The following is a 72,089-nucleotide window of genomic DNA, read 5'->3' as shown; positions in this document are numbered from 1 at the left end:
TTTCTGGATTGGACCACGTAGTAATGTTGTACCACACTAAAACAGTCAATAAACCAGGTCCCGATCAATATTTTAAAGGATAACACCGGTTGGGTCTCGTTTAGGTCTGTGATTTGCCTTCATCTGGCTCATACGTTGGCACTCTTCGCATACTTGTTGGCCAGATCCTGGGTTTTCTTCTGGTTTGGATCACGTAGTAATGTGGTACCACACTGAAACTGTCAATTAAACCTGGATACGATCAGTACATTATAGGATAACGCCGGTTAGGTTTGTGTAAGTTCTGGTATTTGCAATCATCTGGCTCATGCTTTCGTATTTATCGCATACTTGTTGGGCAGATCCTGGGCTTTTTCTGGTTTGGATCACGTAGTAATGTGGTACCACACTGAAACTGTCAATTAACCCAGGCCCCGATCAATATTTTAAAGGATAACACCAGTTAGGTCTGGTATTTGATCCCATCTGCCTCATACATTCGCATTTATCGCATACTTCTTGGCCAGATCCTGGGTTTTCTTCAGGTTTGGATAACGTAGTAATGTGGTACCACACTGAAACAGTCAATAAACCAGGTGCCGATCAATATTTTAAAGGATAACACCAGGTAGGTCTGGTATTTGACCACATCTGCCTCATACTTTCGCATTTTTCGCATACTTGTTGGCCAGTTCCTGGGTTTTCTTCTGGTTTGGATAACGTAGTATTGTGGTACCACACTGAAATAGTCAGCTAAACCAGGGCCCGGTTAATATTGTTGCGCCGGGGAGTATTGCTCGTCGCTCGCCTCATATTGTCACAACACAATTAAAACAGCACAACGTAACACACTAATGTAAACTAGGAACTTTATTAACAACAGTGCTTTTCAATACGTTTGTTCGCCTTGCGATCTGCCGTAATTCTTATCTTCAAATCGTTTCCGGTCTCTCAGCAACCGGAAGGCTCGGGATCTCGCATCCGCTCGTTTTCGTGTGGCAGCTTCACCTCATCGCGAAGCCTCTTCACACCATTGCGACGATGCAATTTCGCGGTATTGCGCGGCATCTTCATACCGTCGCAACACTGCTCCCTCTTCCTTCAGAGCGGTCGGCCCGACCGCTGCAAATTCCGTTCGAACAGCCAACTTCACCCGTAGTCTCCTGACCTCCGGGTTGTCGCAAAGCTGCGTCGAACCTGTACACCTCTGTCTGTAAAGTGGATAAACTAATAGGTCGAACATTTACCTGAGTGGCCTTTATCAGACAGTCAGCGCCTTGACATTCGTCCTTCGTCCCAAGGAGAACCACTCAAAAACCTTGAGCAAGGCGCCGGTCTAAGTCCTTTGTGCGATTCCTCTGGATGGAACTTAAATCCCGACCGCTCCTCGCCCTCCTCTTGACTCTTACGACTTGCGTACTTCTTTCTTGATGTCTTCCCGGATGCGGGTTCCCCCCCAGCCTCACGAGAGAACTTCCCATGGGATGTTCCCCAATCTCCAAGGAGAATTTCCTCGAAGATCGGTTGTGGAACATACCACAATTCCGCCGTCCGACCGTCTGTGCCCCACTCCGCTATTAGAGTCGAGCATGACTGGGGGGCGACCCTCCCCGGGGAGAATCGCACTTCCCCGGCCGTTCTGACCTGCGGAAATGGAGAGTCCTCCGCGGCCGGTAAGAAAACCCGATCCTCGCCTTCTGCGATGAAACGTCCTCTTCTTGGGCGAAGATGTCGGCCATCTCTCTCAATCCTCACCTCGCAGTTCCTTCGCAGGGGGCCTCTCGTGAATCGTACCGGGCCAGTCGATTCACATGCACAACCCTTGGTTTGAACTTCGGGGAACGGACTATCCGGTAGATCAACTCATTCAGCCGATTTTTCACCTCGTAGGGTCCTTCCCAGTCGTATTGGAGCTTCGGGCATCTTCCCTTCGTCCTTCGAGGATTGTATAGCCACACCTTCTCTCCTGGAGCAAAGGAAATTGATCTCGAGAACGAATCATACCACGATTTCGTCCTCTCCGAACAAATTCGCATCCGCTGTCGAACGAATTTGTGAACTTCTTCAATCCTTTTCTTGGTTCCCTCAATGAAATCATCTTCATCCTTTCTCTCAGCAGGAACAGCTCTCCTTAGAAGATCCAGAGGAAGGCGCAGCTCCCGTCCCGTGAGAACCATCGACGGAGTATTCTGAGTCACTTCATGTTGCGAGGATCGATAAGCAAGGAAGAACGTTGGAATCCATTCGTCCCAGTCCTTTTGATGTTCTGCAACAAACTGAGACAAATATCGCAACAAGGTTCTAATCATCCGCTCAACGAGCCCGTCCGACTGAGGGTGTAATGGAGTTGTCCTTGTCTTCCTAATTCCAAGTATCTTCATCAGTTCCCTGAAGATGCTTGATTCGAAACTCCGACCCTGATCAGAATGCAGCTCTAGCGGAACTCCATGTCGGCTTATCACTTCCTTCAGCAACGCCGTGGAAATCGTTGTCGCCCGCTGGTTGGGAAGTGGAATAACCTCTGGCCACTTCGAAAAATAATCTATCACAACCAGCGCGAATCTGTTCCCAGCGAAAGACCTCGGCAGGGGACCAACAACGTCGAGCGCTATCCTCTCAAAAGGTGCTCCTACGTTATAAACCTTCATGGTTCCTCTTCCCTTCTCCGCAGGTCCTTTCCTCGCAGAACAGCTATGGCACCGGCGACACCAATCTTCCACGTCCCGACGGTGGTTCGGCCAAAAGAAGCGCTGTCGAATTTTCGCCAATGTCTTCCTCACCCCAAAGTGTCCTCCAGAAGACGCATCATGGCATTCCTGAAGGGCTTCGGCAATTTTGCTTTTCGGTACAACCAATAACCGATTGAACTCATTTCCATCAGCAGATTCCCACCTCAGGAACAATAATCCACATTGTACTTCCAAGAAATCCCACGTTTTCCAGAAGTACTTCGCTTCAGGAGAAAGTGCTGAAACATCCTGCCAAGTAGGCTTATTCTCTTCAATCTTCGCTTGTCGAATAAATCGCAGATCCTCATCCTCTTCCTGGGCCTTAATCCAATCTTCCGTCTTCGCAGATACGCAGGTAGTCCTGAGAACAAGATGCTCTTCTTCGCGATCTTGCTCCAGACGTAAGCAGCGTTTGCATTGCAAAGCTTCGCAGGGTCTCCGGGAAAGGCTGTCTGCATTCCCGTGGTTCCTTCCCCACTTCTGACGCCACTGTTGCGCCGGGGAGTATTGCTCGTCGCTCGCCTCATATTGTCACAACACAATTAAAACAGCACAACGTAACACACTAATGTAAACTAGGAACTTTATTAACAACAGTGCTTTTCAATACGTTTGTTCGCCTTGCGATCTGCCGTAATTCTAATCTTCAAATCGTTTCCGGTCTCTCAGCAACCGGAAGGATCGGGATCTCGCATCCGCTCGTTTTCGTGTGGCAGCTTCACATCATCGCGAAGCCTCTTCACACCATTGCGACGATGCAATTTCGCGGTATTGCGCGGCATCTTCATACCGTCGCAACAATATATTGAAGGATAACACCGGTTGGGTCTCGTTTAGATCTGCGATATGCCTTCATCTGGCTAATACGTTCGCATTTTTTGCATACTTGTTGGCCAGATCATTGGCTTTTTCTTGTTTGGATGACGTGGGAATGCGGTACCACACTGAAACAGTCAATTGAACCTGGATCGGATCAATATTTTAGAGGACAACACCGGTTAGGTCTCGTTTAGATCTGCGATTTGCCCTCATCTGGCTCATACGTTCGCATTCTTCTCATACTTCTTGGCCAGATCCTCGGCTTTTTCTGGTTTGGACCACGTAGTAATGTTGTACCACACTGAAACAGTCAACTAAACCCGACCTCGATCAATATTTTAAAGGATACCACCACTTAGGTCTGGTATTTGACCCCATCTGCCCCTACTTTCGCATTACTCGCATACTTGTTGGCCAGATCCTGAGTTTTCCTCCGGTTTGAATAACGTAGTATTGTGGTACCACACTGAAACAGTCAATCAAACCTGGCCACGACCAATATTTTAAAGCATAACACCGGTTGGGTCTCGAAAATGTCTGGGATTTGCCCTCATCTGGCTCATTCTTTCGCATTTTTCGCATACTTCTTGGCCAGATACTGGGCTTTTTCTGGTTTGGATCACGTAGTATTCGGGTACCACACTGCAACAATCAATTAAACCCGGATTCGATCAATACTTTAGAGGATAACACCGGTTAGGTTTGTGTTAGGTCTGGTATTTGCAATCATCTGGCTCATACTTTCGCATTTTCGCATACTTGCAGGCCAGACCCTGGGCTTCTTCTAGTTTCGATCACGTAGTATTGTGGTACCACACTGAAAAAGTCATTTATACCTGGATTGGATCAATATTTTAGAGGATAACACCTGTTGGGTCTCGTTTCGATCTGCGATTTGCCCGCATCTGGCACATACGTTCGCATTTCTCTCATACTTCTTGGCCAGATCATGGGTTTTCTTCTGGTTTGGATAACGTAGTATTGTGGAACCACAACTGAAACAGTCAATTAAACCTAACCCGATCAATAGTTTAAAGGATAACACCAGTTAGGTCTGGTATTTGACCCCATCTGACTCGTAGTTTCGCATTTTTCGCATACTTGATGCCTCATCCTGGGCTTTTTCTTGTTTGGATCACGTAGTAATGTGGTACCACACTGAAACAGTCAATTAAGCCAGGCCCCGAACAATATTTTATACGATGACACCGGTTGGGTCTGGTACTTGACCCCATCTGCCTCATACATTCGCATTTATCGCATAATTGTTGGGCAGATCCTGGGCTTTTTCTGGTTTGGACCACGTAGTAATGATGTACCACACTGAAGCAGTCAATAAACCAGGTCCCGATCAATATTTTAAAGGATAACAGCGGTTGGGTCTCGTTCAGGTCTGCGATTTGCCCTCATCTGGCTCATACGTTCGCATTCTTCTCATACTTCCTGGCCAGATCTTGGGTTTTCCTCTGGTTTGGGTAACGTAGTAATGTGGTACCACACTGACACATTAAATGAAACCAGTTCTCGATCAATATTTTAAAGGATAATAACGGTTGGGATCTCGTTTAGGACTGGAATTTGCCCTCATCTGGCTCATACTTTCGCATTTTTCGCATACTTCTTGGCCACATCCTGGGTTTTCTTCTGGTTTGGGTAATGTAGTAATGTGGTACCACACTCAAACAGTCAATTAAACCTTGTTTCGATCTATATTTTAGAGAATAACACCGGTTTGGTTTGTGTTAGGTCTGGTATTTGCAATCATCTGGCTCATACGTTAGCATTCTTCACATACTTCTTGGCCAGATCCTGGGCTTTTTCTGATTTGGACCACGCAGTAATAATGTACCACACTGAAGCAGTCAATAAACCAGGTCCCGATCAATATTTTAAAGCATAACACCGGTTGGGTCTCGTTTAGATCTGCGATTTGCCCTCATCTGGCACATACGTTCGCATTCGTCGCATACTTGCTGGCAAGATCCTGGGCTTTTTCTGGTTTGGATGACGTAGTAATGTGGTACCACACTGAAACAGTCAATTAAACCGGGCCCCGATCAATATTTTAAAGGATAACACCAGTTAGGTCTGGTATTTGATCCCATCTGCCTCATAATTTCGCATTTTTCACATACTTGTTGGCCAGTTCCTGTTTTTTCTTCTGTATTGGATAAGGTAGTATTGTGGTACCACACTGAAACTGTCAACTAAACCAGGCCACAGTTAATATTTTAAAGGATAACACCTGTTGGGCCACGTTTATGGCTGGGATTTGCCCTCATCTGGCTCATACTTTCGCATTTTTTGCATACTTGTTGGCCAGATCACTGGTTTTTTCTGGTTTGGATGACGTAGGTATGCGGTACCACACTGAAACAGTCAATTAAACCAGGATTGGTTCAATATTTTAGAGAACAACACCGGTTAGGTCTCGTTTAGATCTGCGATTTGCACTCATCTGGCTCATAGTTTCGCTTTTTTCGCAATATTTGTTGGCCACATACTGGGTTTTTACAGGCTTGGATAACGTAGGTAATGCGTTACCACAATGTAACAGTCAATTAAACCTGGTTTCGATGAATAATTTAGAGAATAACACCGGTTAGGTCTGGGTTAGGTCTGGGATTTGCCCTCATCTGTATCATACTGTCGCATTTTTCGCATACATGTTGGCCATAAACTGGGTTTTTTCTGGTTTGGATAACCTAGGTAATGCGTTACCACACTGAGACCGTCAACTAAACCTGGTTTCGAAGAATATTTTAGAGAGTAACACCGGTTAGGTCTGGGTTAGGTCTGGGATTTGCCCTCATCTGCCTCATACTGTCGCATTTTTCGCATACTTGTTGGCCAGTTCCGGCGTTTTTTCTGGTTTGGATAACGTAGGTAATGCGTTACCCCACTGAAACAGTCAATTAAACCTGTTTTCGATGAATATTTTAGAGAGTAACATCGGTTATGTTTGAGGTAGGTCTGGGATTTGCCATCATCTGGCTCCTACTTTCGTATTTATCGCATACATGTTGGCCAGGTCGAGGGATTTTACTTGTTCGGATCATGTAGTAATGTGGTACCACACTGAAACAGTCACTTAAACCTGAATTCGATCAGTATTATAGATGATAACACCGGTTAGGTTTGTGTTAGGTCTGGGATTTGCCATCATCTGGCTCAAGCTTTCGCATTTTTCGCACATTTGTTGGCAATATTCTGGGTTTCTTCTGGTTTGGATAACTTGTGTAATGCGTTACCACACTGGAACCGTCAATTAAACCTGGTTTCGATGAATAATTTAGAGAATAACACCGGTTAGGTCTGGGTTAGGTCTGGGATTTGCCCTCATCTGTCCCATACTGTCGCATGTTTCGAATACTTCTTGGCCAGATCCGGGGTTTTATTCTGATTTGGATCAGGTAGAAACGTGGTACCACACTAAAACAGTCAACTAAACCCGGTCTCGATCAATATTTTAGAGGATAACACCGGTTAGGTTTGTGTTGGGTCTGGTATTTGCCATCATCTGGCACATACTTTCGCATTATTCGCATACTTGTTGGCCAGATCCTGGGTTTTTTTCTGGTTTGGATCACGTAGCAGTGTGGTACCACACTGAAACAGGCAATTAAACATGGTCTCGATCAATATTTACCAGGATAACACCGGTTAGGTGTGAGTTAGTTCTGGGATTTACCATCATCTGGCACATAGTTTCGCTTTTTTCGCAATGTTTGTTGGCCATAAACTGGGTTTTTTCTGGCTTGGATAACGTAGGTAATGCGTTACCATAATGTAACAGTCAATTAAACCTGGTTTCGATGAATAATTTAGAGAATAACACCGGTTAGGTCTGGGTTAGGTCTGGGATTTGCCCTCATCTGGCACATACTTTCGCATTTCTCGCATATTTGTTGGCCAGATCCTGGGTTTTTTTCTGGTTTGGATAAGGTAGTAATGTGGTACCAAACTGAAACAGTCAACTAACCTGCTGTCGATCAATATTTTCCAGGATAACACCGGTTAGGTCTGGGCTAGGTCTGGGATTTGCCCTCATCTGGCTCATACTTTCGTACTTTTCGCATACTTTTTGGCCAGATCCTGGGTTTTTTCTGGTTCGGGTCACGTAGTGATGTGGTACCACACTGAAACAGACGATTATACCTGGTTGCGATCTATAGTTTAGAGGATAACAGGTCTGGGTTAGGTCTGGGATTTGCCCACATCTGGCACATACTTTCGCACTTTTCGCATACCTGTTGGCCGTATCCTGGGTTTCTCTGGTATGAGTAACGTAGGAAATGCGTTACCACACTGAATCAGTGAATTATACCTGGTTGGGATCAATAGTTTAGAGGGTAACAGGTCTGGGATATGTCTCGGATTTGCCCTCATCTGGCACATACTTTCGCACTTTTCGCTTACTTGTTAGCCGTATCCTGGGTATTTTCTGGTATGAATAACGTAGGAAATGCGTTACCACACTGAAACAGTCAACTAAACCTGGTCTCGATCAATATTTTACAGGATAACACCGGTTAGGTCTGGGTTAGGTCTGGGATATGCCCTCATCTGGCTCATACTGTCGCATTCTTCGCATACTTGTTGGCCAGATTCTGGGTACTTTTTGGTTTGCAACACGTAGTAATGTGGTACCACACTGAAACAGTCAACTAAACATGGTCTCGATCAATATTTTACAGGATAACACAGGTTAGGTCTGGGATTTGCCCCCACCTGGCTCATTCTTTCGCATTTTTCGCATACTTGTTGGCCAGATCCTGAGTTTTTTTCTGGTAGGGATCACATAGTAATGTGGTACCAAACTGAAACAGTCAATTAAACCTGGTTTCGGTGAATATTTTAGAGAACAACACCGGTTAGGTCTGGGTTAGGTCTGGTATTTGCCATCATCTGGCACATACTTTCGCATTTTTTGCATACTTATTGGCCAGATCCTTAGTTTTTTTCTGATCGGGATCACGTAGTAATGTGGTACCAAACTGAAACAGTCAATTAAACCTGGTCTCGATCAATATTTTAGAGGATAACACCGGTTATGTCTGAGTTAGGTCTGGGATTTACCATGATTTGGCTCATAGTTTCGCATTTTTCGCATACTTGTTGGCCATATCTTGGGTTTTCTCTGGTATGAATAACGTAGGGAATGCGTTTCCACACTAAAACAGTGAATTAAACGTGGATTTGATCTATATTTTAGAGGATAACACCGGCTAGGTCTCAGTTAGATCTGGTATTTGCCATCATCTGGCACATACTTTCGCATTTCTCGCATATTTGTTGGCCAGATCCTGGGTTTCTTTTGGTTTGAATCAGGTAGTAGTGTGGTACCACACTGAAACAGTCAATTATACCTGGTTGCGATCAATAGTTTAGAGGCTAACAGGTCTGTGTGTGGTCTGGGATTTGCCCTTATCTGGCACATACTTTCGCACTTATCGCATACTTGTTGGCCGAATCCTGGGTTTTTCCTGGTATGAATAACGTAGGAAATGCGTTACCACACTGAAACAGTGAATTAAACCTGGATTCGATCTATATTTTAGAGGATAACACCAGTTAGGTCTCGGTTAGGTCTGGTATTTGCCATCATCTGGCACATACTTTCGCATTTTTCGCATATTTGTTGGCCAGATCCTGGGTTTTTTTCTGGTTTGGATAAGGTAGTAATGTGGTACCAAACTGAAACAGTCAACTAACCTGCTGTCGATCAATATTTTCCAGGATAACACCGGTTAGGTCTGGGCTAGGTCTGGGATTTGCCCTCATCTGGCTCATACTTTCGTACTTTTCGCATACTTTTTGGCCAGATCCTGGGTTTTTTCTGGTTCGGGTCACGTAGTGATGTGGTACCACACTGAAACAGACGATTATACCTGGTTGCGATCTATAGTTTAGAGGATAACAGGTCTGGGTTAGGTCTGGGATTTGCCCACATCTGGCACATACTTTCGCACTTTTCGCATACCTGTTGGCCGTATCCTGGGTTTCTCTGGTTTGAGTAACGTAGGAAATGCGTTACCACACTGAATCAGTGAATTATACCTGGTTGGGATCAATAGTTTAGAGGGTAACAGGTCTGGGTTATGTCTCGGATTTGCCCTCATCTGGCACATACTTTCGCACTTTTCGGATACATGTTGGCCAGAATCTGGGTTTTTTCTGGTTTCGATCACGTAGTAATGTTGTACCACACTGAAACAGTCAACTAAACCGGGTCTCGATCAATATTTTAGAGCATAACAAAGGTTATGTCTGGGTTAGGTCTGGGATTTAGCATCATCTGGCTCATACTTTCGCATTTCTCGCATACGTGTTGGACAGATCCTGTGTTTTTTCTGGCTTGGATCACGTAGTAATGTGGTACCAAACTGAAACAGTCATCAAACCTGGTTTCGTTGAATATTTTAGAGGATAATACCGGTTAGGTCTGGGTTAGGTCTGGGTTTTGCCATCATCAGGCCCATACTTTCGCATTTTTCGCATACTTGTTGGCCGTATCCTGGGTTTTTCTGGTATGCATAACGTAGGAAATGCGTTACCACACTGAAACAGTGAATTGAACCTGGATTCGATCTATATTTAAGAGGATAACACCGGTTAGGTCTCGGTTAGGTCTGGCATTTGCCATCATCAGGCTCATACTTTCGCATTTTTCGCATATTTGTTGGCCATATCCTGGGTTTTTTCTGGTTTGGATAACGTAGGTAAAGCGTTACCACACTGAAACCGTCAATCGAACCTGTTTTTGATGAATATTTTAGAGAATAACACCGGTTAGTTCTGGGTCAGGTCTGGGATTTGGCCTCATCTGGCTCATGTTTTCGCATTTCGCGCATAATTTTTGGCCAGATCCTGGGTTTTTTCTAGTTTGGATCACGTAGTAATGTGGTACCACACTGAAACAGTCAATTATACCTGGTTGGGGTCAATAGTTTAGAGGATAACAGGTCTGGGTTAGGTCTGGGATTTACCATGATTTGGCTCATAGTTTCGCATTTTTCGCATACTTGTTGGCCGTATCTTGGGTTTTCTCTGGTATGAATAACGTAGGGAATGCGTTTCCACACAGAAACAGTGAATTAAACGTGGATTTGATCTATATTTTAGAGGATAACACCGGCTAGGTGTCGGTTAGGTCTGGTATTTGCCATCATCTTGCTCATACTTTCACACTTTTCGTATACTTGTTGGACAGATCCTGGGTTTCTTCTGGTTTGGATCACGTAGTAATGTTGTACCACACTGAAACAGTCAACTAAACCTGGCCTCAGTCAATATTTTAGAGGATAACACAGGTTATGTCTGGGTTAGGTCTGGGATTTCCTATGATCTGGCTCATAGTTTCGCATTTCTCGCAAATTTGTTGGCCATATCCTCGGGTTCCTCTGGTTTGGATGACGTAGATAATGCGTTACCACACTGAAGCAGCCAATTATACCTGGTTTCGATGAATATTTTAGAGGATAACACCTGTTAGGTGTGGGTTAGGTCTGGGATTTGCCCTCATCTGCCTCATGATTTCGCATTTTTCGCATACTTGTTGGCCGTATCCTGGGTTTTTTCAGGTATGAATAACGTAGGAAATGCATTACCACACTGAAGCCGTGAATTAAACCTGGATTCGATGTATATTTTAGAGGATAACACCGGTTATGTCTCGGTTAGGTCTGGGATTTGCCATCATGAGGCTCATACTTTCGCATTCTTCGCATATTTGTTGACCATACCCTGGGTCTTTTCTCGTTTGGATCACGTAGTAATGTGGTACCAAACTGAAACAGTCAATTAAACCTGTTCTCGATGATTATTTTTCAGTATAACACCGGTTATGTCAGGGTTAGCTCTGGGATTTACCATGATCTGGCTCATACTTTCGCACTTTTCACATACTTGTTGGACAGATCCTGGGTTTTTTTCTGGTTTGGATCACGTAGTAGTGTTGTACCACACTGAAACAGTCAACTAAACCTGGTCTCGATCAATATTTTAGAGGATAACAAAGGTTATATCTGGGTTAGGTCTGGGATTTACCGTGATCTGGCTCATAGTTTAGCATTTTTCGCATACGTGTTGGCCAGATCCTGGGTTTTTTTCTGGTTTGGATCACGTAGTAATATGGTACCAAACTGAAACGGTAAATTAAACCTGGTCTCGATCAATATGTTACAGGATAACAGAGGCTATGTCTGGGTTAGGTCTGGGATTTACCATGATTTGGCTCATAGCATCGCATTTTTCGCATACTTGTTGGCCGTATCCTAGGTTTTTTCTGGTATGAATAACGTAGGAAAAGCGTTTCCACACTGAAACTGTGAATTAAACCTGGACTCGATCTATATTTTAGAGGATAACACCGGTTATGCCTCGGTTAGGTCTTGTATTTGCCATCATTTTGCTCATACATTCGCATTTTTCGCGTACTTGTTGGCCATATCCTCGGTTTTCTCTGGTTTGGATGACGTAGATGATGCGTTACCACACTGAAACAGCCAATTAAACCTGGTTTCGATGAATATTTTAGAGGATAACACCTGTTAGGTTTGTGTTAGGTCTGGTATTTGTAATTATCTGGCTCATACTTTCGCTTTAATCGCATACTTGATGGCCAGATCCTGGGTTTTCTTCTGGTTTGGGTCATGCAGTAATGTCGTAGCGCACTGAAACAGTCCACTAAACCTGGATTCGATCTATATCATAGAGGATAACACCGCTTAGGCTTGGGTTATGTCTGGGATTTGCCTTCATTTGGCTCATACTTTCGCATCATTCGCATACCTGTTTGCCAGATCCTGGGCTTTTTCTAGTTTGGATCACGCAGTAATGTGCTACCACACTGAAACAGTCAATTAAACTTGGATTGGATCAATATTTGAGAGGATAACACAGGTTAGGTTTGGCTTATGTCTGGGGTTTGCCCTCATCTGGCTTATACTATCACATCATTCGCATACTTGTTAGCCAGATCCTGGGTTTTTTCATGTTTGGATCACGTAGAAATGTGGTACCACACTGAAACAGACCAATAAACCTGGATTCGATCTATATCATAGAGGATAACACCGCTTAGGCTTGGGTTATGTCTGGGATTTGCCCTCATCTGGCTCATACTTTCGCATCTTTCGCATAACTGTTGGCCAGATCCTGGGCTATTTCTGGTTGGGATCACGCAGTAATGTGGTACCACACTGAAACAGTCCATTAAGCCTGGTTTCGATTTATATTTTAGAGGATAACACCGGTTAGGTCTGGGTTATGTCTGGGATTTGACCTCATCTGGCTCATACATTCGCTTTATTCGCATACTTGTTAGCCAGATCCTGGGTTATTTCTGGTTTGTATCACGTAGAAATGTGGTACCACACTGAAACAGTCAATTAAGCCTGGTTTCGATTTATATTTTAGAGGATAACACCGGTTAGGTCTGGGTTATGTCTGGGATTTGCCCTCATCTAGCTCATACTATCGCATCTTTCGCATACCTGTTGGACAGATCCCGGGATTTTCTGGTTTGCATAACGTAGTAATGTGGTACCACACTGAAACTGTTAATTAAACTTGGACTGGATCAATATTCTAGAGGATAACACCGGTTAGGTCTGGGTTATGTCTGGGAATTGCCCTCATCTGGCTCATACGTTCGCATCATTCGCATACCTGTTGGCCAGATCCTGGGGTTTTTCTAGTTTGGATCACATAGTAATGTGCTAGCACACTGAAACAGTGAATTAAACTTGGATTGGATCAATATTTTAGAGGATAACGCAGCTTAGGTCTGTCTTATGTCCGGGATTTGCCCTCATCTGGCTCATACTATCGCATCTTTCGCATACTTGTTGGCCAGATCCCAGGGTTTTACTGGTTTGCATCACGTAGTAATGTGGTGCCACACTGAAACATTCAATTCAACCTGGATTCGAACAATATTTTAGAGGATAACAACGGTTAGGTTTGTGTTAGGTCTGGTATTTGCAATCATCTGCCTCATACTTTCGCATTAGTCGCATACTTGTTGGCCAGATCCTGGGTATTCTTCTGGTTGGGATCACGCAGTAATGTGGTACCACACTGAAACAGTCAATTAAGCCTGGTTTCCATTTATATTTTGGAGGAGAACACCGGTTAGGTCAGGGTTATGTCTGGGATTTGCCCTCATCTGGCTCATACTATCGCATCTTTCGCATACCTGTTGGACAGATCCCGGGATTTTCTGGTTTGCATAACGTAGTAATGTGGTACCACACTGAAACTGTTAATTAAACTTGGACTGGATCAATATTCTAGAGGATAACACCGGTTAGGTCTGGGTTATGTCTGGGATTTGCCCTCATCTGGCTCATACTTCCGCATTAATGGCATACATGTTGGCCAGATCCTGGGTATTCTTCTGGTTTGGATCACGCAGTAATGTGGTACCACACTGAAACTGTCAATGAAGCCTGGTTTCGATTTATATTTTAGAGGACAACACCGGTTAGGTCAGGGTTATGTCTGGGATTTGCCATCATCTGGCTCATACTATCGCATCCTTCGCATACCTGTTGGCCAGATCCTGGGTTATTTCTGGTTTGTATCACGTAGAAATGTGGTACCACACTGAAACAGTCCACTAAACCTGGATTCGATCTATATTTTAGAGAATAACAGCGCTTAGTCTTGGGTTATGTCTGGGATTTGCCCTCATTTGGCTCATACTTTCGCGTCATTCGCATACCTGTTGGCCAGATCTTGGGCTTTTTCTAGTTTGGATGACGTAGTAATGTGCTACAACACTGAAACAGTCAATTAAACTTGGATTGGATCAATATTTTGGGGGATAACACAGGTTAGGTCTGGCTTATGTCTGGGATTTGCCCTCATCTGGATCATACTTTCGCATCTTTCGCATACCTGTTGGCCAGATCCTGGGGTTTTCTGGTTCGGATCACGCAGTAATGTGGTACCACAGTGAAACAGTCAATAAAACCAGGTTTCGATCTATATTCTAGAGGATAAGACCGGTTAGGTCTTGGATATGTCTGGGATTTGCCCTTATCTGGCTCACAATTTCGCATTTTTCGCATACTTGTTGGCCAGATCCTGGGCTTTTTCCAGTTTGGATCACGTAGTAAATGTCGTACCACACTGAAACAGTCAATTCAACCTGGATTCGAACAATATTTAAGAGGATAACAACGGTTAGGTTTGTGTTAGGTCTGGTATGTGCAATCATCTGGCTCATACTTTCGCATTTATCGCATACTTGTTGGCCAGATCCTAAGGTTTTACTGGTTTGGATCACGTAGTAATGTGGTACCACACTGAAACAGTCAATTCAACCTGGATTCGAACAATATTTAAGAGGATAACAACGGTTAGGTCTGGGTTATTTCTGGGATTTGCCCTCATCTGGCACATACTTTCGCATCTTTCGCATACCAGTTGGCCAGATCCTGGGTTATTTCTGGTTTGTATCACGTAGAAATGTGGTACCACACTGAAACAGTCAATTAAGCCTGGTTTCGATTTATATTTTAGAGGATAACACCGGTTAGGTCTGGGTTATGTCTGGGATTTGCCCTTATCTGGCTCATACGTTCGCATCATTCGCATACCTGTTGGCCAGATCCTGGGCTTTTTGTAGTTTGGATCACGTAGTAATGTGCTACCACACTGAAACAGTCAATTAAACTTGGATTGGATCAATATTCTAGAGGATAACACAGGTTAGGTCTGGCTTATGTCTGGGATTTGCCCTCATCTGGCTCATACTATCGCATCTTTCGCATACCTGTTGGACAGATCCTGGGATTTTCCGGTTTGGATCACGTAGTAATGTGGTACCACACTGAAACCGTCAATTAAACTTGGATTGGATCAATATTATAGAGGATAACACCGGTTAGGTCTGGGTTATGTCTGGGATTTGCCCTTATCTGGCTCATACGTTCGCATCATTCGCATACCTGTTGGCCAGATCCTGGGCTTTTTCTAGTTTGGATCACATAGTAATGTGCTAGCACACTGAAACAGTCAATTAAACTTGAATTGGATCAATATTTTAGAGGATAACGCAGTTTATGTCTGTCTTGTGTCTGGGATTTGCCCTCATCTGGCACATACTATCGCATCTTTCGGATACTTGTTAGCCAGATCCTGGGTTTTCTTCTGGTTTGGGTCACGCAGTAATGTCGTAGCACACTGAAATAGTCCACTAAATCTGGATTCGATCTATATCTTAGAGGATAACACCGCTTAGGCTTGGGTTATGTCTGGGATTTGCCTTCATTTGGCTCATACTTTCGCATTTATCGCATACTTGTTGGCCAGATCCTAGGATTTTACTGGTTTGCATCACGTAGTAATGTGGTGCCACACTGAAACAGTCAATTCAACCTGGATTCGAACAATATTTTAGAGGATAACAACGGTTAGGTTTGTGTTAGGTCTGGTATTTGCAATCATCTGGCTCATACTTTCGCATTAGTCGCATACTTGATGGCCAGATCCTGGGTATTCTTCTGGTTTGGATCACGCAGTAATGTCGTAGCACAATGAAACAGTCAATTAAACCTAGTTTCGATGTATATTTTTGAGGATAACACCAGTTAGGTCAGGGTTATGTCTGGGATTTGCCCTCATCTGGCTCATACATTCGCTTTTTTCGCATACTTGTTAGCCAGATCCTGGGTTATTTCTGGTTTGTATCACGTAGAAATGTGGTACCACACTGAGACAGTCCACTAAACCTGGATTCGATCTATATTTTAGAGGATAACAGCGCTTAGGCTTGGGTTATGTCTGGGATTTGCCCTCATTTGGCTCATTCTTTCGCATCATTCGCATACCTGTTGGCCAGATCCTGGGCTTTTTCTAGTTTGGATCACGTAGTAATGTGCTACCACACTGAAACAGTCAATTAAACTTGGATTGGATCAATATTTTAGGGGATAACACAGGTTTGGTCTGGCTTATGTCTGGGATTTGCCCTCATCTGGCTCATACTTTCGCATCTTTCGCATACTTGTTAGCCAGATGCTGGGCTTTTTCTGGTTTGGATCACGTAGTAATGTGGTACCACACTGAAACTGTCAATTAAACCTGCTTTCGATCTATATTTTAGAGGATGACACCGGTTAGGTTTGTGTTAGGTCCGGTATTTGCAATTATCTGGCACGTACTTTCGCATTAATCGCATACTTGATGGCCAGATCCTGGGTTTTCTTCTGGTTTGGATCACGCAGTAATGTCGTACCACACTGAAACAGTCAATTAAACCTGGTTTCGACGTATATTTTAGAGGATAACACCGGTTAGGTCAGGGTTATGTCTGGGATTTGCCCTCATCTGGCACATACTATCGCATATTTCGCATACCTGTTGGACAGATCCTGGGATTTTCCGGTTTGGATCACGTAGTAATGTGGTACCACACTGAAACTGTCATTAAACTTGGATTGGATCAATATTCTAGAGGATAACACCGGTTAGGTCTGGGTTATGTCTGGGATTTGCCCTCATCTGGCTCATACGTTCGCATCATTCGCATACCTGTTGGCCAGATCCTGGGCTTTTTCTAGTTTGGATCACGTAGTAATGTGCTAGCACACTGAAACAGTCAATTAAACTTGGATTGGATCAATATTTTAGAGGATAACGTAGTTTAGGTCTGGCTTATGTCTGGGATTTGCCCTCATCCGGCTCATACTATCGCATCTTTCGCATACTTGTTAGCCAGATCCTGGGTTTTCTTCTGGTTTGGGTCATGCAGTAATGTCGTAGCGCACTGAAACAGTCCACTAAACCTGGATTCGATCTATATCGTAGAGGATAACACCGCTTAGGCTTGGGTTATGTCTGGGATTTGCCTTCATTTGGCTCATACTTTCGCGTCATTCGCATACCTGTTTGCCAGATCCTGGGCTTTTTCTAGTTTGGATCACGCAGTAATGTGCTACCACACGGAAACAGTCAATTAAACTTGGATTGGATCAATATTTGAGAGGATAACACAGTTTAGGTCTGTCTTATGTCCGGGATTTGCCCTCATCTGGCTCATACTATCGCATCTTTCGCATACTTGTTGGCCAGATCCCAGGGTTTTACTGGTTTGCATCACGTAGTAATGTGGTGCCACACTGAAACATTCAATTCAACCTGGATTCGAACAATATTTTAGAGGATAACAACGGTTAGGTTTGTGTTAGGTCTGGTATTTGCAATCATCTGCCTCATACTTTCGCATTAGTCGCATACTTGTTGGCCAGATCCTGGGTATTCTTCTGGTTGGGATCACGCAGTAATGTGGTACCACACTGAAACAGTCAATTAAGCCTGGTTTCCATTTATATTTTGGAGGAGAACACCGGTTAGGTCAGGGTTACGTCTGGGATTTGCCCTCATCTGGCTCATACTATCGCATCTTTCGCATACCTGTTGGACAGATCCCGGGATTTTCTGGTTTGCATAACGTAGTAATGTGGTACCACACTGAAACTGTTAATTAAACTTGGACTGGATCAATATTCTAGAGGATAACACCGGTTAGGTCTGGGTTATGTCTGGGATTTGCCCTCATCTGGCTCATACTTCCGCATTAATGGCATACATGTTGGCCAGATCCTGGGTATTCTTCTGGTTTGGATCACGCAGTAATGTGGTACCACACTGAAACAGTCAATGAAGCCTGGTTTCGATTTATATTTTAGAGGACAACACCGGTTAGGTCAGGGTTATGTCTGGGATTTGCCATCATCTGGCTCATACTATCGCATCCTTCGCATACCTGTTGGCCAGATCCTGGGTTATTTCTGGTTTGTATCACGTAGAAATGTGGTACCACACTGAAACAGTCCACTAAACCTGGATTCGATCTATATTTTAGAGGATAACAGCGCTTAGTCTTGGGTTATGTCTGGGATTTGCCCTCATTTGGCTCATACTTTCGCGTCATTCGCATACCTGTTGGCCAGATCTTGGGCTTTTTCTAGTTTGGATGACGTAGTAATGTGCTACAACACTGAAACAGTCAATTAAACTTGGATTGGATCAATATTTTAGGGGATAACACAGGTTAGGTCTGGCTTATGTCTGGGATTTGCCCTCATCTGGATCATACTTTCGCATCTTTCGCATACCTGTTGGCCAGATCCTGAGGTTTTCTGGTTCGGATCACGCAGTAATGTGGTACCACAGTGAAACAGTCAATAAAACCAGGTTTCGATCTATATTCTAGAGGATAAGACCGGTTAGGTCTTGGATATGTCTGGGATTTGCCCTTATCTGGCTCACAGTTTCGCATTTTTTGCATACTTGTTGGCCAGATCCTGGGCTTTTTCCAGTTTGGATCACGTGGTAAATGTCGTACCACACTGAAACAGTCAATTCAACCTGGATTCGAACAATATTTAAGAGGATAACAACGGTTAGGTTTGTGTTAGGTCTGGTATGTGCAATCATCTGGCTCATACTTTCGCATTTATCGCATACTTGTTGGCCAGATCCTAAGGTTTTACTGGTTTGGATCACGTAGTAATGTGGTACCACACTGAAACAGTCAATTCAACCTGGATTCGAACAATATTTAAGAGGATAACAACGGTTAGGTTTGTGTTAGGTCTGGTATTTGCAATTATCTGGCTCATACTTTCGCATTAATCGCATACTTGATGGCCAGATCCTGGGTTTTCTTCTGGTTTGGATCACGCAGTAATGTCGCAACCACACTGAAACAGTCAATTAAACTTGGATTAGATCAATATTCTAGAGGATAACACCGGTTAGGTCTGGGTTATTTCTGGGATTTGCCCTCATCTGGCACATACTTTCGCATCTTTCGCATACCAGTTGGCCAGATCCTGGGCTATTTCTGGTTGGGATCACGCAGTAATGTGGTACCACACAGAAACAGTCAATTAAACCTGGTTTCGATTTATATTTTAGAGGATAACACCGGTTAGGTCAGGGTTATGTCTGGGATTTGCCATAATTTGTCTCATGCTATCGCATCTTTCGCATACTTGTTAGCCAGTTGCTGGGTTTTTTCTGGTTTGGATCACGTAGTAATGTGGTACTACACTGAAACTGTCAATTAAACCTGCTTTCGATCTATATTTTAGAGGATAACACCGGTTAGGTCTGGGTTATGTCTGGGATTTGCCCTCATCTGGCTCATACGTTCGCATCATTCGCATACCTGTTGGCCAGATCCTGGGCTTTTTCGAGTTTGGATCACGTAGTAATGTGCTAGCACACTGAAACAGTCAATTAAACTTGGATTGGATCAATATTTTAGAGGATAACGCAGTTTAGGTCTGGCTTATGTCTGGGATTTGCCCTCATCTGGCTCATACTATCGCATCTTTCGCATACTTGTTAGCCAGATCCTGGGTTTTCTTCTGGTTTGGGTCATGCAGTAATGTGGTACCACACTGAAACGGACCACTAAACCTGGATTCGATCTATATTTTAGAGGATAACACCGGTTAGGTCTGAGTTATGTCTGGGATTTGCCCTCATCTGGCTCATACCTTCGCATCATTCGCATACCTGTCGGCCAGATCCTGGGCTTTTTCTAGTTTGGATCACGCAGTAATGTGCTGCCACACTGTAACAGTCAATTAAACTTGGATTGGATCAATATTTGAGAGGATAACACAGGTTAGGTTTGGCTTATGTCTGGGGTTTGCCCTCATCTGGCTTATACTATCACATCTTTCGCATACTTGTTAGCCAGATCCTGGGTTTTTTCTTGTTTGGATCACGTAGAAATATGGTACCACACTGAAACAGACCACTAAACCTGGATTCGATCTATATTTTAGAGGAAAACACCGGTTAGGTCTGGGTTATGTCTGGGATTTGCCCTCATCTGGCTCATACTTTCGCATCTTTCGCATAACTGTTGTCCAGATCCTGGGCTATTTCTGGTTGGGATCACGCAGTAATGTGGTACCACACTGAAACAGTCAATTAAGCCTGGTTTCCATTTATATTTTGGAGGAGAACACCGGTTAGGTCTGGGTTATGTCGGGGATTTGACCTCATCTGGCTCATACATTCGCTTTATTCGCATACTTGTTAGCCAGATCCTGGGTTATTTCTGGTTTGTATCACGTAGAAATGTGGTACCACACTGAAACAGTCAATTAAGCCTGGTTTCGATTTATATTTTAGAGAATAACACCGGTTAGGTCTGGGTTATGTCTGGGATTTGCCCTCATCTGGCTCATACTTTCGCATCATTCGCATACCTGTTGGCCAGATCCTGGGCTTTTTGTAGTTTGGATCACGTAGTAATGTGGTACCACACTGAAACCGTCAATTAAACTTGGATTGGATCAATATTCTAGAGGATAACACCGGTTAGGTCTGGGTTATGTCTGGGAATTCCCCTCATCTGGCTCATACGTTCGCATCATTCGCATACCTGTTGGCCAGATCCTGGGGTTTTTCTAGTTTGGATCACATAGTAATGTGCTAGCACACTGAAACAGTGAATTAAACTTGGATTGGATCAATATTTGAGAGGATAACACAGGTTAGGTCTGTCTTATGTCCGGGATTTGCCCTCATCTGGCTCATACTTTCGCATCTTTCGCATAACTGTTGGCCAGATCCTGGGCTATTTCTGGTTGGGATCACGCAGTAATGTGGTACCACACTGAAACAGTCAATTAAGCCTGGTTTCGATTTATATTTTAGAGGATAACACCGGTTAGGTCTGGGTTATGTCTGGGATTTGACCTCATCTGGCTCATACATTCGCTTTATTCGCATACTTGTTAGCCAGATCCTGGGTTATTTCTGGTTTGTATCACGTAGAAATGTGGTACCACACTGAAACAGTCAATTAAACTTGGATTGGATCAATATTCTAGAGGATAACACAGGTTAGGTCTGGCTTATGTCTGGGATTTGCCCTCATCTGGCTCATACTATCGCATCTTTCGCATACCTGTTGGACAGATCCTGGGATTTTCCGGTTTGGATCACGTAGTAATGTGGTACCACACTGAAACCGTCAATTAAACTTGGATTGGATCAATATTCTAGAGGATAACACAGGTTAGGTCTGGCTTATGTCTGGGATTTGCCCTCATCTGGCTCATACTATCGCATCTTTCGCATACCTGTTGGACAGATCCTGGGATTTTCCGGTTTGGATCAGGTAGTAATGTGGTACCACACTGAAACCGTCAATTAAACTTGGATTGGATCAATATTATAGAGGATAACACCGGTTAGGTCTGGGTTATGTCTGGGATTTGCCCCTATCTGGCTCATACGTTCGCATCATTCGCATACCTGTTGGCCAGATCCTGGGCTTTTTCTAGTTTGGATCACATAGTAATGTGCTAGCACACTGAAACAGTCAATTAAACTTGGATTGGATCAATATTTTAGAGGATAACGCAGTTTATGTCTGTCTTGTGTCTGGGATTTGCCCTCATCTGGCACATACTATCGCATCTTTCGGATACTTGTTAGCCAGATCCTGGGTTTTCTTCTGGTTTGGGTCACGCAGTAATGTCGTAGCACACTGAAATAGTCCACTAAACCTGGATTCGATCTATATCTTAGAGGATAACACCGCTTAGGCTTGGGTTATGTCTGGGATTTGCCTTCATTTGGCTCATACTTTCGCATTTATCGCATACTTGTTGGCCAGATCCTAGGATTTTACTGGTTTGCATCACGTAGTAATGTGGTGCCACACTGAAACAGTCAATTCAACCTGGATTCGAACAATATTTTAGAGGATAAGAACGGTTAGGTTTGTGTTAGGTCTGGTATTTGCAATCATCTGGCTCATACTTTCGCATTAGTCGCATACTTGATGGCCAGATCCTGGGTATTCTTCTGGTTTGGATCACGCAGTAATGTCGTAGCACAATGAAACAGTCAATTAAACCTGGTTTCGATGTATATTTTTGAGGATAACACCAGTTAGGTCAGGGTTATGTCTGGGAGTTGCCCTCATCTGGCTCATACATTCGCTTTTTTCGCATACTTGTTAGCCAGATCCTGGGTTATTTCTGGTTTGTATCACGTAGAAATGTGGTACCACACTGAGACAGTCCACTAAACCTGGATTCGATCTATATTTTAGAGGATAACAGCGCTTAGGCTTGGGTTATGTCTGGGATTTGCCCTCATTTGGCTCATTCTTTCGCATCATTCGCATACCTGTTGGCCAGATCCTGGGCTTTTTCTAGTTTGGATCACGTAGTAATGTGCTACCACACTGAAACAGTCAATTAAACTTGGATTGGATCAATATTTTAGGGGATAACACAGGCTTGGTCTGGCTTATGTCTGGGATTTGCCCTCATCTGGCTCATACTTTCGCATCTTTCGCATACTTGTTAGCCAGATGCTGGGCTTTTTCTGGTTTGGATCACGTAGTAATGTGGTACCACACTGAAACTGTCAATTAAACCTGCTTTCGATCTATATTTTAGAGGATGACACCGGTTAGGTTTGTGTTAGGTCCGGTATTTGCAATTATCTGGCACGTACTTTCGCATTAATCGCATACTTGATGGCCAGATCCTGGGTTTTCTTCTGGTTTGGATCACGCAGTAATGTCGTACCACACTGAAACAGTCAATTAAACCTGGTTTCGACGTATATTTTAGAGGATAACACCGGTTAGGTCAGGGTTATGTCTGGGATTTGCCCTCATCTGGCACATACTATCGCAAATTTCGCATACCTGTTGGACAGATCCTGGGATTTTCCGGTTTGGATTACGTAGTAATGTGGTACCACACTGAAACTGTCAATTAAACTTGGATTGGATCAATATTTTAGAGGATAACGTAGTTTAGGTCTGGCTTATGTCTGGGATTTGCCCTCATCCGGCTCATACTATCGCATCTTTCGCATACTTGTTAGCCAGATCCTGGGTTTTCTTCTGGTTTGGGTCATGCAGTAATGTCGTAGCGCACTGAAACAGTCCACTAAACCTGGATTCGATCTATATCATAGAGGATAACACCGCTTAGGCTTGGGTTATGTCTGGGATTTGCCTTCATTTGGCTCATACTTTCGCGTCATTCGCATACCTGTTTGCCAGATCCTGGGCTTTTTCTAGTTTGGATCACGCAGTAATGTGCTACCACACGGAAACAGTCAATTAAACTTGGATTGGATCAATATTTGAGAGGATAACACAGGTTAGGTCTGTCTTATGTCCGGGATTTGCCCTCATCTGGCTCATACTATCGCATCTTTCGCATACTTGTTGGCCAGATCCTAGGGTTTTTCTGGTTTGCAACACGTAGTAATGTGGTGCCACACTGAAACAGTCAATTCAACCTGCATTCGAACAATATTTTAGAGGATAACAACGGTTAGGTTTGTGTTAGGTCTGGTATTTGCAATCATCTGCCTCATACTTTTTTTTTTTTTTTTTTTTTGTCGTGGGGAAAATCTTCGAAAGACTCCCTCCCACCTCCTTGGGGAGAGGTGGGAGGGGTGTGTGGGATTCCCCGCGCCCGTACAACGACAGGCGCGGAACCTACCCACTAAAAACCCCACGGTGACCCTTCGGCACGCTTTGGGAGGATACCGGGAATCGCTCGAAGCATTCTTCCGGTATCCTCCCCGTGCCCGCGCTTTCGCGCCCATCCCCCGGGGGGACAATCCGTCCCCCCAGTAGACACACTGCCTCATAGCGGCGGGACGGGGCCACTCCATCCCGCCGCTATCCGTCCCGGGACCGCGTTTAGTGGCGGCTGCGAGCCCCAACTCGCAACCGCCCGCGACCCCGTTTCCACCCCTCGGCGGCCGGGCGTTCATGGCCGCACCAGACCGCCGAGGGTGCCTCCCCTTGCGTCGGACCGGTAATCTGCCTCATACTTTCGCATTAGTCGCATACTTGTTGGCTAGATCCTGGGTATTCTTCTGGTTTGGATCACGCAGTAATGTCGTAGCACACTGAAACAGTCAATTAAACCTGGTTTCGATGTTTATTTTTGAGGATAACACCGGTTAGGTCTGGGTTATGTCTGGGATTTGCCCTCATCTGACTCATACTATCGCATCTTTCGCATACCTGTTGGACAGATCCTGGGATTTTCTGGTTTGCATAACGTAGTAATATGGTACCACACTGAAACTGTTAATTAAACTTGGACTGGATCAATATTCTAGAGGATAACACCGGTTAGGTCTGGGTTATGTCTGGGATTTGCCCTCATCTGGCTCATACTTTCGCATCATTCGCATACCTGTTGGCCAGATCCTGGGCTTTTTGTAGTTTGGATCACGTAGTAATGTGGTACCACACTGAAACCGTCAATTAAACTTGGATTGGATCAATATTCTAGAGGATAACACCGGTTAGGTCTGGGTTATGTCTGGGAATTGCCCTCATCTGGCTCATACTTTCGCATCATTCGCATACCTGTTGGCCAGATCCTGGGGTTTTTCTAGTTTGGATCACATAGTAATGTGCTAACACACTGAAACAGTGAATTAAGCTTGGATTGGATCAATATTTTAGAGGATAACGCAGTTTAGGTCTGTCTTATATCCGGGATTTGCCCTCATCTGGCTCATACTATCGCATCTTTCGCATACTTGTTGGCCAGATCCTAGGGTTTTACTGGTTTGCATCACGTAGTAAATGTGGTACCACACTGAAACAGTCAATTCAACCTGGATTCGAACAATATTTAAGAGGATAACAACGGTTAGGTTTGTGTTAGGTCTGGTATGTGCAATCATCTGGCTCATACTTTCGCATTAATCGCATACTTGATGGCCAGATCCTGGGTTTTCTTCTGGTTTGGATCACGCAGTAATGTCGTACCACACTGAAACAGTCAATTAAACTTGGATTGGATCAATATTCTAGAGGATAACACCGGTTAGGTCTGGGTTATGTCTGGGATTTGCCCTCATCTGGCACATACTTTCGCATCTTTCGCATACCAGTTGGCCAGATCCTGGGCTATTTCTGGTTGGGATCACGCAGTAATGTGGTACCACACAGAAACAGTCAATTAAACCTGGTTTCGATTTATATTTTAAAGCATAACACCGGTTAGGTCAGGGTTATGTCTGGGATTTGCCATCATCTGTCTCATTCTATCGCATCTTTCGCATACTTGTTAGCCAGATGCTGGGTTTTTTCTGGTTTGGATCACGTAGTAATGTGGTACTACACTGAAACTGTCAATTAAACCTGCTTTCGATCTATATTTTAGAGGATAACACCGGTTAGGTCTGGGTTATGTCTGGGATTTGCCCTCATCTGGCTCATACGTTCGCATCATTCGCATACCTGTTGGCCAGATCCTGGGCTTTTTCTAGTTTGGATCACGTAGTAATGTGCTAGCACACTGAAATTGTCAATTAAACTTGGATTGGATCAATATTTTAGAGGATAACGCAGTTTAGGTCTGGCTTATGTCTGGGATTTGCCCTCATCTGGCTCATACTATCGCATCTTTCGCATACTTGTTAGCCAGATCCTGGGTTTTCTTCTGGTTTGGGTCACGCCGTAATGTGGTACCACACTGAAACAGTCAATTAAGCCTGGTTTCGATTTATATTTTAGAGGATAACACCGGTTAGGTCTGGGTTATGTCTGAGATTTAACCTCATCTGGCTCATACGTTCGCATCATTCGCATACCTGTTGGCCAGATCCTGGGCTTTTTCTAGTTTGGATCACGTAGTAATGTGCTAGCACACTGAAATTGTCAATTAAACTTGGATTGGATCAATATTTTAGAGGATAACGCAGTTTAGGTCTGGCTTATGTCTGGGATTTGCCCTCATCTGGCTCATACTTTCGCATCATTCGCATACCTGTTGGCCAGATCCTGGGCTTTTTCTAGTTTGGATCACGTAGTAATGTGCTACCACACTGAAACAGTCAATTAAACTTGGATTGGATCAATATTCTAGAGGATAACACCGGTTAGGTCTGGGTTATGTCTGGGATTTGCCCTCATCTGGCTCATACGTTCGCATCATTCGCATACCTGTTGGCCAGATCCTGGGCTTTTTCTAGTTTGGATCACGTAGTAATGAGCTACCACACTGAAACAGTCAATTAAACTTGGATTGGATCAATATTTTAGGGGATAACACAGGTTAGGTCTGGCTTATGTCTGGGATTTGCCCTCATCTGGCTCATACTTTCGCATCTTTCGCATACCTGTTGGCCAGATCCTGGGGTTTTCTGATTCGGATCACGCAGTACTGTGGTACCACAGTGAAACAGTCAATTAAACCAGGTTTCGATCTATATTCTAGAGGATAACACCGGTTAGGTCTTAGTTATGTCTGGGATTTGCCCTTATCTGGCTCACAATTTCGCATTTTTCGCATACTTGTTGGCCAGATCCTGGGCTTTTTCTAGTTTGGATCACGTAGTAAATGTGGTACCACACTGAAACAGTCAATTCAACCTGGATTCGAACAATATTTAAGAGGATAACAACGGTTAGGTTTGTGTTGGGTCTGGTATGTGCAATCATCTGGCTCATACTTTCGCATTTATCGCATACTTGTTGGCCAGATCCTAATGTTTTACTGGTTTGGATCACGTAGTAATGTGGTACCACACTGAAACAGTCAATTCAACCTGGATTCGAACAATATTTAAGAGGATAACAACGGTTAGGTTTGTGTTAGGTCTGGTATTTGCAATTATCTGGCTCATACTTTCGCATTAATCGCATACTTGATGGCCAGATCCTGGGTTTTCTTCTGGTTTGGATCACGCAGTAATGTCGTACCACACTGAAACAGTCAATTAAACCTGGTTTCGACGTATATTTTAGAGGATAACACCGGTTAGGTCAGGGTTATGTCTGGGGTTTGCCCTCATCTGGCACATACTATCGCATATTTCGCATACCTGTTGGACAGATCCTGGGATTTTCCGGTTTGGATCACGTAGTAATGTGGTACCACACTGAAACTGTCAATTAAACTTGGATTGGATCAATATTCTAGAGGATAACACCGGTTAGGTCTGGGTTATGTCTGGGATTTGCCCTCATCTGGCTCATACTTTCGCATCTTTCGCATACCAGTTGGCCAGATCCTGGGCTATTTCTGGTTGGGATCACGCAGTAATGTGGTACCATACAGAAACAGTCAATTAAACCTGGTTTCGATTTATATTTTAGAGGATAACACCGGTTAGGTCAGGGTTATGTCTGGGATATGCCATCATCTGGCTCATGCTATCGCATCTTTCGCATACTTGTTAGCCAGATGCTGGGCTTTTTCTGGTTTGGATCACGTAGTAATGTGGTACCACACTGAAACTGTCAATTAAACCTGCTTTCGATCTATATTTTAGAGGATAACACCGGTTAGGTCTGGGTTATGTCTGGGATTTGCCCTCATCTGGCTCATACGTTCGCATCATTCGCATACCTGTTGGCCAGATCCTGGGCTATTTCTAGTTTGGATCACGTAGTAATGTGCTAGCACACTGAAACAGTCAATTAAACTTGGATTGGATCAATATTTTAGAGGATAACGCAGGTTAGGTCTGGCATATGTCTGGGATTTGCCCACATCTGGCTCATACTATCGCATCTTTCGCATACTTGTTAGCCAGATCCTGGGTTTTCTTCTGGTTTGGGTCATGCAGTAATGTGGTACCACACCGAAACAGACCACTAAACCTGGATTCGATCTAGATTTTAGAGGATAACACCGGTTAGGTCTGAGTTATGTCTGGGATTTGCCCTCATCTGGCTCATACTTTCGCATCATTCGCATACCTGTCGGCCAGATCCTGGGCTTTTTCTAGTTTGGATCACGCAGTAATGTGCTACCACACTGAAACAGTCAATTAAACTTGGATTGGATCAATATTTGAGAGGATAACACAGGTTAGGTTAGGCTTATGTCTGGGATTTGCCGTCATCTGGCTTATACTATCACATCTTTCGCATACTTGTTAGCCAGACCCTGGGTTTTTTCTTGTCTGGATCACATAGAAATGTGGTACCACACTGAAACAGACCACTAAACCTGGATTCGATCTATATTTTAGAGGATAACACCGGTTATGTCTGGGTTATGTCTGGGATTTGACCTCATCTGGCTCATACATTCGCTGTATTCGCATACTTGTTAGCCAGGTCCTGGGTCATTTCTGGTTTGTATCACGTAGAAATGTGGTACCACACTGAAACAGTCAATTAAGCCTGGCTACGATTTATATTTTAGAGGATAACACCGATTAGGTCTGGGTTATGTCTGGGAATTGCCCTCATCTGGCTCATACGTTCGCATCATTCACATACCTGTTGGCCAGATCCTGGGGGTTTTCTAGTTTGGATCACATAGTAAAGTGCTAGCACACTGAAACAGAAAATTAAATCTGGTTTCGATCTATATTTTAGAGGATAACATCGGTTAGGTTTGCGTTAGGTCTGGTATGTGCAATCATCTGGCTCATACTTTCGCATTTATCGCATACTTGTTGGCCAGATCCTAGGGTTTTACTGGTTTGCATCACGTAGTAATGTGGTGCCACACTGAAACAGTCAATTCAACCTGGATTCGAACAATATTTAAGAGGATAACAACGGTTAGGTTTGTGTTAGGTCTGGTATTTGCAATTATCTGGCTCATACTTTCGCATTAATCGCATACTTGATGGCCAGATCCTGGGTTTTCTTCTGGTTTGGATCACGCAGTAATGTCGCAACCACACTGAAACAGTCAATTAAACTTGGATTAGATCAATATTCTAGAGGATAACACCGGTTAGGTCTGGGTTATTTCTGGGATTTGCCCTCATCTGGCACATACTTTCGCATCTTTCGCATACCAGTTGGCCAGATCCTGGGCTATTTCTGGTTGGGATCACGCAGTAATGTGGTACCACACAGAAACAGTCAATTAAACCTGGTTTCGATTTATATTTTAGAGGATAACACCGGTTAGGTCAGGGTTATGTCTGGGATTTGCCATAATTTGTCTCATGCTATCGCATCTTTCGCATACTTGTTAGCCAGTTGCTGGGTTTTTTCTGGTTTGGATCACGTAGTAATGTGGTACTACACTGAAACTGTCAATTAAACCTGCTTTCGATCTATATTTTAGAGGATAACACCGGTTAGGTCTGGGTTATGTCTGGGATTTGCCCTCATCTGGCTCATACGTTCGCATCATTCGCATACCTGTTGGCCAGATCCTGGGCTTTTTCGAGTTTGGATCACGTAGTAATGTGCTAGCACACTGAAACAGTCAATTAAACTTGGATTGGATCAATATTTTAGAGGATAACGCAGTTTAGGTCTGGCTTATGTCTGGGATTTGCCCTCATCTGGCTCATACTATCGCATCTTTCGCATACTTGTTAGCCAGATCCTGGGTTTTCTTCTGGTTTGGGTCATGCAGTAATGTGGTACCACACTGAAACGGACCACTAAACCTGGATTCGATCTATATTTTAGAGGATAACACCGGTTAGGTCTGAGTTATGTCTGGGATTTGCCCTCATCTGGCTCATACTTTCGCATCATTCGCATACCTGTCGGCCAGATCCTGGGCTTTTTCTAGTTTGGATCACGCAGTAATGTGCTGCCACACTGAAACAGTCAATTAAACTTGGATTGGATCAATATTTGAGAGGATAACACAGGTTAGGTTTGGCTTATGTCTGGGGTTTGCCCTCATCTGGCTTATACTATCACATCTTTCGCATACTTGTTAGCCAGATCCTGGGTTTTTTCTTGTTTGGATCACGTAGAAATATGGTACCACACTGAAACAGACCACTAAACCTGGATTCGATCTATATTTTAGAGGAAAACACCGGTTAGGTCTGGGTTATGTCTGGGATTTGCCCTCATCTGGCTCATACTTTCGCATCTTTCGCATAACTGTTGTCCAGATCCTGGGCTATTTCTGGTTGGGATCACGCAGTAATGTGGTACCACACTGAAACAGTCAATTAAGCCTGGTTTCCATTTATATTTTGGAGGAGAACACCGGTTAGGTCTGGGTTATGTCGGGGATTTGACCTCATCTGGCTCATACATTCGCTTTATTCGCATACTTGTTAGCCAGATCCTGGGTTATTTCTGGTTTGTATCACGTAGAAATGTGGTACCACACTGAAACAGTCAATTAAGCCTGGTTTCGATTTATATTTTAGAGAATAACACCGGTTAGGTCTGGGTTATGTCTGGGATTTGCCCTCATCTGGCTCATACTTTCGCATCATTCGCATACCTGTTGGCCAGATCCTGGGCTTTTTGTAGTTTGGATCACGTAGTAATGTGGTACCACACTGAAACCGTCAATTAAACTTGGATTGGATCAATATTCTAGAGGATAACACCGGTTAGGTCTGGGTTATGTCTGGGAATTCCCCTCATCTGGCTCATACGTTCGCATCATTCGCATACCTGTTGGCCAGATCCTGGGGTTTTTCTAGTTTGGATCACATAGTAATGTGCTAGCACACTGAAACAGTGAATTAAACTTGGATTGGATCAATATTTGAGAGGATAACACAGGTTAGGTCTGTCTTATGTCCGGGATTTGCCCTCATCTGGCTCATACTTTCGCATCTTTCGCATAACTGTTGGCCAGATCCTGGGCTATTTCTGGTTGGGATCACGCAGTAATGTGGTACCACACTGAAACAGTCAATTAAGCCTGGTTTCGATTTATATTTTAGAGGATAACACCGGTTAGGTCTGGGTTATGTCTGGGATTTGACCTCATCTGGCTCATACATTCGCTTTATTCGCATACTTGTTAGCCAGATCCTGGGTTATTTCTGGTTTGTATCACGTAGAAATGTGGTACCACACTGAAACAGTCAATTAAACTTGGATTGGATCAATATTCTAGAGGATAACACAGGTTAGGTCTGGCTTATGTCTGGGATTTGCCCTCATCTGGCTCATACTATCGCATCTTTCGCATACCTGTTGGACAGATCCTGGGATTTTCCGGTTTGGATCACGTAGTAATGTGGTACCACACTGAAACCGTCAATTAAACTTGGATTGGATCAATATTCTAGAGGATAACACAGGTTAGGTCTGGCTTATGTCTGGGATTTGCCCTCATCTGGCTCATACTATCGCATCTTTCGCATACCTGTTGGACAGATCCTGGGATTTTCCGGTTTGGATCAGGTAGTAATGTGGTACGACACTGAAACCGTCAATTAAACTTGGATTGGATCAATATTATAGAGGATAACACCGGTTAGGTCTGGGTTATGTCTGGGATTTGCCCCTATCTGGCTCATACGTTCGCATCATTCGCATACCTGTTGGCCAGATCCTGGGCTTTTTCTAGTTTGGATCACATAGTAATGTGCTAGCACACTGAAACAGTCAATTAAACTTGGATTGGATCAATATTTTAGAGGATAACGCAGTTTATGTCTGTCTTGTGTCTGGGATTTGCCCTCATCTGGCACATACTATCGCATCTTTCGGATACTTGTTAGCCAGATCCTGGGTTTTCTTCTGGTTTGGGTCACGCAGTAATGTCGTAGCACACTGAAATAGTCCACTAAACCTGGATTCGATCTATATCTTAGAGGATAACACCGCTTAGGCTTGGGTTATGTCTGGGATTTGCCTTCATTTGGCTCATACTTTCGCATTTATCGCATACTTGTTGGCCAGATCCTAGGATTTTACTGGTTTGCATCACGTAGTAATGTGGTGCCACACTGAAACAGTCAATTCAACCTGGATTCGAACAATATTTTAGAGGATAAGAACGGTTAGGTTTGTGTTAGGTCTGGTATTTGCAATCATCTGGCTCATACTTTCGCATTAGTCGCATACTTGATGGCCAGATCCTGGGTATTCTTCTGGTTTAGATCACGCAGTAATGTCGTAGCACAATGAAACAGTCAATTAAACCTGGTTTCGATGTATATTTTTGAGGATAACACCAGTTAGGTCAGGGTTATGTCTGGGAGTTGCCCTCATCTGGCTCATACATTCGCTTTTTTCGCATACTTGTTAGCCAGATCCTGGGTTATTTCTGGTTTGTATCACGTAGAAATGTGGTACCACACTGAGACAGTCCACTAAACCTGGATTCGATCTATATTTTAGAGGATAACAGCGCTTAGGCTTGGGTTATGTCTGGGATTTGCCCTCATTTGGCTCATTCTTTCGCATCATTCGCATACCTGTTGGCCAGATCCTGGGCTTTTTCTAGTTTGGATCACGTAGTAATGTGCTACCACACTGAAACAGTCAATTAAACTTGGATTGGATCAATATTTTAGGGGATAACACAGGTTTGGTCTGGCTTATGTCTGGGATTTGCCCTCATCTGGCTCATACTTTCGCATCTTTCGCATACTTGTTAGCCAGATGCTGGGCTTTTTCTGGTTTGGATCACGTAGTAATGTGGTACCACACTGAAACTGTCAATTAAACCTGCTTTCGATCTATATTTTAGAGGATGACACCGGTTAGGTTTGTGTTAGGTCCGGTATTTGCAATTATCTGGCACGTACTTTCGCATTAATCGCATACTTGATGGCCAGATCCTGGGTTTTCTTCTGGTTTGGATCACGCAGTAATGTCGTACCACACTGAAACAGTCAATTAAACCTGGTTTCGACGTATATTTTAGAGGATAACACCGGTTAGGTCAGGGTTATGTCTGGGATTTGCCCTCATCTGGCACATACTATCGCAAATTTCGCATACCTGTTGGACAGATCCTGGGATTTTCCGGTTTGGATTACGTAGTAATGTGGTACCACACTGAAACTGTCAATTAAACTTGGATTGGATCAATATTTTAGAGGATAACGTAGTTTAGGTCTGGCTTATGTCTGGGATTTGCCCTCATCCGGCTCATACTATCGCATCTTTCGCATACTTGTTAGCCAGATCCTGGGTTTTCTTCTGGTTTGGGTCATGCAGTAATGTCGTAGCGCACTGAAACAGTCCACTAAACCTGGATTCGATCTATATCATAGAGGATAACACCGCTTAGGCTTGGGTTATGTCTGGGATTTGCCTTCATTTGGCTCATACTTTCGCGTCATTCGCATACCTGTTTGCCAGATCCTGGGCTTTTTCTAGTTTGGATCACGCAGTAATGTGCTACCACACGGAAACAGTCAATTAAACTTGGATTGGATCAATATTTGAGAGGATAACACAGGTTAGGTCTGTCTTATGTCCGGGATTTGCCCTCATCTGGCTCATACTATCGCATCTTTCGCATACTTGTTGGCCAGATCCTAGGGTTTTTCTGGTTTGCAACACGTAGTAATGTGGTGCCACACTGAAACAGTCAATTCAACCTGCATTCGAACAATATTTTAGAGGATAACAACGGTTAGGTTTGTGTTAGGTCTGGTATTTGCAATCATCTGCCTCATACTTTTTTTTTTTTTTTTTTTTTGTCGTGGGGAAAATCTTCGAAAGACTCCCTCCCACCTCCTTGGGGAGAGGTGGGAGGGGTGTGTGGGATTCCCCGCGCCCGTACAACGACAGGCGCGGAACCTACCCACTAAAAACCCCACGGTGACCCTTCGGCACGCTTTGGGAGGATACCGGGAATCGCTCGAAGCATTCTTCCGGTATCCTCCCCGTGCCCGCGCTTTCGCGCCCATCCCCCGGGGGGACAATCCGTCCCCCCAGTAGACACACTGCCTCATAGCGGCGGGACGGGGCCACTCCATCCCGCCGCTATCCGTCCCGGGACCGCGTTTAGTGGCGGCTGCGAGCCCCAACTCGCAACCGCCCGCGACCCCGTTTCCACCCCTCGGCGGCCGGGCGTTCATGGCCGCACCAGACCGCCGAGGGTGCCTCCCCTTGCGTCGGACCGGTAATCTGCCTCATACTTTCGCATTAGTCGCATACTTGTTGGCTAGATCCTGGGTATTCTTCTGGTTTGGATCACGCAGTAATGTCGTAGCACACTGAAACAGTCAATTAAACCTGGTTTCGATGTTTATTTTTGAGGATAACACCGGTTAGGTCTGGGTTATGTCTGGGATTTGCCCTCATCTGACTCATACTATCGCATCTTTCGCATACCTGTTGGACAGATCCTGGGATTTTCTGGTTTGCATAACGTAGTAATATGGTACCACACTGAAACTGTTAATTAAACTTGGACTGGATCAATATTCTAGAGGATAACACCGGTTAGGTCTGGGTTATGTCTGGGATTTGCCCTCATCTGGCTCATACTTTCGCATCATTCGCATACCTGTTGGCCAGATCCTGGGCTTTTTGTAGTTTGGATCACGTAGTAATGTGGTACCACACTGAAACCGTCAATTAAACTTGGATTGGATCAATATTCTAGAGGATAACACCGGTTAGGTCTGGGTTATGTCTGGGAATTGCCCTCATCTGGCTCATACTTTCGCATCATTCGCATACCTGTTGGCCAGATCCTGGGGTTTTTCTAGTTTGGATCACATAGTAATGTGCTAACACACTGAAACAGTGAATTAAGCTTGGATTGGATCAATATTTTAGAGGATAACGCAGTTTAGGTCTGTCTTATATCCGGGATTTGCCCTCATCTGGCTCATACTATCGCATCTTTCGCATACTTGTTGGCCAGATCCTAGGGTTTTACTGGTTTGCATCACGTAGTAAATGTGGTACCACACTGAAACAGTCAATTCAACCTGGATTCGAACAATATTTAAGAGGATAACAACGGTTAGGTTTGTGTTAGGTCTGGTATGTGCAATCATCTGGCTCATACTTTCGCATTAATCGCATACTTGATGGCCAGATCCTGGGTTTTCTTCTGGTTTGGATCACGCAGTAATGTCGTACCACACTGAAACAGTCAATTAAACTTGGATTGGATCAATATTCTAGAGGATAACACCGGTTAGGTCTGGGTTATGTCTGGGATTTGCCCTCATCTGGCACATACTTTCGCATCTTTCGCATACCAGTTGGCCAGATCCTGGGCTATTTCTGGTTGGGATCACGCAGTAATGTGGTACCACACAGAAACAGTCAATTAAACCTGGTTTCGATTTATATTTTAAAGCATAACACCGGTTAGGTCAGGGTTATGTCTGGGATTTGCCATCATCTGTCTCATTCTATCGCATCTTTCGCATACTTGTTAGCCAGATGCTGGGTTTTTTCTGGTTTGGATCACGTAGTAATGTGGTACTACACTGAAACTGTCAATTAAACCTGCTTTCGATCTATATTTTAGAGGATAACACCGGTTAGGTCTGGGTTATGTCTGGGATTTGCCCTCATCTGGCTCATACGTTCGCATCATTCGCATACCTGTTGGCCAGATCCTGGGCTTTTTCTAGTTTGGATCACGTAGTAATGTGCTAGCACACTGAAATTGTCAATTAAACTTGGATTGGATCAATATTTTAGAGGATAACGCAGTTTAGGTCTGGCTTATGTCTGGGATTTGCCCTCATCTGGCTCATACTATCGCATCTTTCGCATACTTGTTAGCCAGATCCTGGGTTTTCTTCTGGTTTGGGTCACGCCGTAATGTGGTACCACACTGAAACAGTCAATTAAGCCTGGTTTCGATTTATATTTTAGAGGATAACACCGGTTAGGTCTGGGTTATGTCTGAGATTTAACCTCATCTGGCTCATACGTTCGCATCATTCGCATACCTGTTGGCCAGATCCTGGGCTTTTTCTAGTTTGGATCACGTAGTAATGTGCTAGCACACTGAAATTGTCAATTAAACTTGGATTGGATCAATATTTTAGAGGATAACGCAGTTTAGGTCTGGCTTATGTCTGGGATTTGCCCTCATCTGGCTCATACTTTCGCATCATTCGCATACCTGTTGGCCAGATCCTGGGCTTTTTCTAGTTTGGATCACGTAGTAATGTGCTACCACACTGAAACAGTCAATTAAACTTGGATTGGATCAATATTCTAGAGGATAACACCGGTTAGGTCTGGGTTATGTCTGGGATTTGCCCTCATCTGGCTCATACGTTCGCATCATTCGCATACCTGTTGGCCAGATCCTGGGCTTTTTCTAGTTTGGATCACGTAGTAATGAGCTACCACACTGAAACAGTCAATTAAACTTGGATTGGATCAATATTTTAGGGGATAACACAGGTTAGGTCTGGCTTATGTCTGGGATTTGCCCTCATCTGGCTCATACTTTCGCATCTTTCGCATACCTGTTGGCCAGATCCTGGGGTTTTCTGATTCGGATCACGCAGTACTGTGGTACCACAGTGAAACAGTCAATTAAACCAGGTTTCGATCTATATTCTAGAGGATAACACCGGTTAGGTCTTAGTTATGTCTGGGATTTGCCCTTATCTGGCTCACAATTTCGCATTTTTCGCATACTTGTTGGCCAGATCCTGGGCTTTTTCTAGTTTGGATCACGTAGTAAATGTGGTACCACACTGAAACAGTCAATTCAACCTGGATTCGAACAATATTTAAGAGGATAACAACGGTTAGGTTTGTGTTGGGTCTGGTATGTGCAATCATCTGGCTCATACTTTCGCATTTATCGCATACTTGTTGGCCAGATCCTAATGTTTTACTGGTTTGGATCACGTAGTAATGTGGTACCACACTGAAACAGTCAATTCAACCTGGATTCGAACAATATTTAAGAGGATAACAACGGTTAGGTTTGTGTTAGGTCTGGTATTTGCAATTATCTGGCTCATACTTTCGCATTAATCGCATACTTGATGGCCAGATCCTGGGTTTTCTTCTGGTTTGGATCACGCAGTAATGTCGTACCACACTGAAACAGTCAATTAAACCTGGTTTCGACGTATATTTTAGAGGATAACACCGGTTAGGTCAGGGTTATGTCTGGGGTTTGCCCTCATCTGGCACATACTATCGCATATTTCGCATACCTGTTGGACAGATCCTGGGATTTTCCGGTTTGGATCACGTAGTAATGTGGTACCACACTGAAACTGTCAATTAAACTTGGATTGGATCAATATTCTAGAGGATAACACCGGTTAGGTCTGGGTTATGTCTGGGATTTGCCCTCATCTGGCTCATACTTTCGCATCTTTCGCATACCAGTTGGCCAGATCCTGGGCTATTTCTGGTTGGGATCACGCAGTAATGTGGTACCATACAGAAACAGTCAATTAAACCTGGTTTCGATTTATATTTTAGAGGATAACACCGGTTAGGTCAGGGTTATGTCTGGGATATGCCATCATCTGGCTCATGCTATCGCATCTTTCGCATACTTGTTAGCCAGATGCTGGGCTTTTTCTGGTTTGGATCACGTAGTAATGTGGTACCACACTGAAACTGTCAATTAAACCTGCTTTCGATCTATATTTTAGAGGATAACACCGGTTAGGTCTGGGTTATGTCTGGGATTTGCCCTCATCTGGCTCATACGTTCGCATCATTCGCATACCTGTCGGCCAGATCCTGGGCTTTTTCTAGTTTGGATCACGCAGTAATGTGCTACCACACTGAAACAGTCAATTAAACTTGGATTGGATCAATATTTGAGAGGATAACACAGGTTAGGTCTGGCTTATGTCTGGGATTTGCCGTCATCTGGCTTATACTATCACATCTTTCGCATACTTGTTAGCCAGACCCTGGGTTTTTTCTTGTCTGGATCACATAGAAATGTGGTACCACACTGAAACAGACCACTAAACCTGGATTCGATCTATATTTTAGAGGATAACACCGGTTATGTCTGGGTTATGTCTGGGATTTGACCTCATCTGGCTCATACTTTCGCTGTATTCGCATACTTGTTAGCCAGGTCCTGGGTCATTTCTGGTTTGTATCACGTAGAAATGTGGTACCACACTGAAACAGTCAATTAAGCCTGGCTACGATTTATATTTTAGAGGATAACACCGATTAGGTCTGGGTTATGTCTGGGAATTGCCCTCATCTGGCTCATACGTTCGCATCATTCACATACCTGTTGGCCAGATCCTGGGGGTTTTCTAGTTTGGATCACATAGTAAAGTGCTAGCACACTGAAACAGAAAATTAAATCTGGTTTCGATCTATATTTTAGAGGATAACATCGGTTAGGTTTGCGTTAGGTCTGGTATGTGCAATCATCTGGCTCATACTTTCGCATTTATCGCATACTTGTTGGCCAGATCCTAGGGTTTTACTGGTTTGCATCACGTAGTAATGTGGTGCCACACTGAAACAGTCAATTCAACCTGGATTCGAACAATATTTTAGAGGATAACAACGGTTAGGTTTGTGTTAGGTCTGGTATGTGCAATCATCTGGCTCATACTTTCGCATTAGTCGCATACTTGTTGGCCAGATCCTGGGTATTCTTCTGGTTTGGATCACGCAGTAATGTCGTAGCACGCTGAAACAGTCAATTAAACCTGGTTTCGATGCATATTTTTGAGGATAACACCGGTTAGGTCAGGGTTATGTCTGGTATTTGCCCTCATCTGGCTCATACTATCGCATCTTTCGCATACCTGTTGGACAGATCCTGGGATTTTCTTGTTTGGATAACGTTGTAATGTGGTACCACACTGAAACTGTCAATTAAATTTGGACTGGATCAATATTCTAGAGGATAACACCGGTTAGGTCTGGGTTATGTCTGGGATTTACCCTCATCTGGCTCATACTTCCGCATTAATCGCATACCTGTTGGCCAGATCCTGGGCTTTTTGTAGTTTGGATCACGTAGTAATGTGGTACCACACTGAAACCGTCAATTAAACTTGGACTGGATCAATATTCTAGAGGATAACACCGGTTAGGTCTGGGTTATGTCTGGGATTTGCCCTCATCTGGCCCCTACTTCCGCATTAATGCCATACATGTTGGCCAGATCCTGGGTATTCTTCTGGTTTGGATCACGCAGTAATGTCGTAGCACACTGAAACAGTCAATTAAACCTGGTTTCGATGCATATTTTTGAGAATAACAGCGGTTAGGTCAGGGTTATGTCTGGTATTTGCCCTCATCTGGCTCATACTTTCGCATCATTCGCATACCTGTCGGCCAAATCCTGGGCTTTTTCTAGTTTGGATCACGCAGTAATGTGCTACTACACTGAGACAGTCAATTAAACTTGGATTGGATCAATATTTGAGAGGATAACACAGGTTAGGTTTGGCTTATGTCTGGGGTTTGCCCTCATCTGGCTTATACTATCACATCTTTCGCATACTTGTTAGCCAGATCCTGGGTTTTTTCTTGTTTGGATCACGTAGAATGTGGTACCACACTGAAACAGACCACTAAACCTGGACTCGATCTATATTTTAGAGGATAACACCGGTTAGGTCTGGGTTATGTCTGGGATTTGCCCTCATCTGGCTCATACTTTCGCATCATTTGCTTACCTGTTGGCCAGATCCTGGGCTTTTTCTAGTTTGGATCACGCAGTAATGTGCTACCACACTGAAACAGTCAACTAAACTGGGATTGGATCAATATTTGAGAGGATAACACAGGTTAGGTCTGGCTTATGTCTGGGGTTTGCCCTCATCTGGCTCATACTATCACATCTTTCGCATACTTGTTAGCCAGATCCTGGGATTTTTCTGGTCTGGATCACGTAGAAATGTGGTACCACACTGAAACAGACCACTAAACCTGGATTCGAACTATATTTTAGAGCAAAACACCGGTTAGGTCTGGGTTATGTCTGGGATTTGCCCTCATCTGGCTCATACTTTCGCATCTTTCGCATAACTGTTGGCCAGATCCTGGGCTATTTCTGGTTGGGATCACGCAGTAATGTGGTACCACACTGAAACAGTCAATTAAGCCTGGTTTCGATTTATATTTTAGAGGATAACACCGGTTAGGTCTGGGTTATGTCTGGGATTTGACCTCATCTGGCTCATACATTCGCTTTATTCGCATACTTGTTAGCCAGATCCTGGGTTATTTCTGGTTTGTATCACGTAGAAATGTGGTACCACACTGAAACAGTCAATTAAGCCTGGTTTCGATTTATATTTTAGAGGATAACACCGGTTAGGTCTGGGTTATGTCTGGGATTTGCCCTCATCTGGCTCATACTTTCGCATCATTCGCATACCTGTTGGCCAGATCCTGGGCTTTTTGTAGTTTGGATCACGTTGTAATGTGGTACCACACTGAAACCGTCAATTAAACTTGGATTGGATCAATATTATAGAGGATAACACCGGTTAGGTCTGGGTTATGTCTGGGAATTGCCCTCATCTGGCTCATACGTGCGCATCATTCGCATACCTGTTGGCCAGATCCTGGGGTTTTTCTAGTTTGGATCACATAGTAATGTGCTAGCACACTGAAACAGTGAATTAAACTTGGATTGGGTCAATATTTTAGAGGATAACGCTGTTTAGGTCTGTCTTATGTCCGGGATTTGCCCTCATCTGGCTCATACTATCGCATCTTTCGCATACTTGTTGGCCAGATCCTAGGGTTTTACTGGTTTGCATCACGTAGTAATGTGGTGCCACACTGAAACATTCAATTCAACCTGGATTCGAACAATATTTTAGAGGATAACAACGGTTAGGTTTGTGTTAGGTCTGGTATTTGCAATCATCTGCCTCATACTTTCGCATTAGTCGCATACTTGTTGGCCAGATCCTGGGTATTCTTCTGGTTTGGATCACGCAGTAATGTCGTAGCACACTGACACAGTCAATTAAACCTGGTTTCGATGTTTATTTTAGAGGAAAACACCGGTTAGGTCTGGGTTATGTCTGGGATTTGCCCTCATCTGGCTCATACTTTCGCATCATTCGCATACTTGTTAGCCACATCCTGGGTTTTTTCTTGTCTGGATCACATAGAAATGTGGTACCACACTGAAACAGTCAATTAAGCCTGGATTCGATCTATATTTTAGAGGATAACACCGGTTAGGTCTGGGTTATGTCTGGGAATTGCCCTCATCTGGCTCATACGTTCGCATCATTCGCATACCTGTTGGCCAGATCCTGGGCTTTTTGTAGTTTGGATCACGTTGTAATGTGGTACCACACTGAAACCGTCAATTAAACTTGGATTGGATCAATATTCTAGAGGATAACACCGGTTAGGTCTGGGTTATGTCTGGGAATTGCCCTCATCTGGCTTATACGTTCGCATCATTCGCATACCTGTTGGCCAGATCCTGGGCTTTTTCTAGTTTGGATCACGTAGTAATGTGCTAGCACACTGAAACTGTCAATTAAACTTGGATTGGATCAATATTTTAGAGGATAACGCAGTTTAGGTCTGGCTTATGTCTGGGATTTGCCCTCATCTGGCTCATACTTTCGCATCATTCGCATACTTGTTAGCCACATCCTGGGTTTTTTCTTGTCTGGATCACATAGAAATGTGGTACCACACTGAAACAGACCACTAAACCTGGATTCGATCTATATTTTAGAGGATAACACCGGTTAGGTCTGGGTTATGTCTGGGAATTGCCCTCATCTGGCTCATACTTTCGCATCATTCGCATACTTGTTAGCCACATCCTGGGTTTTTTCTTGTCTGGATCACATAGAAATGTGGTACCACACTGAAACAGACCACTAAACCTGGATTCGATCTATATTTTAGAGGATAACATCGGTTAGGTTTGCGTTAGGTCCGGTATGTGCAATCATCTGGCCCATACTTTCGCATTTATCGCATACTTGTTGGCCAGATCCTAGGGTTTTACTGGTTTGCATCATGTAGTAATGTGGTGCCACACTGAAACAGACCACTAAACCTGGATTCGATCTATATTTTAGAGGATAACACCGGTTAGGTCTGGGTTATGTCTGGGAATTGCCCTCATCTGGCTCATACTTTCGCATCATTCGCATACTTGTTAGCCACATCCTGGGATTTTTCTGGTGTGGATCACGTAGAAATGTGGTACCACACTGAAACAGACCACTAAACCTGGATTCGATCTATATTTTAGAGGAAAACACCGGTTAGGTCTGGGGTTATGTCTGGGAATTGCCCTCATCTGGCTCATACGTGCGCATCATTCGCATACCTGTTGGCCAGATCCTGGGGTTTTTCTAGTTTGGATCACATAGTAATGTGCTAGCACACTGAAACAGTGAATTAAACTTGGATTGGGTCAATATTTTAGAGGATAACGCTGTTTAGGTCTGTCTTATGTCCGGGATTTGCCCTCATCTGGCTCATACTATCGCATCTTTCGCATACTTGTTGGCCAGATCCTAGGGTTTTACTGGTTTGCATCACGTAGTAATGTGGTGCCACACTGAAACATTCAATTCAACCTGGATTCGAACAATATTTTAGAGGATAACAACGGTTAGGTTTGTGTTAGGTCTGGTATTTGCAATCATCTGCCTCATACTTTCGCATTAGTCGCATACTTGTTGGCCAGATCCTGGGTATTCTTCTGGTTTGGATCACGCAGTAATGTCGTAGCACACTGAAACAGTCAATTAAACCTGGTTTCGATGTTTATTTTAGAGGAAAACACCGGTTAGGTCTGGGTTATGTCTGGGATTTGCCCTCATCTGGCTTATACTATCACATCTTTCGCATACCTGTTGGACAGATCCTGGGATTTTCTTGTTTGGATAACGTTGTAATGTGGTACCACACTGAAACTGTCAATTAAATTTGGACTGGATCAATATTTTAGAGGATAACACCGGTTAGGTCTGGGTTATGTCTGGGATTTACCCTCATCTGGCTCATACGTTCGCATCATTCGCATACCTGTTGGCCAGATCCTGGGGTTTTTCTAGTTTGGATCACATAGTAATGTGCTAGCACTCTGAAACAGAAAATTATATCTGGTTTCGATCTATATTTTAGAGGATAACATCGGTTAGGTTTGCGTTAGGTCCGGTATGTGCAATCATCTGGCCCATACTTTCGCATTTATCGCATACTTGTTGGCCAGATCCTAGGGTTTTACTGGTTTGCATCACGTAGTAATGTGGTGCCACACTGAAACAGTCAATTCAACCTGGATTCGAACAATATTTTAGAGGATAACAACGGTTAGGTTTGTGTTAGGTCTGGTATTTGCAATCATCGGGCTCATACTTTCGCATTAGTCGCATACTTGTTGGCCAGATCCTGGGTATTCTTCTGGTTTGGATCACGCAGTAATGTCGTAGCACACTGAAACAGTCAATTAAACCTGGTTTCGATGCATATTTTTGAGGATAACACCGGTTAGGTCAGGGTTATGTCTGGTATTTGCCCTCATCTGGCTCATACTATCGCATCCTTCGCATACCTGTTGGACAGATCCTGGGATTTTCTTGTTTGGATAACGTTGTAATGTGGTACCACACTGAAACTGTCAATTAAATTTGGACTGGATCAATATTTTAGAGGATAACACCGGTTAGGTCTGGGTTATGTCTGGGATTTACCCTCATCTGGCTCATACTTCCGCATTAATCGCATACCTGGTGGCCAGATCCTGGGCTTTTTGTAGTTTGGATCACGTAGTAATGTGGTACCACACTGAAACCGTCAATTAAACTTGGACTGGATCAATATTCTAGAGGATAACACCGGTTAGGTCTGGGTTATGTCTGGGATTTGCCCTCATCTGGCTCCTACTTCCGCATTAATGCCATACATGTTGGCCAGATCCTGGGTATTCTTCTGGTTTGGATCACGCAGTAATATGGTACCACACTGAAACAGTCAATGAAGCCTGGTTTCGATTTATATTTTAGAGGATAACACCGGTGAGGTCAGGGTTATGTCTGGGATTTGCCACCATTTGGCTCATACTTTCGCATCATTCGCATACCTGTTGGCCAGATCCTGGGCTTTTTCTAGTTTGGATCACGTAGTAATGTGGTACCACACTGAAACCGTCAATTAAACCTGGATTCGAACAATATTTAAGAGGATTACAACGGTTAGGTTTGTGTTAGGTCTGGTATTTGCAATTATCTGGCTCATACTTTCGCATTAATCGCATACTTGATGGCCAGATCCTGGGATTTCTTCCGGTTTGGATCACGCAGTAATGTCGTACCACACTGAAACAGTCAATTAAACTTGGATTGGATCAATATTCTAGAGGATAACACCGGTTAGGTCTGGGTTATGTCTGGGATTTGCCCTCATCTGGCACATACTTTCGCATCTTTCGCATACCAGTTGGCCTGATCCTGGGCTATTTCTGGTTGGGATCACGCAGTAATGTAGTACCACACAGAAACAGTCAATTAAACCTGGTTTCGATTTATATTTTAGAGGATAACACCGGTTAGGTCAGGGTTATGTCTGGGATTTGCCATCATCTGGCTCATGCTATCGCATCTTTCGCATACTTGTTAGCCAGATGCTGGGTTTTTTCTGGTTTGGATCACGTAGTAATGTGGTACTACACTGAAACTGTCAATTAAACCTGCTTTCGATCTATATTTTAGAGGATAACACCGGTTAGGTCTGGGTTATGTCTGGGATTTGCCCTCATCTGGCTCGTACGTTCGCATCATTCGCATACCTTTTGGCCAGATCCTGGGCTTTTTCTAGTTTGGATCACGTAGTAATGTGCTAGCACACTGAAACAGACCACTAAACCTGGATTCGATCTATATTTTTGAGGATAACACCGGTTATGTCTGGGTTATGTCTGGGATTTGCCCTCATCTGGCTCATACTTTCGCATCTTTCGCATAACTGTTGGCCAGATCCTGGGCTATTTCTGGTTGGGATCACGCAGTAATGTGGTACCACACTGAAACAGTCAATTAAGCCTGGTTTCGATTTATATTTTAGAGGATAACACCGGTTAGGTCTAGGTTATGTCTGGGATTTGACCTCATCTGGCTCATACATTCGCTTTATTCGCATACATGTTAGCCATATCCTGGGTTATTTCTGGTTTGTATCACGTAGAAATGTGGTACCACACTGAAACAGACAATTAAACTTGGATTGGATCAATATTTTAGAGGATAACGCACTTTAGGTCTGTCTTATGTCTGGGATTTGCCCTCATCTGGCTCATAGCATCGCATCTTTCGCATACTTGTTAGCCAGATCCTGGGTTTTCTTCTGGTTTGGGCCACGCAGTAATGTCGTAGCACACTGAAACAGTCCACTAAACCTGGATTCGATCTATATCTTAGAGGATAACACCGCTTAGGCTTGGGTTATGTCTGGGATTTGCCCTCATTTGGCTCATACTTTCGCATCATTCGCACACCTGTTGGCCAGATCCTGGGCTTTTTCTAGATTGGATCACGTAGTAATGTGCTACCACACTGAAACAGTCAATTAAACTTGGATTGGATCAATATTTTAGGGGATAACACAGGTTAGGTCTGGCTTATGTCTGGGATTTGCCCTCATCTGGCTCATACTTTCGCATCTTTCGCATACCTGTTGGCCAGATCCTGGGGTTTTCTGGTTCGGATCACGCAGTAATGTGGTACCACAGTGAAACAGTCAATTAAACCAGGTTTCGATCTATATTCTAGAGGATAACACCGGTTAGGTCTTGGTTATGTCTGGGATTTGCCCTTATCTGGCTCACAATTTCGCATTTTTCGCATACTTGTTGGCCAGATCCTTGGCTTTTTCTAGTTTGGATCACGTAGTAAATGTGGTACCACACTGAAACAGTCAATTCAACCGGGATTCGAACAATATTTAAGAGGATAACAACGGTTAGGTTTGTGTTTGGTCTGGTATGTGCAATCATCTGGCTCATACTTTCGCATTTATCGCATACTTCTTGGCCAGATCCTAAGGTTTTACTGGTTTGGATCACGTAGTAATGTGGTACCACACTGAAACAGTCAATTCAACCTGGATTCGAACAATATTTAAGAGGATAGCAACGGTTAGGTTTGTGTTAGGTCTGGTATGTGCAATCATCTGGCCCATACTTTCGCATTTATCGCATACTTGTTGGCCAGATCCTAAGGTTTTACTGGTTTGGATCACGTAGTAATGTGGTACCACACTGAAACAGTCAATTCAACCTGGATTCGAACAATATTTAAGATGATAACAACGGTTAGGTTTGTGTTAGGTCTGGTATTTGCAATCATCTGGCTCATACTATCGCATTTATCGCATACTTGTTGGCCAGATCCTAAGGTTTTACTGGTTTGGATCACGTAGTAATGTGGTACCACACTGAAACAGTCAATTCAACCTGGATTCGAACAATATTTAAGAGGATAACAACGGTTAGGTTTGTGTTAGGTCTGGTATTTGCAATTATCTGGCTCATACTTTCGCATTAATCGCATACTTGATGGCCAGATCCTGGGTTTTCTTCTAGTTTGGATCACGCAGTAATGTCGTACCACACTGAAACAGTCAATTAAACCTGGTTTCGACGTATATTTTAGAGGATAACACCGGTTAGGTGTGGGTTATGTCTGGGATTTGCCATCGTCTGGCTCATGCTATCGCATCTTTCGCATACTTGTTAGACAGATGCTGGGTTTTTTCTGGCTTGAATCACGTAGTAATGTGGTACCACACTGAAACAGTCCACTAAACCTGGTTTCGATCTATATCATAGAGGATAACACCGCTTAGGCTTGGGTTATTTCTGCGATTTGCCTTCATTTGGCTCATACTTTCGCATCATTCGCATACCTGTTTGCCAGTTCCTGGGCTTTTTCTAGTTTGGATCACGCAGTAATGTGCTACCACACTGAAACAGTCAATTAAGCCTGGTCTCGATTTATATTTTAGAGGATAACACCGGTTAGGTCTGGGTTATGTCTGGGATTTGACCTCATCTGGCTCATACATTCGCTTTATTCGCATACTTGTTATCCAGATCCTGGGCTATTTCTGGTTTGTATCACGTAGAAATGTGGTACCACACTGAAACAGTCAATTAGGCCTGGTTTCGATTTATATTTTAGAGGATAACACCGGTTAGGTCTGTGTTATGTCTGGGATTTGCCCTCATCTGGCTCATACTTTCGCATCATTCGCATACCTGTTGGCCAGATCCTGGGCTTTTTCTAGTTTGGATCACGCAGTAATGTGCTACCACACTGAAACAGTCAATTAAACTTGGATTGGATCAATATTTGAGAGGATAACACAGGTTAGGCCTGGCTTATGTCTGGGATCTGCCCTCATCTGGCTCATACTATCACATCTTTCGCTTACTTGTTAGCCAGATCCTGGGTTTTTTCTGGTTTGGATCACGTTGAAATGTGGTACCACACTGAAACAGTCAATTAAACCTGGATTCGATCTATATTTTAGAGGATAACACCGGTTAGGTCGGGGTTATGTCTGGGATTTGCCCTCATCTGGCTCATACTTTCGCATCTTTCGCATAACTGTTGGCCAGATCCTGGGCTATTTCTGGTTGGGATCACGCAGTAATGTGGTACCACACTGAAACAGTCAATTAAGCCTGGTTTCGATTTATATTTTAGAGGATAACACCGGTTAGGTCTGGGTTATGTCTGGGATTTGACCTCATCTGGCTCATACATTCGCTTTATTCGCATACTTGTTGGCCAGATCCTGGGTTATTTCTGGTTTGTATCACGTAGAAATGTGGTACCACACTGAAACAGTCAATTAAGCCTGGTTTCGATTTATATTTTAGAGGATAACACCGGTTAGGTCTGGCTTATGTCTGGGATTTGCCCTCATCTGGCTCATACTTTCGCATCATTCGCATACCTGTTGGCCAGATCCTGGGCTTTTTGTAGTTTGGATGTGTGCTACCACACTGAAACAGTCAATTAAACTTGGATTGGATCAAGATTCTAGAGGATAACACAGGTTAGGTCTGGCTTATGTCTGGGATTTGCCCTCATCTGGCTCATACTTTCGCATCTTTCGCATAACTGTTGGCCAGATCCTGGGCTATTTCTGGTTGGGATCACGCAGTAATGTGGTACCATACTGAAACAGTCAATTAAGCCTGGTTTCGATTTATATTTTAGAGGATAACACCGGTAGGGTCTGGGTTATGTCTGGGATTTGACCTCATCTGGCTCATACATTCGCTTTATTCGCATACTTGTTAGCCAGATCCTGGGTTATTTCTGGTTTGTATCACGTAGAAATGTGGTACCACACTGAAACAGTCAATTAAGCCTGGTTTCGATTTATATTTTAGAGGATAACACCGGTTAGGCCTGGGTTATGTCTGGGATTTGCCCTCATCAGGCTCATACTTTCGCATCATTCGCATACCTGTTGGCCAGATCCTGGGCTTTTTGTAGTTTGGATCACGTAGTAATGTGCTACCACACTGCAACAGTCAATTAAACTTGGATTGGATCAATACTCTAGAGGATAACACAGGTTAGGTCTGGCTTATGTCTGGGATTTGCCCTCATCTGGCTCATACTATCGCATCTTTCGCATACCTGTTGGACAGATCCTGGGATTTTCTGGTTTGTATCACATAGAAATGTGGTACCACACTGAAACAGTCCACTAAACGTGGATTCGATCTATATTTTAGAGGATAACAGCGCTTAGGCTTGGGTTATGCCTGGGATTTGCCCTCATTTGGCTCATACTTTCGCATCATTCGCATACCTGTTGGCCAGATCCTGGGCTTTTTCTAGTTTGGATCACGTAGTAATGTGCTACCACACTGAAACAGTCCACTAAACCTGGATTCGATCTCTATCATAGAGGATAACACCGCTTAGGCTTGGGTTATGTTTGGGAATTGCCTTCATTTGGCTCATGCTTTCGCATCATTCGCATACCTGTTGGCCAGATCCTGGGCTTTTTCTGGTTTGGAGAACCCTGAAACAGTCAATTAAACCTAGTTTCGATGTATATTTTAGAGGATAACACCGGTTAGGTCAGGGTTACGTCTGGGATTTTCCATCATCTGGCTCATACTATCGCATCATTCGCATACCTGTTGGCCAGATCCTGGGCTTTTTCTAGTTTGGATCACGCAGAAATGTGCTACCACACCGAAACAGTCAATTAAACTTGGATTGGATCAATATTTGAGAGGATATCACAGGTTAGGTCTGGCTTATGTCTGGGATTTGCCCTCATCTCGCTCATACTATCACATCTTCAACATACTTGTTAGCCGGATCCTGGGTTTTTTCTGGTTTGGATCGCGTAGAAATGTGGTACCACACTGAAACAGACCGCTAAACCTGGATTCGATCTATATTTTAGTGGATAATACCGGTTAGGTCTAGGTTATGTCTGGGATTTGCCCTCATCTGGCTCATACTTTCGCATCTTTCGCATAACTGTTGGCCAGATCCTGGGCTATTTCTGGTTGGGATCACGCAGTAATGTGGTACCACACTGAAACAGTCAATTAAGCCTGGTTTCGAATTATATTTTAGAGGATAACACCGGTTAGTTCTGGGTTATGTCTGGGATTTGACCGCATCTGGCTCATACATTCGCTTTATTCGCATACTTGTTAGCCAGATCCTGGGTTATTTCTGCTTTGTATCACGTAGAAATGTGGTGCCACACTGAAACAGTCAATTAAGACTGGTTTCGATGTATATTTTAGAGGATAACACCGGTTAGGCTTGGGTTATGTCTAGGATATGACCTCATCTGGCTCATACTTTCGCATCATTCGCATACCCGTTGGCCAGATCCTGGGCTTTTTGTAGTTTGGATCACGTAGTAATGTGCTACCACACTGAAACAGTCAATTAAACTTGGATTGGATCAATATTCTAGAGGATAACACAGGTTAGGTCTGGCTTATGTCTGGGATTTGCCCTCATCTGGCTCATACTATCGCATCTTTCGCATACCTGTTGGACAGATACTGGGATTTTCCGGTTTGGATCACGTAGTAATGTGGTATCTCACTGAAACCGTCAATTAAAGTTGGATTGGATCAATATTCTAGAGGATAACACCGGTTAGGTCAGGGTTATGTCTGGGATTTGTCCTCATCTGGCTCATACGTTCGCATCATTCGCATACCTGTTGGCCAGATCCTGCGCTTTTTCTAGTTTGGATCACATAGTAATGTGCTAGCACACTGAAACAGTCAATTAAACTTGGATTGGATAAATATTTTAGAGGATAACGCAGTTTAGGTCTGGCTTATGTCTGGGATTTGCCCTCATCTGGCTCATACTATCGCATCTTTCGCATACTCGTTAGCCAGATCCTGGGTTTTCTTCTGGTTTGGGTCATGCAGTAATGTTGCAGCACACTGAAACGGTCCACTAAACCTGGATTCGATCTATATCATAGAGGATAACACCGCTTAGGCTTGGGATATGGCTGGGATTTGCCTTCATTTGGCTCATACTTTTGCATCATTCGCATACCTGTTGGCCAGATCCTGGGCTTTTTCTGGTTTGGACCACGTAGTAATGTTGTACCACACTGAAACAGTCAATAAACCAGGTCCCGATCAATATTTTGAAGGATAACACCAGTTAGGTCTGGTATTTGACCCCATCTGTCTAATACTTTCGCATTTTCCGCATACTTGTTGCCCTGATCCTGGGTTTTTTTCTGGTTTGGATGACGTAGTAATGTGGTACCACACATAAACAGTCAATTAATCCTTGATTCGAACAATATTTTAGAGGGAAACACCGGTTAGGTATGTGTTAGGTCTGGTATTTGCAATCATCTGGCTCATACTTTCGCATTCTTCGCATACTTATTGGCCAAATCCTGGGCTTTTTCTGGTTTGGACCACGTAGTAATGTGGCACCACACTGATATAGTCAATTAAACCTGGCCTCGGTCACTATTTTAAAGGATAACACCTGTTGGGTCTCGATTATGTCTGGTATTTGCAATCATCTGGCTCATACTGTCGCATTTATCGCATAGTTGTTGGCCTTATCCAGGGTTTTTTCTGGTTTGGATCACGTAGTAATGCGGTACCACACTGAAACAGTCAATTAGACGTGGCCTCGATCAATATTTTAAAGGATGACACCGTTTGGGTCTCGATTAGATCTGGGATTTTTCCTCATCTGGCTCATACTTTCGCATTTCTCGCATACATCTTGGCTAGATCCTGGGTTTCCTTCTGGTTTGGATCACGTAGTAATGTGGTGCCAAACTGAAACAGTCAATTAAACCAGGCCCCGATCAATATTTTAAAGGATAACACCACTTAAGTCTGGTACTTGACACCATGTGCCTCATGCTTTCGCATTTATCGCATACTTGTTGGCCAGTTCCTGGGTTTTCTTCTGGTGTGGATAACGTAGTATTGTGGTACCACACTGAAACAGTCAATTAAACTAGGCCCCGGTTAATATATTGAAGGATAACACCGGTTGGGTCTCGTTTAGATCTGCGATTTGCCTACACCTGGCTAATACGTTCGCATTTTTTGCATACTTGTTGGCCGGATCATTGGCTTTTTCTGGTTTGGATGACGTAGGAATGCGGTACCACACTGAAAGAGTCAATTAAACCAGGCCCCGATCAATATTTTAAAGGATTACACCAGTTGGGTCGGGTATTTGACCCCATCTGCCACATACATTAACATTTTTCACATAGTTGTTGGCCAGATCCTGGGTTTTTTTCTGGTTTTGATCACGTAGTAATGTGGTACCACACTGAAACTGTCAATTGAGCCTGGGTACGATCAATACTTTATTGGGAAACGCCGGTTAGGTTTGTGTAAGTTCTGGTATTTGCAATCATCTGGCTCATGCTTTCGCATTTATCGCATACTTGTTGGGCAGATCCTGGGCTTTTTCTGGTTTGGATCACGTAGTAATGTGGTACCACACTGAAACTGTCAATTAACCCAGGCCCCGATCAATATTTTAAAGGATAACACCAGTTAGGTCTGGTATTTGATCCCATCTGCCTCATACATTCGCATTTATCGCATACTTCTTGGCCAGATCCTGGGTTTTCTTCAGGTTTGGATAACGTAGTAATGTGGTACCACACTGAAACAGTCAATAAACCAGGTGCCGATCAATATTTTAAAGGATAACACCAGGTAGGTCTGGTATTTAACCACATCTGCCTCATACTTTCGCATTTTTCGCATACTTGTTGGCCAGTTCCTGGGTTTTCTTCTGGTTTGGATAACGTAGTATTGTGGTACCACACTGAAATAGTCAGCTAAACCAGGCCCCGGTTAATATTGTTGCGCCGGGGAGTATTGCTCGTCGCTCGCCTCATATTGTCACAACACAATTAAAACAGCACAACGTAACACACTAATGTAAACTAGGAACTTTATTAACAACAGTGCTTTTCAATACGTTTGTTCGCCTTGCGATCTGCCGTAATTCTTATCTTCAAATCGTTTCCGGTCTCTCAGCAACCGGAAGGCTCGGGATCTCGCATCCGCTCGTTTTCGTGTGGCAGCTTCACCTCATCGCGAAGCCTCTTCACACCATTGCGACGATGCAATTTCGCGGTATTGCGCGGCATCTTCATACCGTCGCAACACTGCTCCCTCTTCCTTCAGAGCGGTCGTCCCGACCGCTGCAAATTCCGTTCGAACAGCCAACTTCACCCGTAGTCTCCTAACCTCCGGGTTGTCGCGAAGCTGCGTCGAACCTGTACACCTCTGTCTGTAAAGTAGATAAACTAATAGGTCGAACATTTACCTGAGTGGCCTTTATCAGACAGTCAGCGCCTTGACATTCGTCCTTCGTCCCAAGGAGAACCACTCAAAAACCTTGAGCAAGGCGCCGGTCTAAGTCCTTTGTGCGATTCCTCTGGATGGAACTTAAATCCCGACCGCTCCTCGCCCTCCTCTTGACTCTTACGACTTGCGTACTTCTTTCTTGATGTCTTCCCGGATGCGGATTCCCCCCCAGCCTCACGAGAGAACTTCCCATGGGATGTTCCCCAATCTCCAAGGAGAATTTCCTCGAAGATCGGTTGTGGAACATACCACAATTCCGCCGTCCGACCGTCTGTGCCCCACTCCGCTATTAGAGTCGAGCATGACTGGGGGGCGACCCTCCCCGGGGAGAATCGCACTTCCCCGGCCGTTCTGACCTGCGGAAATGGAGAGTCCTCCGCGGCCGGTAAGAAAACCCGATCCTCGCCTTCTGCGATGAAACGTCCTCTTCTTGGGCGAAGATGTCGGCCATCTCTCTCAATCCTCACCTCGCAGTTCCTTCGCAGGGGGCCTCTCGTGAATCGTACCGGGCCAATCGATTCACATGCACAACCCTTGGTTTGAACTTCGGGGAACGGACTATCCGGTAGATCAACTCATTCAGCCGATTTTTCACCTCGTAGTGTCCTTCCCAGTCGTATTGGAGCTTCGGGCATCTTCCCTTCGTCCTTCGAGGATTGTATAGCCACACCTTCTCTCCTGGAGCAAAGGAAATTGATCTCGAGAACGAATCATACCACGATTTCGTCCTCTCCGAACAAATTCGCATCCGCTGTCGAACGAATTTGTGAACTTCTTCAATCCTTTTCTTGGTTCCCTCAATGAAATCATCTTCATCCTTTCTCTCAGCAGGAACAGCTCTCCTTAGAAGATCCAGAGGAAGGCGCAGCTCCCGTCCCGTGAGAACCATCGACGGAGTATTCTGAGTCACTTCATGTTGCGAGGATCGATAAGCAAGCAAGAACGTTGGAATCCATTCGTCCCAGTCCTTTTGATGTTCTGCAACAAACTGAGACAAATATCGCAACAAGGTTCTAATCATCCGCTCAACGAGCCCGTCCGACTGAGGGTGTAATGGAGTTGTCCTTGTCTTCCTAATTCCAAGTATCTTCATCAGTTCCCTGAAGATGCTTGATTCGAAACTCCGACCCTGATCAGAATGCAGCGCTAGCGGAACTCCATGTCGGCTTATCACTTCCTTCAGCAACGCCGTGGAAATCGTTGTCGCCCGCTGGTTGGGAAGTGGAATAACCTCTGGCCACTTCGAAAAATAATCTATCACAACCAGCGCGAATCTGTTCCCAGCGAAAGACCTCGGCAGGGGACCAACAACGTCGAGCGCTATCCTCTCAAAAGGTGCTCCTACGTTATAAACCTTCATGGTTCCTCTTCCCTTCTCCGCAGGTCCTTTCCTCGCAGAACAGCTATGGCACCGGCGACACCAATCTTCCACGTCCCGACGGTGGTTCGGCCAAAAGAAGCGCTGTCGAATTTTCGCCAATGTCTTCCTCACCCCAAAGTGTCCTCCAGAAGACGCATCATGGCATTCCTGAAGGGCTTCGGCAATTTTGCTTTTCGGTACAACCAATAACCGATTGAACTCATTTCCATCAGCAGATTCCCACCTCAGGAACAATAATCCACATTGTACTTCCAAGAAATCCCACGTTTTCCAGAAGTACTTCGCTTCAGGAGAAAGTGCTGAAACATCCTGCCAAGTAGGCTTATTCTCTTCAATCTTCGCTTGTCGAATAAATCGCAGATCCTCATCCTCTTCCTGGGCCTTAATCCAATCATCCGTCTTCGCAGATACGCAGGTAGTCCTGAGAACAAGATGCTCTTCTTCGCGATCTTGCTCCAGACGAAAGCAGCGTCTGCATTACAAAGCTACGCAGGGTCTCCGGGAAAGGCTGTCTGCATTCCCGTGGTTCCTTCCCCACTTCTGACGCCACTGTTGCGCCGGGGAGTATTGCTCGTCGCTCGCCTCATATTGTCACAACACAATTAAAACAGCACAACGTAACACACTAATGTAAACTAGGAACTTTATTAACAACAGTGCTTATCAATACGTTTGTTCGCCTTGCGATCTGCCGTAATTCTAATCTTCAAATCGTTTCCGGTCTCTCAGCAACCGGAAGGCTCCGGATCTCGCATCCGCTCGTTTTCGTGTGGCAGCTTCACCTCATCGCGAAGCCTCTTCACACCATTGCGACGAAGCAATTTCGCGGTATTGCGCGGCATCTTCATACCGTCGCAACAATATATTGAAGGATAACACCGGTTGGGTCTCGTTTAGATCTGCGATATGCCTTCATCTGGCTAATACGTTCGCATTTTTTGCATACTTGTTGGCCAGATCATTGGCTTTTTCTTGTTTGGATGACGTGGGAATGCGGTACCACACTGAAACAGTCAATTGAACCTGGATCGGATCAATATTTTAGAGGACAACACCGGTTAGGTCTCGTTTAGATCTGCGATTTGCCCTCATCTGGCTCATACGTTCGCATTCTTCTCATACTTCTTGGCCAGATCCTCGGCTTTTTCTGGTTTGGACCACGTAGTAATGTAGTACCACACTGAAACAGTCAATTAAACCCGACCTCGATCAATATTTTAAAGGATACCACCACTTAGGTCTGGTATTTGACCCCATCTGCCCTATACTTTCGCATTACTCGCATACTTGTTGGCCAGATCCTGAGTTTTCCTCCGGTTTGAATAACGTAGTATTGTGGTACCACACTGAAACAGTCAATCAAACCTGGCCACGACCAATATTTTAAAGCATAACACCGGTTGGGTCTCGAAAATGTCTGGGATTTGCCCTCATCTGGCTCATTCTTTCGCATTTTTCGCATACTTCTTGGCCAGATCCTGGGTTTTCTTCTGGTATGGATAACGTAGTAAGGTGGTACCACACCGAAACAGTCGCTTAAACCTGGAATCGATAAATATTTTATAGGATAACACCGGTTAGGTCTGGGTTATGTCTGGGATAGTCCTCATCTGGCTCATACTTTCGCATGTCGCGCAAACCTGTTGGCCAGATCCTGCGCTTTTTCTGGTATGGATGTAGTAATGTGGTACCACACTGAAATAGACAATTAATCCTGGCATCGATCAATATTTTATACGGTAACACCGGTTGGGTCTTGTCCAGATCTGGGAATTGCCATCATCTTGCTTTTACGTTCGCAGTTTTGGCATACTTCATGGCCAGATCCTGGGTTTTCTTCTGGTTTGGATAACGTAGTAAGGTGGTACCACACTGAAACACTCAATTAAACCTGGAGTCGATAAATATTTTATAGGATAACACCGGTTAGGTCTGGGCTATGTCTGGGATTTGCCCTCGTCTGGCTCATACTTTCGCATTTTTCGCATACTTCTTGGCCAGATACTGGGCTTTTTCTGGTTTGGATCACGTAGTATTCGGGTACCACACTGCAACAGTCAATTAAACCCGGATTCGATCAGTACTTTAGAGGATAACACCGGTTAGGTTTGTGTTAGGTCTGGTATTTGCAATCATCTGGCTCATACTTTCGCATTTTCGCATACTTGCAGGCCAGACCCTGGGCTTCTCGTAGTTTCGATCACGTAGTATTGTGGTACCACACTGAAAAAGTCATTTAAACCTGGATTGGATCAATATTTTAGAGGATAACACCTGTTGGGTCTCGTTTCGATCTGCGATTTGCCCGCATCTGGCACATACGTTCGCATTTCTCTCATACTTCTTGGCCAGATCATGGGTTTTCTTCTGGTTTGGATAACGTAGTATTGTGGAACCACACTGAAACAGTCAATTAAACCTAACCCAGTCAATAGTTTAAAGGATAACACCAGTTAGGTCTGGTATTTGACCCCATCTGACTCGTAGTTTCGCAATTTTCGCATACTTGATGCCTCATCCTGGGCTTTTTCTTGTTTGGATCACGTAGTAATGTGGTACCACACTGAAACAGTCAATTAAGCCAGGCCCCGAACAATATTTTATACGATGACACCGGTTGGGTCTGGTACTTGACCCCATCTGCCTCATACATTCGCATTTATCGCATAATTGTTGGGCAGATCCTGGGCTTTTTCTGGTTTGGACCACGTAGTAATGACGTACCACACTGAAGCAGTCAATAAACCAGGTCCCGATCAATATTTTAAAGGATAACAGCGGTTGGGTCTCGTTCAGGTCTGCGATTTGCCCTCATCTGGCTCATACGTTCGCATTCTTCTCATACTTCTTGGCCAGATCGTGGGTTTTCCTCTGGTTTGGATGACGTAGTAATGTGATACCACACTGAAACAGACAATTAAACCTGGATTCGATCTATATTTTTCAGGATAACACCGGTTAGGTCTGTGTTATGACTGGGATTTGCCCACATCTGGCTCATACTTTCGCATTCGTCGCATACTTGTTGGCAAGATCCTGGGCTTTTTCTGGTTTGGATGACGTAGTAATGTGGTACCACACTGAAACAGTCAATTAAACCTGGCCTCGATCAATATTTTAAAGGATAATACCGGTTTGTTCTCCTTTAGGTCTGGTATTTGCAATCATCTGGCTCATACTTTCGCATTCGTCGCATACTTGCTGGCAAGATCCTGGGCTTTTTCTGGTTTGGATGACGTAGTAATGTGGTACCACACTGAAACAGTCACTTAAACCAGGCCCCGATCAATATTTTAAAGGATAACACCAGTTAGGTCTGGTATTTGATCCCATCTGCCTCATAATTTCGCATTTTTCACATACTTGTTGGCCAGTTCCTGTGTTTTCTTCTGTATTGGATGAGGTAGTATTGTGGTACCACACTGAAACTGTCAACTAAACCAGGCCACAGTTAATATTTTAAAGGATAACACCTGTTGGGCCTCGTTTATGGCTGGGATTTGCCCTCATCTGGCTCATACTTTCGCATTTTTTGCATACTTGTTGGCCAGATCACTGGTTTTTTCTGGTTTGGATGACGTAGGTATGCGGTACCACACTGAAACAGTCAATTAAACCAGGATTGGTTCAATATTTTAGAGGACAACACCGGTTAGGTCTCGTTTAGATCTGCGATTTGCACTCATCTGGCTCATAGTTTCGCTTTTTTCGCAATATTTGTTGGCCATATACTGGGTTTTTTCAGGCTTGGATAACGTAGGTAATGCGTTACCACAATGTAACAGTCAATTAAACCTGGTTTCGATGAATAATTTAGAGAATAACACCGGTTAGGTCTGGGTTAGGTCTGGGATTTGCCCTCATCTGGCTCATACGTTCGCATTTTTCGCATACTTCTTGGCCAGATCCTGGGTTTTCTTCTGGTTTGGATCCCGTAGTAATGTGGTACCACACTGAAACAGTCAATTAAACCCGGATTCGTACGATACGATAGAGGATGACATCGGTTTGGTTTGTGTGACGTCTGGTATTTGCAATCATCTGGCTCATACTTTCGCATTCGTCGCATACCTGATGGCCAGATCCTGGGCTTTTTCTGGTTTGGATCACGTAGTAATTTGGTACCACACTGAAACCGTCAATTAATCCTGGTTTCCGTGAATATTTTAGAGAATAACACCGGTTAGGTCTGGGTTAGGTCTGGGATTTCCCTCCATCTGGCTCATACCTTCGCATTTTTTGCATACTTGTTGGCCAGATCACTGGTTTTTTCTGGTTTGGATGACGTAGGTATGCGGTACCACACTGAAACAGTTAATTAAACCAGGATTGGTTCAATATTTTAGAGGACAACACCGGTTAGGTCTCGTTTAGATCTGCGATTTGCCCTCATCTGGCTCATATTTTCGCTTTTTTCGCAATATTTGTTGGCCATATACTGGGTTTTTTCAGGCTTGGATAACGTAGGTAATGCGTTACCACAATGTAACAGTCAATTAAACCTGGTTTCGATGAATAATTTAGAGAATAACACCGGTTAGGTCTGGGTTAGGTCTGGGATTTGCCCTCATCTGTATCATACTGTCGCATTTTTCGCATACTTGTTGGCCATAACCTGGGTTTTTTCTGGTTTGGATAACGTAGGTAATGCGTTACCACACTGAGACCGTCAACTAAACCTGGTTTCGAAGAATATTTTAGAGAGTAACACCGGTTAGGTCTGGGTTAGGTCTGGGATTTGTCCCTGATCTGGCTCATATATTCGCACATTTCGCATACTTGTTGGCCGCATCCTGGGTTTCTTCTGTTTAGAATAACGTAGGAAATGCGCTACCGCACTGAAACAGTGAATTAAACCTGGATTCGATCTATATTTTAGCGGATAACACCGGTTAGGTCTCGGTTAGGTCTGGTAGCTGCCATTATCTTGCTCATACTTTCGCATTTTTCGCATACTTGTTGGCCATATCCTGTGTTTTTTCTGGTTTGGATAACGTAGGTAATGCGTTACGACACTGAGACCGTCAACTAAACCTGGTTTCGATGAATATTTCAGAGAATACCACCGGTTAGGTCTGGGTTAGGTCTGGGATTTGCTCTCATCTGCCTCATACTGTCGCATTTTTCGCATACTTGTTGGCCAGTTCCGGGGTTTGTTCTGGTTTGGATAACGCAAGTAATGCGTTACCATACTGAAACAGTCAATTAAACCTGGTTTCGATGAATATTTTAGTGAATAACACCGGTTAGGTCTGGGTTTATGTCCGGGTTTAGGTCTGGGATTTGCCCTCATCTGTCTGGTACTGTTGCATTCATCGCATGCTTGTTGGCCAAATTCGGGGTTTTTTCTGGTTTCGATAACTTGCGTAATGCGTTACCACACTGAAACAGTCAATTAAACCTGGTTTCGATGAATATTTTAGAGAATAACACCGCTTAGGTCTGGGTTAGGTCTGGTATTTGCACATATATTCGCACATATATTCGCATTGTTCGCATACATGTGGGCCAGATCCTGGGTTTTTTTTTGGTTTGGCACACGTAGTAATGTGGTACCACACTGAAACAGTCACCTAAACGTGGTTTCGATCAATATTTACCAGGATAACACCGGTTAGGTGTGAGTTAATTCTGGGATTTACCATCATATGGCTCATAGTTTCGCTTTTTTCGCAATATTTGTTGGCCATATACTGGGTTTTTTCAGGCTTGGATAATGTAGGTAAGGCGTTACCACAATGTAACAGTCAATTAAACCTGGTTTCGATGAATAGTTTAGTGAATAACACCGGTTAGGTCTGGGTTTATGTCCAGGTTTAGATCTGGGATTTGCCCTCATCTGTATCATTCTGTCGCATTTTTCGCATACTTGTTGTCCAGATCCGGGGTATTTCTGGTTTGGATAACGTAGGTCATGCGTTACCACAATGTAACTGTCAATTAAACCTGGTTTCGATGAATATTTTAGTGAATAACACCGGTTAGGTCTGGGTTTATGTCCGGGTTTAGATCTGGGATTTGCCCTCATCTGTATCATTCTGTCGCATTTTTCGCATACTTGTTGTCCAGATCCGGGGTCTTTTCTGGTTTGGATAACGTAGGTAATGCGTTACCACACTGAAACAGTCAATTAAGCCTGGTTTGGATGAATATTTTAGAGAATAACACCGGTTAGATCTGGGTTAGGTCTGGTATTTGCCATGATCTGTCTCCTAATTTCGCATTTTTCGCATACTTTTTGGCCAGATCATGGGTCTTTTCTGGTTTGGAACGGGTAGTAACGTGGTACCACACTAAAACAGTCAACTAAACCTCAATTCGATCAATATTTTAGAAGATAACACCGGTTAGGTTTGTGCTAGGACTGGTATTTGCAATTATCTGGCTCATACTTTTGCCTGCTTCGCATGCTTGCTGGCCATTTCCTTTCGTTTTTCTGGATTGAATCACATAGTAGTGGGGCACCACGCTGAAACAGTCAATTATACCAAGTTGCGAAGAATATGTTAGAGAATAACACAGGTTAGGTCTCGGTTAGGACTGGTATTTGCCATCATCTGGCACATACTTTCGCACTTTTCGCATACTTGTTGGCCAGATCCTGGGCTTTTTCTGGTTTTGATCCGGTAGTAACGTGGTACCACACTAAAACAGTCAACTAAACCCGGTCTCAATGAATATTTTAGAGGATAACACCGGTTAGGTCTGGGTAAAGTCTGGGATTTGCCATCATCTGGCTCCTACTTTCGTATTTTTCGCATACATGTTGGCCAGGTCGGGGGATTTTACTTGTTCGGATCATGTAGTATTGTGGTACCACACTGAAATAATCACTTAAACCTGAATTCGATCAATATTATAGAGGATAACACCGGTTAGGCTTGTGTTAGGTCTGGGATTTGCCATCATCTGGCTCAAGCTTTCGCATTTTTCGCATATTTGTTGGCAATATTCTGGGTTTTTTCTGGTTTGGATAACGTAGGTAATGCGTTACCACACTGAAACCGTCAATTAAATCTGGTTTCGATGAATATTTTAGAGAGTAACACCGGATAGGTCTGGGTTAGGTCTGGGATTTGCCTTCATCTGTCTGGTACTGTTGCATTCATCGCACGCTTGTTGGCCAGATTCGAGGTTTTTTCTGGTTTGGATAACGTAGTAATGTGGTACCACACTGGTACAGTCAATTAAACCTGGCCTCGATCAATATTTTAAAGGATAATACCTGTTGGGTCTCGTTTATGGCTGGGATTTGCCCTCATTTGGCTCATACTTTCGCCTGTCGCGCATACCTGTTGGCCAGATCCTGGGATTTTACTGGTTTGGATCAGGTAGTAATGTGGTATCACACTGAAACAGTCAATTAAACCAGGCACCGATCAATATTTTAAAGGATAATATCATTTAGGTCTGGTATTTGACCCCATCTGCCACATACATTCGCATTTTTCGCATACTTGTTGGCCAGATCCTGGGTTTTTTTTTGGTTTGGCACACGTAGTAATGTGGTACCACACTGAAACAGACACCTAAACATGGTTTCGATCAATAATTTATAGGATTATGTCGGTAAGGTTTGTGTAAGGTCTGGTATTTGCAATCATCTGGCTTATGCTTTCGCATTTATCGCATACTTGTTGGCCAGATCCTTGGCTTTTTCTGGTTTGGATCATGTAGTGATGTGGTACCACACTGAAACATTCAATCAAACCAGGCCACGATCAATATTTTAAAGGATAATACCGGTTGGGATGTTGGTTAGGTCTGGGATTTGCCCTCATCTGGCTCATACTTTCGCATTTTTCGCATACTTCATGGCCAGGTCCTGGGCTTTTCCTGGTTTGTGTCACGTAGTAATGTGGTACCACACTGAAACAGTCAATTAAACCTGGCCTCGATCAATATTTTAAAGGATAATACTGGTTGGGTCTCCTTTAGGTCTGGTATTTGCAATCATCTGGCTCAAGCTTTCGCATTTTTCGCATATTTGTTGGCAATATTCTGAGTTTTTTCTGGTTTGGATAAAGCAAGTAATGCGTTACCATACTGAAACAGTCAATTAAACCTGGTTTCGATGAATATTTTAGTGAATAACACCGGTTAGGTCTGGGTTTATGTCCGGGTTTAGGCCTGGGATTTGCCCTCATCTGTCTGGTACTGTTGCATTCATCGCATGCTTGTTGGCCAGATTCGAGGTTTTTTCTGGTTTGGATAACTTATGTAATGCGTTACCACACTGAAACAGTCAATTAAACCTGGTTTCGATGAATATTTTAGAGAATAACACCGCTTAGGTCTGGGATAGGTCAGGTATTTGCCATCATCTGGCACATAGATTCGTATTGTTCGCATACTTGTGGGCCAGATCCTGGGTTTTTTTTTGGTTTGGATAACGCAAGTAATGCGTTACCATACCGAAACAGTCAATTAAACCTGGTTTGGATGAATATTTTAGTGAATAACAACGGTTAAGTCTGGGTTTAGGTCCGGGTTTAGGTCTGGGATTTGCCCTCATCTGTCTCCTTCTGACGCATTTTTCGCATACTTGTTGGCCAGATCCGGGGTTTTTTTTTGTTTGGATAACGCAAGTAATGCGTTACCATACCGAAACAGTCAATTAAACCTGGTTTGGATGAATATTTTAGTGAATAACAACGGTTAAGTCTGGGTTTAGGTCCGGGTTTAGGTCTGGGATTTGCCCTCATCTGTCTCCTTCTGTCGCATTTTTCGCATACTTGTTGGCCAGATCCGTGGTCTTTTCAGGTTTGGATAACGTAGGTCATGCGTTACCACACTGAAGCAGTCAATTAAACCTGGTTTGGATGAATATTTTAGTGAATAACACCGGTTAGGTCTGGGTTTATGTCCGGGTTTAGGTCTGGGATTTGCCCTCATCTGTCTCATTCTGTCGCATTTTTCGCATACATGTTGGCCAGGTCGGGGGATTTTACTTGTTCGGATCATGTAGTATTGTGGTACGACACTGAAACAGTCACCTAAACATGGTTTCGATAAATATTTACCAGGATAACACCGGTTAGGTGTGAGTTAGTTCTGGGATTTACCATCATCTGGCACATAGTTTCGCTTTTTTCGCAATGTTTGTTGGCCATATACTGGGTTTTTTCTGGCTTGGATAACGTAGGTAATGCGTTACCACAATGTAACAGTCAATTAAACCTGGTTTCGATGAATAATTTAGAGAATAACACCGGTTAGGTCTGGGTTAGGTCTGGGATTTGCCCTCATCTGTCTCATACTGTCGCATTTTTCGCATACTTTTTGGCCAGATCCGGGGTTTTTTCTGGTTTGGATACCGCAAGTAATGCGTTACCATACCGAAACAGTCAATTAAACCTGGTTTGGATGAATATTTTAGTGAATAACACCGGTTAGGTCTGGGTTTAGGTCCGGGTTTAGGTCTGGGATTTGCCCTCATCTGTCTCATTCTGTCGCATTTTTCGCATACTTGTTGGCCAGATCCGTGGTCTTTTCTGGTTTGGATGACGTAGGTCATGCGTTACCACACTGAAACAGTCAATTAAACCTGGTTTCCATGAATATTTTAGAGAATAACACCGGTTAGGTCTGGGTTACGTCTGGGATTTGCCCTCGCCTGGTTCATATTTTCGCTTTTTTCGCATACCTGATGGGCAGATCGTGGGTTTTTTCTGGTTTGAATAACGTAGGAAATGCGTTACCACACCGACACAGTCAATTAAACCCAGATTCGATCAATATTTTAGAGGATAACACAGGTTAGGTCTGGGTTACGTCTGGGTTTGGCCCTCATCTGTCTCATAATTTCGCATTCTTCGCATACTTGTTGGCCAGATTCAGGGTTTTTTCTTGTATGGATCACGTAGTAATGTTGTACAACACTGAAACTGTCAACTAAACCTGGTCTCGATCAATATTTTACAGGATAACACCGGTTAGGTTTGTGCTAGGACTGGTATTTGCAATTATCTGGCTCATACTTTTGCCTGCTTCGCATGCTTGCTGGCCATTTCCTTTCGTTTTTCTGGATTGAATCACATAGTAGTGGGGCACCACGCTGAAACAGTCAATTATACCAAGTTGCGATGAATATGTTAGAGAATAACACAGGTTAGGTCTCGGTTAGGTCTGGTATTTGCCATCATCTGGCACATACTTTCGCACTTTTCGCATACTTGTTGGCCAGATTCAGGGTTTTTTCTTGTATGGATCACGTAGTAATGTTGTACAACACTGAAACTGTCAACTAAACCTGGTCTCGATCAATATTTTACAGGATAACACCGGTTAGGTTTGTGCTAGGACTGGTATTTGCAATTATCTGGCTCATACTTTTGCCTGCTTCGCATGCTTGCTGGCCATTTCCTTTCGTTTTTCTGGATTGAATCACATAGTAGTGGGGCACCACGCTGAAACAGTCAATTATACCAAGTTGCGAAGAATATGTTAGAGAATAACACAGGTTAGGTCTCGGTTAGGTCTGGTATTTGCCATCATCTGGCACATACTTTCGCACTTTTCGCATACTTGTTGGCCAGATCCTGGGCTTTTTCTGGTTTTGATCCGGTAGTAACGTGGTACCACACTAAAACAGTCAACTAAACCCGGTCTCAATGAATATTTTAGAGGATAACACCGGTTAGGTCTGGGTAAAGTCTGGGATTTGCCATCATCTGGCTCCTACTTTCGTATTTTTCGCATACATGTTGGCCAGGTCGGGGGATTTTACTTGTTCGGATCATGTAGTATTGTGGTACCACACTGAAATAATCACTTAAGCCTGAATTCGATCAATATTATAGAGGATAACACCGGTTAGGCTTGTGTTAGGTCTGGGATTTGCCATCATCTGGCTCAAGCTTTCGCATTTTTCGCATATTTGTTGGCAATATTCTGGGTTTTTTCTGGTTTGGATAACGTAGGTATGCGGTACCACACTGAAACAGTTAATTAAACCAGGATTGGTTCAATATTTTAGAGGACAACACCGGTTAGGTCTCGTTTAGATCTGCGATTTGCCCTCATCTGGCTCATATTTTCGCTTTTTTCGCAATATTTGTTGGCCATATACTGGGTTTTTTCAGGCTTGGATAACGTAGGTAATGCGTTACCACAATGTAACAGTCAATTAAACCTGGTTTCGATGAATAATTTAGAGAATAACACCGGTTAGGTCTGGGTTAGGTCTGGGATTTGCCCTCATCTGTATCATACTGTCGCATTTTTCGCATACTTGTTGGCCATAACCTGGGTTTTTTCTGGTTTGGATAACGTAGGTAATGCGTTACCACACTGAGACCGTCAACTAAACCTGGTTTCGAAGAATATTTTAGAGAGTAACACCGGTTAGGTCTGGGTTAGGTCTGGGATTTGTCCCTGATCTGGCTCATATATTCGCACATTTCGCATACTTGTTGGCCGCATCCTGGGTTTCTTCTGTTTAGAATAACGTAGGAAATGCGCTACCGCACTGAAACAGTGAATTAAACCTGGATTCGATCTATATTTTAGCGGATAACACCGGTTAGGTCTCGGTTAGGTCTGGTAGCTGCCATTATCTTGCTCATACTTTCGCATTTTTCGCATACTTGTTGGCCATATCCTGTGTTTTTTCTGGTTTGGATAACGTAGGTAATGCGTTACGACACTGAGACCGTCAACTAAACCTGGTTTCGATGAATATTTCAGAGAATACCACCGGTTAGGTCTGGGTTAGGTCTGGGATTTGCTCTCATCTGCCTCATACTGTCGCACTTTTCGCATACTTGTTGGCCAGTTCCGGGGTTTGTTCTGGTTTGGATAACGCAAGTAATGCGTTACCATACTGAAACAGTCAATTAAACCTGGTTTCGATGAATATTTTAGTGAATAACACCGGTTAGGTCTGGGTTTATGTCCGGGTTTAGGTCTGGGATTTGCCCTCATCTGTCTGGTACTGTTGCATTCATCGCATGCTTGTTGGCCAAATTCGGGGTTTTTTCTGGTTTGGATAACTTGCGTAATGCGTTACCACACTGAAACAGTCAATTAAACCTGGTTTCGATGAATATTTTAGAGAATAACACCGCTTAGGTCTGGGTTAGGTCTGGTATTTGCACATATATTCGCACATATATTCGCATTGTTCGCATACATGTGGGACAGATCCTGGGTTTTTTTTTGGTTTGGCACACGTAGTAATGTGATACCACACTGAAACAGTCACCTAAACGTGGTTTCGATCAATATTTACCAGGATAACACCGGTTAGGTGTGAGTTAATTCTGGGATTTACCATCATATGGCTCATAGTTTCGCTTTTTTCGCAATATTTGTTGGCCATATACTGGGTTTTTTCAGGCTTGGATAATGTACGTAAGGCGTTACCACAATGTAACAGTCAATTAAACCTGGTTTCGATGAATAGTTTAGTGAATAACACCGGTTAGGTCTGGGTTTATGTCCAGGTTTAGATCTGGGATTTGCCCTCATCTGTATCATTCTGTCGCATTTTTCGCATACTTGTTGTCCAGATCCGGGGTATTTCTGGTTTGGATAACGTAGGTCATGCGTTACCACAATGTAACTGTCAATTAAACCTGGTTTCGATGAATATTTTAGTGAATAACACCGGTTAGGTCTGGGTTTATGTCCGGGTTTAGATCTGGGATTTGCCCTCATCTGTATCATTCTGTCGCATTTTTCGCATACTTGTTGTCCAGATCCGGGGTCTTTTCTGGTTTGGATAACGTAGGTAATGCGTTACCACACTGAAACAGTCAATTAAGCCTGGTTTGGATGAATATTTTAGAGAATAACACCGGTTAGATCTGGGTTAGGTCTGGTATTTGCCATGATCTGTCTCCTAATTTCGCATTTTTCGCATACTTTTTGGCCAGATCATGGGTCTTTTCTGGTTTGGAACGGGTAGTAACGTGGTACCACACTAAAACAGTCAACTAAACCTCAATTCGATCAATATTTTAGAAGATAACACCGGTTTGGTTTGTGCTAGGACTGGTATTTGCAATTATCTGGCTCATACTTTTGCCTGCTTCGCATGCTTGCTGGCCATTTCCTTTCGTTTTTCTGGATTGAATCACATAGTAGTGGGGCACCACGCTGAAACAGTCAATTATACCAAGTTGCGAAGAATATGTTAGAGAATAACACAGGTTAGGTCTCGGTTAGGTCTGGTATTTGCCATCATCTGGCACATACTTTCGCACTTTTCGCATACTTGTTGGCCAGATCCTGGGCTTTTTCTGGTTTTGATCCGGTAGTAACGTGGTACCACACTAAAACAGTCAACTAAACCCGGTCTCAATGAATATTTTAGAGGATAACACCGGTTAGGTCTGGGTAAAGTCTGGGATTTGCCATCATCTGGCTCCTACTTTCGTATTTTTCGCATACATGTTGGCCAGGTCGGGGGATTTTACTTGTTCGGATCATGTAGTATTGTGGTACCACACTGAAACAATCACTTAAACCTGAATTCGATCAATATTATAGAGGATAACACCGGTTAGGCTTGTGTTAGGTCTGGGATTTGCCATCATCTGGCTCAAGCTTTCGCATTTTTCGCATATTTGTTGGCAATATTCTGGGTTTTTTCTGGTTTGGATAACGTAGGTAATGCGTTACCACACTGAAACCGTCAATTAAATCTGGTTTCGATGAATATTTTAGAGAGTAACACCGGATAGGTCTGGGTTAGGTCTGGGATTTGCCTTCATCTGTCTGGTACTGTTGCATTCATCGCACGCTTGTTGGCCAGATTCGAGGTTTTTTCTGGTTTGGATAACGTAGTAATGTGGTACCACACTGGTACAGTCAATTAAACCTGGCCTCGATCAATATTTTAAAGGATAATACCTGTTGGGTCTCGTTTATGGCTGGGATTTGCCCTCATTTGGCTCATACTTTCGCCTGTCGCGCATACCTGTTGGCCAGATCCTGGGATTTTACTGGTTTGGATCAGGTAGTAATGTGGTATCACACTGAAACAGTCAATTAAACCAGGCACCGATCAATATTTTAAAGGATAATATCATTTAGGTCTGGTATTTGACCCCATCTGCCACATACATTCGCATTTTTCGCATACTTGTTGGCCAGATCCTGGGTTTTTTTTTGGTTTGGCACACGTAGTAATGTGGTACCACACTGAAACAGACACCTAAACATGGTTTCGATCAATAATTTATAGGATTATGTCGGTAAGGTTTGTGTAAGGTCTGGTATTTGCAATCATCTGGCTTATGCTTTCGCATTTATCGCATACTTGTTGGCCAGATCCTTGGCTTTTTCTGGTTTGGATCATGTAGTGATGTGGTACCACACTGAAACATTCAATCAAACCAGGCCACGATCAATATTTTAAAGGATAATACCGGTTGGGATGTTGGTTAGGTCTGGGACTTGCCCTCATCTGGCTCATACTTTCGCATTTTTCGCATACTTCATGGCCAGATCCTGGGCTTTTCCTGGTTTGTGTCACGTAGTAATGTGGTACCACACTGAAACAGTCAATTAAACCTGGCCTCGATCAATATTTTAAAGGATAATACTGGTTGGGTCTCCTTTAGGTCTGGTATTTGCAATCATCTGGCTCAAGCTTTCGCATTTTTCGCATATTTGTTGGCAATATTCTGAGTTTTTTCTGGTTTGGATAAAGCAAGTAATGCGTTACCATACTGAAACAGTCAATTAAACCTGGTTTCGATGAATATTTTAGTGAATAACACCGGTTAGGTCTGGGTTTATGTCCGGGTTTAGGCCGGGGATTTGCCCTCATCTGTCTGGTACTGTTGCATTCATCGCATGCTTGTTGGCCAGATTCGAGGTTTTTTCTGGTTTGGATAACTTATGTAATGCGTTACCACACTGAAACAGTCAATTAAACCTGGTTTCGATGAATATTTTAGAGAATAACACCGGTTAGGTCTGGGTTACGTCTGGGATTTGCCCTCGCCTGGTTCATATTTTCGCTTTTTTCGCATACCTGATGGGCAGATCGTGGGTTTTTTCTGGTTTGAATAACGTAGGAAATGCGTTACCACACCGACACAGTCAATTAAACCCAGATTCGATCAATATTTTAGAGGATAACACAGGTTAGGTCTGGGTTACGTCTGGGTTTGGCCCTCATCTGTCTCATAATTTCGCATTCTTCGCATACTTGTTGGCCAGATTCAGGGTTTTTTCTTGTATGGATCACGTAGTAATGTTGTACAACACTGAAACTGTCAACTAAACCTGGTCTCGATCAATATTTTACAGGATAACACCGGTTAGGTTTGTGCTAGGACTGGTATTTGCAATTATCTGGCTCATACTTTTGCCTGCTTCGCATGCTTGCTGGCCATTTCCTTTCGTTTTTCTGGATTGAATCACATAGTAGTGGGGCACCACGCTGAAACAGTCAATTATACCAAGTTGCGATGAATATGTTAGAGAATAACACAGGTTAGGTCTCGGTTAGGTCTGGTATTTGCCATCATCTGGCACATACTTTCGCACTTTTCGCATACTTGTTGGCCAGATCCGTGGTCTTTTCAGGTTTGGATAACGTAGGTCATGCGTTACCACACTGAAGCAGTCTATTAAACCTGGTTTGGATGAATATTTTAGTGAATAACACCGGTTAGGTCTGGGTTTATGTCTGGGTTTAGGTCTGGGATTTGCCCTCATCTGTCTCATTCTGTCGCATTTTTCGCATACATGTTGGCCAGGTCGGGGGATTTTACTTGTTCGGATCATGTAGTATTGTGGTACGACACTGAAACAGTCACCTAAACATGGTTTCGATAAATATTTACCAGGATAACACCGGTTAGGTGTGAGTTAGTTCTGGGATTTACCATCATCTGGCACATAGTTTCGCTTTTTTCGCAATGTTTGTTGGCCATATACTGGGTTTTTTCTGGCTTGGATAACGTAGGTAATGCGTTACCACAATGTAACAGTCAATTAAACCTGGTGTCGATGAATAATTTAGAGAATAACACCGGTTAGGTCTGGGTTAGGTCTGGGATTTGCCCTCATCTGTCTCATACTGTCGCATTTTTCGCATACTTTTTGGCCAGATCCGGGGTTTTTTCTGGTTTGGATACCGCAAGTAATGCGTTACCATACCGAAACAGTCAATTAAACCTGGTTTGGATGAATATTTTAGTGAATAACACCGGTTAGGTCTGGGTTTAGGTCCGGGTTTAGGTCTGGGATTTGCCCTCATCTGTCTCATTCTGTCGCATTTTTCGCATACTTGTTGGCCAGATCCGTGGTCTTTTCTGGTTTAGATAACGTAGGTCATGCGTTACCACATTGAAACAGTCAATTAATCCTGGTTTCCATGAATATTTTAGAGAATAACACCGGTTAGGTCTGGGTTACGTCTGGGATTTGCCCTCGCCTGGTTCATATTTTCGCTTTTTTCGCATACCTGATGGGCAGATCGTGGGTTTTTTCTGGTTTGAATAACGTAGGAAATGCGTTACCACACCGACACAGTCAATTAAACCCAGATTCGATCAATATTTTAGAGGATAACACAGGTTAGGTCTGGGTTACGTCTGGGTTTGGCCCTCATCTGTCTCATAATTTCGCATTCTTCGCATACTTGTTGGCCAGATTCAGGGTTTTTTCTTGTATGGATTACGTAGTAATGTTGTACAACACTGAAACTGTCAACTAAACCTGGTCTCGATCAATATTTTACAGGATAACACCGGTTAGGTTTGTGCTAGGACTGGTATTTGCAATTATCTGGCTCATACATTTGCCTGCTTCGCATGCTTGCTGGCCATTTCCTTTCGTTTTTCTGGATTGAATCACATAGTAGTGGGGCACCACGCTGAAACAGTCAATTATACCAAGTTGCGAAGAATATGTTAGAGAATAACACAGGTTAGGTCTCGGTTAGGTCTGGTATTTGCCATCATCTGGCACATACTTTCGCACTTTTCGCATACTTGTTGGCCAGATCCTGGGCTTTTTCTGGTTTTGATCCGGTAGTAACGTGGTACCACACTAAAACAGTCAACTAAACCCGGTCTCAATGAATATTTTAGAGGATAACACCGGTTAGGTCTGGGTAAAGTCTGGGATTTGCCATCATCTGGCTCCTACTTTCGTATTTTTCGCATACATGTTGGCCAGGTCGGGGGATTTTACTTGTTCGGATCATGTAGTATTGTGGTACCACACTGAAACAATCACTTAAACCTGAATTCGATCAATATTATAGAGGATAACACCGGTTAGGCTTGTGTTAGGTCTGGGATTTGCCATCATCTGGCTCAAGCTTTCGCATTTTTCGCATATTTGTTGGCAATATTCTGGGTTTTTTCTGGTTTGGATAACGTAGGTAATGCGTTACCACACTGAAACCGTCAATTAAATCTGGTTTCGATGAATATTTTAGAGAGTAACACCGGATAGGTCTGGGTTAGGTCTGGGATTTGCCTTCATCTGTCTGGTACTGTTGCATTCATCGCACGCTTGTTGGCCAGATTCGAGGTTTTTTCTGGTTTGGATAACGTAGTAATGTGGTACCACACTGGTACAGTCAATTAAACCTGGTTTCGATGAATATTTTAGAGAACAACTCCGGTTAGGTCCGGGTTTAGGTCTGGGATTTGCCCTCATCTGTCTCATTCTGTCGCATTTTTCGCATACTTG

This window comes from Colletes latitarsis, chromosome 8 (assembly GCF_051014445.1).
Source record: "Colletes latitarsis isolate SP2378_abdomen chromosome 8, iyColLati1, whole genome shotgun sequence".
NCBI lineage: Eukaryota > Metazoa > Arthropoda > Insecta > Hymenoptera > Colletidae > Colletes > Colletes latitarsis.
Note: the sequence above shows the minus strand (reverse complement) of the source record.